At 37.5% G+C, this 72,089-nt stretch overlaps 1 protein-coding gene and 2 long non-coding RNA genes across 3 annotated transcripts; 1 reads left to right on the top strand and 2 right to left on the bottom strand.

Moving 5' to 3' along the window:
- Positions 1 to 1,394: 1,394 nt before the first annotated feature.
- LOC112644849 (alcohol dehydrogenase E chain) lies at positions 1,395 to 17,749 on the bottom strand. Its single transcript, XM_025423579.3, has 9 exons — positions 17,507 to 17,749; positions 13,753 to 13,854; positions 13,140 to 13,278; positions 12,653 to 12,740; positions 12,335 to 12,554; positions 10,126 to 10,386; positions 8,213 to 8,348; positions 7,468 to 7,606; positions 1,395 to 4,082 (listed from the first exon to the last, which is right to left on the bottom strand). The coding sequence occupies exons 1-9, from the start codon at positions 17,522 to 17,524 to the stop codon at positions 4,058 to 4,060; spliced, it is 1,128 nt and encodes a 375-aa protein (XP_025279364.3). The 5' UTR covers positions 17,525 to 17,749; the 3' UTR covers positions 1,395 to 4,057.
- LOC118353117 (uncharacterized) lies at positions 11,545 to 21,601 on the top strand. Its single transcript, XR_004811381.2, has 3 exons — positions 11,545 to 12,506; positions 17,544 to 17,610; positions 19,786 to 21,601. It is a non-coding gene; the product is annotated as an uncharacterized LOC118353117 (long non-coding RNA).
- A 4,952-nt stretch (positions 21,602 to 26,553) lies between these two features.
- LOC118353122 (uncharacterized) lies at positions 26,554 to 38,523 on the bottom strand. The gene is made up of 3 exons (XR_004811394.2): positions 38,318 to 38,523; positions 29,286 to 29,395; positions 26,554 to 27,538 (listed from the first exon to the last, which is right to left on the bottom strand). It is a non-coding gene; the product is annotated as an uncharacterized LOC118353122 (long non-coding RNA).
- Between the last annotated feature and the right edge of the window lie 33,566 nt (positions 38,524 to 72,089).

The following is a 72,089-nucleotide window of genomic DNA, read 5'->3' on the forward strand; positions in this document are numbered from 1 at the left end:
CTGCTTCAACTTCTGTGTGATTTTTTTAAAAAAGATTTTATTTATTTATTCATGAGAGACACACAGAGAGAGGCAGAGACATAGGCAGAGGGAGAAGCAGGTTCCCCGCAGGGAGCCTGATGTGGGATTCCATCCCTAGATCCTAGTATCACAACCTAAGCCTAAGGCAGATGCTCAACTGCTGAGCCACCCAGGCGTCCCCTGTGTGATTTTTCTAATGGTTCTGTCAAAATGACTTTCTTTCCGATCCTAAACCAGCTTATATGATTTGTAAAATGGCAAGGGTTAATTAAGAGATCAATCACATTGCTCCTTTTTATTTACTATTTTGGGAGGAGCTGTGTCACTGTATCAGAGCTGTTAGTTAAACCATCAACATGACATTATTGCTCTGCAAACATTGAAAATTTCCTTCATCTTGACTAAGGTTTTTGCGGCTGGCTAAAAGTGAATGCAAGGAACAGACATTCACAGTTATATATATATTTTAAAGTAGACCAGTAAATATGGACATTTTTGGTTTTAGAGTCAAAATTTTCATTGCTGGAGACCAGCAGGACACCATGACTAGGGTACACCATTATAGGCTTATCAGGATACCAGCCACTCCATTTTTATACTTTGATTTCAACCTGCCTCCTTTCCCACCAGTGCCAGCCCGGTGCTGGCTACAGAATATACCTACCCTCAGCTTCCCCACAGACACCCCATGGAGGACTGTGTCATTCGGAGTATACTGACATGCCCACTTCTCTCCCACTCCTCCCTTGCTATCTGTAACCTGAGAGGAAGGAGAGATTGGAGGTGAATACAGGCCTCTGGGCAACCAGTAGGATTTTATGCTTACTTTTGTGATGTGTGCATTTAGAATCATACCTTCTTTCTCTGATCTTTCATTAGCAGCACAGGCATAAAACATTGGTGCACTGAGTAACATGGGCCCCATAGCATTTCAGGGTGTTTTCTTAGGGCCATTCTGAACATTGCCTTGACCCTAAATATCTTCTTCCGCCTCTTTGACAAAACAATTAAACTATGCCCTATTTGCCATGTCACTCCACAGTTGATAGAGCCCTATTACTAACATCATATTGTCTAATCTTTGTGAAGCTGTATATGCCTAGTAATTTTTTTTAAAGATTTATTGGTCCATTACTTTAACTGAGGTAAAGAAACCTTTTAAAATTTACAATAGTTTGTCAAGTAATATAAATTCTTTTGTTTACTTCAAAATGTAATACTCATCTCATTGTAAACAATGGACAGAATTTTTTTGTACACAAATATATGGAAAAAAGTAGACAAAAAGCCCTCATGCCAGCATCAAAAAATGCAACAAAACCTTTGTTTTTTCTTTTTACAATTTCTGAACTCCATAACAAAGAAAAAAAGGCTGAATTTTTCCCCCAAGTTTTTATTTAAATTTCAGTTAGTTATCATACAGTGTAATATTAGTTTCAGGTGTAGAATGAAAAAGTTTGGTAGCTCCATGAAACAAAGACTTTGATCTGTAAATAAATCACTTTCTGATTTACACATATACCTGAGCACTTTTTTTTATGGCTTTTGATGTGGCTTGCTGGCAGCATGAAGAGAAGAGAACACATGTACATGGAAACTTTATCAGTATCTGTTTTTTTCTTTTAAAATTTTAAAGGTAAAGATTGATTTCTAAAAATAAGAAATACAGTCCATAATTTGAGCATGGCTTAAGTAAAAGTTTTTAATCTCTTTTTCAGTAGTTAAAAAGTTAGTTTGCTAGCAATTTATTTCATGGGAATGAATATATCAGATGTACCTCACACAGACAGTAGGGGGCAGGCACACAGAAGTACAATGGACAGGCTGACTACTGGACAGGACTAAGACCTCAGGGGTGTCCAGGCGAGTGGTGCTGATTGTTAAGAGTTGCTGGTTTGTTCAGCAAAAGCCCAGCTGACACAGGCATCATTGTATCACACTGATTCACATTTTGGTTGCCATCTACTTTCCCCTCCCCATTTCTACATTGGTGAAAAGGCAATCCCCCTTTTCTCCTTTCACTATCATTGTGACTGTAGGGTTGGTCTGAGACTGTGAACCATCTGTCAGATAGGGGTGTTGACAGGTATTGTCTTCTCTGCCTTGGTCTGCAGGTAACCCAGAATCACCTGGTGAGAGTGTGGCACTGCTGGGCAAAGTACATGTGTAATACTGAATCATTGGTTTTAATAGTAAAGGCTCAGTTACGATGGACCAAATTATGTGAGTCAGCATATAGGTTTTAGGTTTTTGGCATTTCAACCTATGGAGAACCTCCTTCTGAAGCATGCTGCTCTGAGGCCCCTGCAGTATCTTTCAAAAGGCTGTTCTGCAGAACTGGCACGAACCTTTAATATGTCATAGCTAGAATTCTTTGTATCTGTATGATCTGTCAGTGCTGACGCCATATATCCTCTACAATCAAAAGTGTGCCCAAGGCACTAAATTAATCTTTTACATTTTAAAACAACAACAAAAAGTTTTTGTGGTCCTGTGTTTAGAGTAATTCTTTAAAACAAAGGATGAAGTGGGCTCAGAGAAGTTGAGTAACTCTTCCTGAAGGTCACCATTAAGTGATAGATCATTAGCCACTTGCTCTAAGTCCAAAGTCCTTTCCACAATATCAACAAATTGTAGACACAGAAACAACACTTTTGGAGAGAGACAAAATCCCTTAAAGAAATAAGCCTTTTATGTACATTTAGAGATGAAGCTTAAAATGCAAATCTTCCCTTGAGAGTGGGAAAGCATGAGCAAATGAGTACCATATGCTCTTATTTATTCAAAAAATTAAATTAATTTCAGGATTATAGATTTAAGACATGGTAGTTAATAGAGAAGTTCTAGATTAAAAATGCACATCTGTATATGCATATATGTTTCCTCAGAAAATATATTGTTTTGGATGTTTGTCCATTTCTTAGTTACCCATTTACATATTGTGTGCACAGTTACTTTAGTACAATCCCTACACTTCAAGTCACCATATTATTTTTTAATTATTTTATGACTCAATTTTCAATTAATTATAATAATTAACTAAATATTTAGTTTTCATTAATTATAATAATTAATTTTCAATTAATTATAATAATTAACTAAATATTTAGCCAATAAAGCACAAAAAATTACAGATTTTTGAATATGGTTCCAGGAATAGTTCAGTTTTCACACTTAATATCTGAATCTCATATTTATCACATGTAGCATGAAACTACTTCTGTTTAAAAGAATATATTCACTGCAAACAGTATGAAAAAAAGCAGTAAGTGTACTTCCCTCTGTCATATAAAGATGTGACATTTCCCTAAAAAATTTCTTGCACTTAAAAATATAGTTAATAATATGGTAATAACTGTGAATGGTGACAGATGGTAGATTTATCGTGATTATCACTTCATAATTCCATAAATGTTGAATCACTATGTCGTACATCTGAAACTAATATAAGATTGTGTGTCAGCTACACTTCAATTTTTTTTAAAAATGAAATTCCCTGTATATAGAAGTTCTAGATCTTCTCTACTTGTAAATCTAAGTGTATCCTTTCTCAGACAATAGCTTCCCCTTGGGCTTTGGTACATTTCATATAAAGAAAAATACAGACAGTGGAAATAGACATAGTAGAGTTCAAGTGCAGTAGCTCATCATGTGTATGTTGGCGGGCAAGTATAATGGGGACCTCCTCCCCTGGGTTTCAGTGACTAAGGGTGGCAAGGGTACAAAAAGTGCAAGAAGTCAAGGAAATACAGACTTTTCCCTCAATGAGAAAGATGCCATAAATCAACATGAGAAGAATGATTAAGAAAGAAAGTTTTCTGGACTCAACTCTGCAGCTAACGGTGCATTTAGCTCTCACTTGAATTTTCAACATTGGCTTAAAAAAAGGATTTCACATCAGTTTTTGTTTCTTTTGGAAAGCACCCATGTATGATTAATTGATTGCATTTCTGAAGAACAGAATTGATGTTTGGTTCACTTTTCCAGGAGGTGCTGGAGCCAAAAGACTACTGCTAGTGAAGGCATTTGTAAGGTCTCAGAAGGTTAGGACGGTACGAATGCTGTAAAAGGAAATAAAAGATTATTAATTGTTTTAATGTTCAGATAACCCACACTCTTCCATGTTGAGAGTCCAAGGAGCATTCAATGTGTCTCAGTGAAAAGCTGTCTGTGGTTCCTAATACTTCATTCCGATCCCTACACATACAAGTAAGGTAGTAGGGTGGGTCCTTTATTGCTGGTTCTTTCTTGGGTTTTCTTCAGTGTTAAGCTCAATAACATCCTGAATATGACTGTCATTTAGGCTTCATTGTATATTAACATCCTAAAAAAAATCACTTTTGAGAGCAGGTATATCTGGCATAATAATACAAAACAACAGTGGGTAATGACATGTAATAAATTCTTGCTATTTGTCACATACTTTGTAGATGCTTTTTGTACATTTTATCATTTAAACCTCACCTAAAACAACCATGCTATGAAGCAGGTCCTAATATTTCCATTTTAGAGATTAAAAATACTGAGAGAGAGATTTATAACTTTTCTAAGTCACATATCTTGTGTGGGATGTTGAGATATAAACCTAAATATAAAGTTGCACAAATGACAAAATGATAGAAACTTGCCTGAAGGCACCATAATGTAATAAAGACCATCTTGAAGGTTTACTAGAGCTTTGATAAAGAAATGTTGAAGGATTCTTCGAAATAGATAATAAAACTGATTTGTATTCAGATATTTCATTCTTGTGGAGATCAGAAATATAATATTTACATTGGAACTACTGTCCTTCCTAAAAACTATCTTCTGATGGATATATACTTTTAGAAAAAGATGGTCTTTGTGCCTTAAAAAATTATATATATATATATATATATTCTTATAGTTAATAGGGGAAATATATATAATTTTGGAAACTGAAAGATAGTGGTGAAGAAGAAAGTAAAAATCACTTGTAATATCATGCCTAGAAATAGTGTTAATATTTTCTTGAATTTTGATCATTTTTTCTAGACATATGTCAGTTTTTTACTGCTTATATTGAAAACTTGTGGTCATATTATATTTATAAATTTGTATTCCTAATCCTGTGGCCTCAAATTACAATTTGAGAATTTCTTAATTTAATGAAGTAACTTCTTTTTAATGGCTTTATTACTTTCTAGTACATGGTTGGAATTTATGTAACCACCCCTTTAATGTTGGACTTTTAGTGTGTTTCCAAGTTTTGATATCATAGACAACAGATGAGGTGCTTAAATAAATGTGTATTTGCATCTCTGATTATTTCTGTAGAATAGCTTCCTAGAAATGGAATTGCTGGGACAAAGGAGCTAAGCTTTTTTAAAGGTTTTTTTTTTTTTTTTTAAGATTTTATTTACTTATTCATGAGAGACATAGAGAGAGAGAGAGGCAGAGACACAGGCAGAGGGAGAAGCAGGCTCACCTCAAGGAGCCCGACGTGGGACTCGATCCCGGGTCTCCAGGATCACGCCCCGGGCCAAAGGCAGGCGCCAAACCACTGAGCCACCCAGGCACCCCTTTTAAAGGTTTCTGACCCAAATTGCTTTCCAGAAAGGGTGTAATCTGGTGCTCTCCTTTCTCAATAAGATTTGTCAGGCTGCCCAGTATAATATGTAATGTGTGAGAGTGGTTAAGAAATTCTGTTTACAGTTGAAAGTCTCATGAGAGGTGTGAGATAGTAGAAAAAGCATGGGCGATGCAACTAGACGGTGGGAGTTAGCTCAAACTGCCTATTACAACTTGTGCCTCGTGTAAATGTGGATGACAAAATTCTCTTTTTTAGGTGCTGATTATACTTAAATGTTACAGGTAGGAAATAGAATTGGCTTATTTTCCTAATCTTCAAAGAAAATGTAAGACTTCAGTGTTTAAAAGAGCATTCCCCTTTACCATACAGGCATACCTCATTCTGTTGCTCCTTGCAGACACTGCGTTTTTTACAGATTGAAAGTCTGTGGCAACCCTGTGCTGAGCAAGTCTGCCGGTACTATTTTTCCAACAGCTTTTGCTCAGTTCCTGTCTCTGTGTCACATTTTGGTAATTCTTACATTTCAAACCTTTTCATTGTTGTTATATTTGTTATGGTGGTCTGTGATCAGTGATCTTTGATGTTATTATATAATTGGTTTGGGGCTACCACGAATGCACTCATACAAGACAATGAACTTAATCCATAAATAATCCATGTATTCTGATTGCCACCAGCCATTCCTCTGTCTCTCTCTGTCTTTCCTGGGCCTCTCTGTTGCTTGAGACACACCAATATTGAAATTAGGTCAATTAATAACACTACAGTGGTCTCTAAAGTGTTCTAGTGAAAGGAAGAATCAATTGATGTCACAAACTTCATTACTGCCTTATTTTAAGAAATTGCCCCAGTCACCCCAAACTTCAGCAACCTCCACCCTGATCAGTCAGCAGCCAGCAACGCTGAGGCAAGACTCTCCACCAGCAAAAAGATTTCTGATGAATGAAAATGCAGATGATGGGTTAACATTTTTTAGCAACACAATATTTTTTCATTAAGGTATGTATATGTTTTTAGATATAACACAATTGTACACTTACTAGATTACAATATAGTATAAAAATAACTCTTATATCCACTAGGAAAGCAAAACTTCCTTTGACTCCCTTTACTGCAATATTTGCTTTATTGCAGTGGTCTGGAACTGAACCTACAATATCTCTAAGGTATGCCTATAATTTTTATTTGTGAAAAGTCTTTGTAAATGGGAAAAATAAATAACAATAGCATTTTTAATTAGAAAATTAGTGATATTTGGGGGTGCCTGGGTGGCTCAGGTTTAAGTGTCCAACTGTTGGTTTGGACTTAGGTCATTATCTCATGGGTGGTAAGATGGAGCCCCACGTGGGGCTCTGCACTCAGTGGGATTCTGCTTGAACAGTCTCTCTGCCCCTCCCCCCACTCATGTGCTTGCACTCTCTCTTTCACAAATAAATCTTTTTAAAAAATTAATGTTATCTGTATAGAAAAAAAAATCTCAAGGTAGCTCCACCTTCTTCCATAATGAGTAAGTTCTTATATAATTTAAATTCACAGCCATTAATAGTCAACCTTTTTAGGTGGCCAGGCAGGGCTGCAGTGACTCCAGGTTCTAATTAAGACTGTGTGGCTCTGATTCTTTTTCCTTGCAATGGTGACTGTTCTCTTGTAAATAAAGCTAAGTGGCTCTGATTATTCAGATTCATTGCAACCAAGATAATTTGGCTTCAGTAGAACAGGAAGTGCAAAGCAAAACTACTGTTTTAGTTTGTCACAACGTGATCTTAATGTTCTACATCCAAAGACTGAACTAATAATGGAGAAAGAAGGCACTCTGGTGTTTTTATTTTGTTTTCATTCTTCCACCATTTTTCTCTATTGGCCAATCCTTACCATAAAAAATTAATATCTACCTCTTTCCAGAGCGAAGCAGGTCAAATCCTTCATTTATTTTTTCAAAAGGTAAAACGTGGGTTATTAATGACTCCAGCGGAAACTTCTTAGCCATAAAATCAGCCACAAGTTTGGGGACAGAATCTTTACTCTTAAAGCCTGAAAAGAAAGTGACATCATTGTAAGATTCAGCCATGGGTAAGGGGGGAATTGGAGAGGAGACTTTCCAAGCAGAATTAAAATGAGTTTATAGAAAGTACTACATCCCACAGACTACTACTACTGAGGTTAATAAGAGATAGTGTTGCAATATCCTTTTGCCTTTGGTTAGACTTTTTAAAAATTCACCTATATAAACCAGGGTCCTTAATTATTAGCTCTCAGAGAAGTTATACTATGGGTGGTTATTCCCAAAGCCAAGGAGAAAACTTAGCAATTGCCTAAATTTAGGTGATGAAAGCACACATAAATGACTGCTATAGATTTCCTGGGTCCTGTGAGGTATTTTAGTGCCTTGTGCAGTCATGGATATAAAAGAAGGGTACTGAAATATTCTAGTTAGTTTTTGGGAAAATCAAAAAGTGTGTTTTGGGAGCTTCTGTGTGCCAGATCCATATTTAGTTGATTTGGAGCCTATAACTACAAAGGGATTTTTTAATTTCCTTTTAACTTGGTTGCTTTTTAAAACCTGACTTTGTCACTTATAAAAGGAGAGAACTCCTGAGGTTAATAATAAGAATTCAGTCATCAAGCCTAACTACCTACCACCAAAAATTGCTCCTTTCCAGCTACGTCCAGTCAATAGCAACATGGGGTTCATAGAGAGACTTTGTGAATTAGGAGGTACTCCTACAATAACGCTTACACCATATGACTCTTGACAGCAGGACAAGGCAGCCACCTAGAATAAGATTAATAGCATTATTAAAGTGAATTTTCTGATAGTCTCGTCAATGATGCACAGTATCACGTAATACTGATTTAGCTAGATCATGAATGTGTGGGAAGAGATTACGTTTTTTGCTTCTTCATTCCGCATTGTGTGTAGGTGATTTTAGGAAATACCTAGAAAATACTTTTTTCAGTAAAAACAGATGAATAAATTGTATATGTTTAATTTTTCCTTATAAAATAATAGAGGTGAACATCATTACAAACATATCTATATAAAGTCTGATTCCTCAAATAAAAGTAGTGTTTTGTCATCACATGGCTCTTAGGCAGTCAATGAGTTTGATTAAGTCATTTTTCCTTTATTTATCAAGTACCTATTTTGAACCCAGTACTTTGAGCCATGTGTTTTGTTGGCAGACAAGATAATAAGGTCATTTATATAATCAAAATTGGTCTCTTGTCCACTTGATGGTCTCCTGGAACTTCAAAAGAAAGGCTTCCCCTTCCAGTCAAGTTTTTAAACATGTTCCATAGTAAGAGAATTATTGAGGACCTGCCCCCCACCCCCGCAATATATAATGATTAATCGTTTGATTTTGGAGTATGATGTATAGAAGACCAGGTAACCTTAGAACATGTGGCTGTTGGATATTTGGTATCTTCAGGTGAAGTAACAATCCAATTTCACAGAAGAAAATCAAGGGAAAACAGGAGAAAAAGGGCATAGCAGAAATGCTACCACTTGGATAAAGTTGAATTCTCTTGGAACCATCTGAAGTTGGCATATTGTCCCAAGTCAAGGCCACAAAGAGCTTTACTTGTAGGGTGGTGCTCCCTATTACCAATACTGCTGAGACTTACTGGAGAACCTCAAAAGGTTGGTTTGTGGGGACTTTTTCAGTAGGATTCTAGAAAATCCTGATTAGGTAGAATATAACTGGAGATGTGTTCCTCATTGCAGTTGATGATACTAATAATTATTTGAAAGTAATGTTATATATGTTCCAAAGATGATGTAAATACTGAAAGATATCAGAACTAGTACTGCATATCAATAACTCTAGTTAATATCTATTGAGTTTACTATCTGACAGGTGGCTCGTGCTAAGTATTTTATATACATTAGCTCATAATTTATAAACAGTCCTATGAGATATGTATCTCTTAAAATTTTTTTGGTGGAAAAGTTTGTTGACTTTCTAAAGTATTCAGCCCAACACATAGATATTGGGTGCTTACTATGTGCCAGGCACTGTGCTGTATGTTGTGGCAAAATGAGGCAGTGTGGTAAATGGTAAAATACAATATTTTTGTTAATAAAATGATGCTGGTCTAAAATTGGCCATTATTCCTTCTGGCCAAAGTATGATATATTAAAAAAAACCCAAATTTATTAAAATATAAAAAATTTTCAAACCACTTTATTAAGAGTGTGGGGGAAAATATCAAACTTGCTAATTTGAAAACAGAATTTGTATTGTCTATATTTATTTGAGCTTGAATTCTCTTACTAAAAATTAACAAAGTAAATTTATAATGGCTTAATTAAAAAAAAGACCCTCTTCTCTAAAGGGGAAATATTACTTGAGGCAGATTTGCTTAGCTGGTAGAATTAAAGATTTCTTATAGTAATAAACTGAATATCCTAGGTAACCAACAAGAGATGGAAAATCACCATTCATAGTTTTAAAAATATTATTTATATACAATATTTATATTCTGCTGCCTAAAAGTACACTCTGGAATGTAGAAGCATATATCTCAGGGCATTTCATATTACATACCATAGTGTCAAGCCGCCCAATGACTTCAAATGAAAAATCCACACTGCCACCACTTATTTCCTTCAGCACCTCCTGGATTGGTTCCTTGTAGTCCTGAGGGCTAATGCACTCAGTGGCACCCACCTCTTTGGCCTTTGCAAACTTGTCTTTGTTGATGTCCACCCCAATAATCCTGGCTGCTCCGGCTGCTTTACAGCCCATGATAACAGACAGGCCGACTCCTCCAAGGCCAAACACGGCACAGGTGGAGCCTGGGGTGACCTGTGTTTTCAGAAAATGCAAAAAGGGGTTAAATAATGATTACTAGAAGTGCCTAAGTTGCATAAAGTGCCATGCCTTGTCCGTTATGAGGAGCTATTCATACTCTTACGTCCAACCTTCTGTCAAATCTCTTTTGGCTTTAGTTGTTTAAACTAAGGGGATGAACTAGATGAGTGGTTCTCAAACTCTGCTGAACATTAGACTCACCTGAGGAGCTTTAAAACATCTCAATGCCCAGGTCACAGCTCATAACCAATTCCATCAGAATCTCTGCAGGTGCGATCTAGTTCCCAGGGGACTCCAATGGGAAGCCCAGGCTGGAAGCCAGTGGATTAGGTGATCTTTAAGCTCTAAATTCTAGTAACTCCCATCTTGCAAAAAAATCTAGTAGCTCAAATCCATTGACAGTCAGTTTTAGTATTTCACACACAGAAATGCAAGTTTTGGGAAATGAAATAATAAGTGGAAAAGATGATTCTGGGATACTGAAAAATAATCCAAACCCTCAACAATTAACTCTTTCATTCATTACTTTCAGTATCATGACTGGTATCACGAGACCAGAAATTAGCTGTGAAATAGAAAAGTTATCCTTAGCTTAGAGGAGAGTCTAAGAACAGGGGAAATTTAACAGATAATTAAGATAATACAGCTTGAGACCTCTGTGATCTTAGTGTGTTGTTACCCTTGCTTTTAAGAATATACTAATAAACAATAGTGCAATGAAAAATTGCGTCTGTATTTAAAAATGGTTGAGATTAATTATTATGAGTATCCTCAGCTTCTGCTCTATGTAGACTGAATTAGACCATCTTCTCAAACAGATGGTGTAATTTCACAAGGAACTTAGTGCTAGAGCCACAGAAAATTTGGAAAACACGTGCTCTCAATTGCTTAAACTGGCTAGGGAGGGTTTAGTAAACTAGACTGCTATAGTCTGCAGTCAGTGTGGGAAAAATATTTCTCCTGTCCCAAGTGATCATTCTATGGGATATAATAACACTTTTGACCTTACTTAGAAAAATTTGAGACCTGTGATTGTGATTTAAAGGTGAAGATAATTATGTATCATGGTTTAAGATTCAGCAGGAGTTTAAGAAATAGGCTAGTTGTAGCTCCCATACGCACCAGCTGTGAGATTTTGGGCAGTAGCTTTATGTCTCTCGGCCTCCATTTCATAAAATGAATGGATATTGCTAGATTTCCAGTATTTTGGGAAGAGAGGCCTTTAAAGAACTTCTCTTTAAAAATCTGCCTCGTGTGTATGTGTGTGTGTGTGTGTGTGTGTGTGTGTGTGTTCATGGCAGGAGATGAGATGTATCAGTGAAATCCCCTAATGATTGGAATAGATGCAAAATGCATTATTGAAGTGTAATTACTTCTCTTAATGGGATCCACAGAGTGGGTGGGTTGGTGACTTTTGGTTTGGAAGTGTATCAGATAAGGCTTTGAATCTACTTTTGATCCTAGTTTTGGGAGTAGAGGATCCATGACTAGGTGCTCCTCAGAGGTGGTCCCTTCATTTCAGTTACTTTTGTTGCCTCAAAAGCTAGCTGAACCTACGATACCTGATGCATGTTGGTGCTAACAGTACAATTACTAAATGAACTCCTAGCTCTAAAATTTAGTAGTCACATAAAGAACAAATATAGAAAATAATTGTTGAAAATTATATCTTTACTTTTTCTTAACTAAGCATTAGTCACTTTTTCATCCATGATAAACAGATAAATTTTCTAGGATATGCTCTTAAATCCCTTCTGAGGCCGTTTTCCACTCATAACTGATACTCTAAATTTTGTAGAGCTTTTCAGTGTTATTGTGGTAATGGGGGAAAGCTACCAATAAATCTATGAAGAATGATCTCTGATTATTGTGAGAAATTGCTCTCCTTTCAGCTCCTGACAGTCCGAAGGTAACCAGTTTTGTCATTCATCGCCATTCCTACCTTGGCAACGTTGACTGCAGACCCATAACCAGTAGAAAAACCACAGCCAATGAGACAGACTTTCTCCAGTGGTGAGGCTGCATCGATCTTGGCCACTGAAAACTCATCCACCACCGTATACTGGGAGAAGGTGCTGATGCCAAGGAAATGGTAGATGGGCTTCCCTCTGCAGGTGAACCTGATAGTATCATCTTGCAAGGTCCCCCGAGGTTTGCTCAGACTGACCAGTATAACACAGAGAGACACACAGGGCATGAGACAGGAACATAGATCATGTGCAAAACCATTGGCTGTATGAGGAGAGTATCAGAAACTTACTCATTTTTCACACAGAGGTTGCCTTGCGGGTGTTTACAAACATTGCATTTTCCACACTGGGGAGTAAAGAGTGGAATGACTTTGTCACCTGGAGGGTATAAAACAAATTCTTAAATCAGCACAGAACAGTTTCCATACCCCGATTTGGAGGCTCAGGACATAAACTTAATTTTTCTTATTTTGTCTCCTTGGACCTGATGAAGATAGTACTCAGGAAATTGGAAATAGAAATTATTTGTTTATGAACTTTGGCAGGCTCTGCATTTCTCAATCCTTACATGTCTCCAGGATCTAACCTGGTGCCTGGCGTCTGGTAGATAATCAGTAGGCACTTGCTAAAGGAGAGAATTTATGACTGCATGAATGCATACATGTCTGAGTCCAGCAGGGAGGGAAGAAAGGAGGAAGACCTTCTGCAAGGTCTTTCCAGGCTAGAAGATCTTGGGGTTCTGAACTGAGGCAGATTCCCTAAGTATCAATTCTGTACCTGGTTTTACTGTAGTCACTCCTTCTCCAATGCTTTCCACAATGCCGGCGGCCTCATGGCCTAAGATTATGGGGAGAGGCACAACAAGCGCTCCAGTAACCACGTGATCATCAGAGCGACAGATTCCTGAGGCCACCATCTACACAGTAAAGCGAGGATGATTAGATTTAGAAAAAGATTAGGAACCTTTCCTGTTCCTCATCAAACAATTTGGAATAGTCTGTGAAATAACTGTTTCTGAAATACTTAAGTCTTATTGTGTCCTTTTTTTTATAGAAGTAGACATTCAGATCAGAACTAAGAAAATTATCACACGTTCTATCATCTAATGCTAGTTGATTTTCAGATCTTGATGAATATCCCTTTGAATTTTTTCCCTGTACAAACACTTAAGTTCTTTTTTATTTTATTAGGATTATACCATATATACTCTGGTTCCTTTTTAAAAATGTAATGATTTGTATTTATATCTCTCCTTGACAATGAATATAATCCCACTATTTGGATCACCATATAAAAAGTTCCTCTTAAATGGATTTTTGCTTATTTTCATTTCTACTATTTTCTGAATTTTTTAAACCTAAAACTAAATAGAAATGGAAAAATGTTTCACCTTAATACGAACTTCATGGGCCTTAGGGGGTGCGACCTCCACCTCTTCAATGGAAAAGGGTTTCTTTAACTCCCATAGCACAGCTGCTTTGCATTTGATTACCTGGAAATTGAAGAGAAAGATGATACCAGTTTTAAAGTCAGGGATGGTGACTTTTATTTTTTTATGTGCAACATCTAGCCCCATGTCTGGAACCTAACAGGGTTCTATAGAAATGAAGAACCTCTGACTTACAAAGAGAATAAAAATACCTTTTTAAAAAAACAGGCAAAGCAATAACGTAAGAGAAACAGAATTAACTATAATGAGACATTGAGATAAAATGGAATATATTCTTTGAGGCCACCTTTATGATTTTTTACTCCAAGCGTTGTTTCTTCCTGATATATATATTTAAAGGTTTTATTTATTTATTCATGTGAGACACAGAGACATAGGCAGAGGGAGAAGCTCCCCGCGGAGAGCCCAATGTGGTACTCTGCGGGACTCAATCCCAGACCCCTGAGATCATACCCTCAGCCAAAGGTAGATGCTCAACCACTGAGCACCCACGTGACCCTTCCTGATATTTCTTTTCTTTCTTTCTTTCTTTTTTTAAGATTTTACTATTCATGAGAGAGGGTTGGGGGGCACAGAGGGAGAAGCAGGCTCCATGCAGGGAGCCCGACGTGGGACTCGATCCCAGGTCTCCAGGATCACACCCTGGGCTGAAGGTGGCGCTAAACCGCTGAGCCACTGGGGCCGCCCCATATTTCTTAATGTTCTCCTTAAATGGGTTGTTAACCCACAACTGTTGGCTGGTGCATGAAGTTCGAAATCGATGTGATTTCGCTGATTGCCGACAGATGTAGTGCTCTTCGCCAAATCTGTTGCCCTTTTGCTCAAGTCTCTGCTGAAGCCCAAACTATCTGACTTTATGATTACCTTTGCACATTTGCTTAGGCTGCCTTCTCTTTCTCTAGTTGCCTGTTCTCTTCCTTTGACTTTGTCTTGCCTACTGCTTACGTGTGCTACTTGTTTGCATCACTCATTTGACAGCTGTGGTAGTGCTGTTTTGTCATCTAATTTATGTGCAGAAATTCCTTCTAGATTAGATTTGCAACACAAACTGCAGAGGTTACAGCCGTATACACCTGCTCACACAAACCCACAGATCCATGTATATATTGAAAAATGCGAGAAAGATGTGCTTGAATTTCTGGCTAGCTTACCCCCGGAGGTTCTTAAAAATAAAAGTTGAAAACGTTTTTAGTGCTCACGAATGCAATAATAAAACTTGTCTTCCTTGTTGCAAAGCTTGTACAGTTAAGGGAGGTTTTTCCTAGAAAGAGTTAACATAATTGCAAATATGATAAAAATTTTCCAATAGAGATTTAGCCTTTTGACAGTTTATTTTCATTATTTATGTCAAATCCTCCTACTTTGCAAGGTTTTTGCTATGGTCAATCCCACAAAAATGTGAAAATTCTTGGAAATAATACACTAATGGTAGATAGGTCCTAATTATAGGGTTCTATTCTTCGGCAAATTACATGCTTGATCTTTAAACCTCAGAATGATGCTACCAGGTCAGTATTATTGAATTACTGGTTTTATTTTACAGAAGAAGACTGAGGCTTGATTGTAATTGACTGAGTAATTTTCTCAAAGTCACAAAGCTGACTGTCCAGAGAATAAGATCAATCCAATTTAAGAAAAAAATTGTCCAACTTAATTTTTTTTACTACCTTATGGTAATGAAAGATTAACAAAGATTAAATAATAATAACATCAACAATAATGGCAGTGACTAAGATTTATTGAATTATTTCTGTATATCCAGGCACTATTCTAAGTGCTTAACAGCATTAATTTATTAAATTCTCACCACCACCTTATAAAATAGATATCATTATTGCCACTTAGCTTCTGAGGGAATATAATGCAGGAGGGCAAACATAAATGGTGTTATCACAAAGCAAAAAGTGATTGATGTTGCATCGAAGGGGGTGGACTGTTTTCTTAAATATATTTGGCTTACACTTTCAGACCTTCTTCTTTTAAGCTGAGTTTTGGCATTTTTAATTTTCCTTTTTCCTAACTGTTCTTCATTTCCTAACTGTTCTTCATTACATTGAAATGTAATGCCATTGTAAAGGCTAACTAGTAATGAGTGAAAATAAAGAGAATTGGAATGAGAAAACTGGTAGTTGGCAACCCGTGCAATTTCCAAGCAATCCTGCTGATTAGTAGTGTTGTGTCACAGTGTGTGCAGAAACCTCAGAATCGTTAAGTTATAGCAAGATAGTATATTGTGTGATCCACTCCTAACCTAATACATGTACTAGAAACAGTTGCACAGGCTTTTATAATTGAGCAGTTAAACAACATGAATTGCTTATATTGAAGGACCACATGCATTTCTTTGCCCCTGAGAGCATATTAAACAAATAAACATGAATCCATGGAAGACTTAGAGTCAGTTATCGACGTTTCCATTGCTAATAAGGGATTCTGACTGTATCACTGTTATTATTATTTTTTTTAAAATGGAAAAGATATTATTCCATAGGATTTCTATGGATTATGGCACAATAAGACCCTTTAAATTCAGAATTTGCATGTTGATGTTGGTTTGCTTAACCTTGGATGATTCTAATGCTTTGAAATCAATATGCCTTTTGTAAGAGATTTCATAGTAGGCTTCAAAGGATAAAGCCCTCTGAATCAAATTCCTCTTATAGAACTTTTGTCAGACATAACTTTCCCATGTTCCAAAAAGATAACACATTTAAATTATGATTTCTTAATATAAAGATAACTTCTTGGGATCCCTGGGTGGTGCAGCGGTTTGGTGCCTGCCTTTGGCCCAGGGCGCGATCCTGGAGACCCGGGATCGAATCCCACGTCGGGCTCCCGGTGCATGGAGCCTGCTTCTCCCTCTGCCTATGTCTCTGCCTCTCTCTCTCTCTCTGTGTGACTATCATATATATATATATAAATTAAAAAAATATTAAAAAAAGATAACTTCTTGATTAAAAACATAGAATTTTATGTTTGCAAATTATTCATGATTGATCATAACTACTGCACATTAATATAGGAAGTAAAGACTATTAGATACAGGTGCTATTCATTCTTGATAAAGATATTTAGGAATAGCCTTTTTTTAAGAAATAGAAATTAAATTTAAAGATCACCCAATTCAACAGGAAAAAACTCCTTTGTTTTTTACAGAAGCTTTGCATAAACCAATTATTAACAAGACAATTTGAAAATTATTTTTTCCTTTTAAATGAACATGCTGAGAGTGCACAAACAGGTGTTTTGTATTATTTCATGAAGGCACTTCTAGTTTCTTGCATGACCTCTCAAGTTACATCATATATTATAGTAAACATTAAATTGCCATTGCTTAACCTCTAATGTTAAATCTAGACAGGAAACTCAGCTGGATGAAGAGCTAAATTTTTTAAGAAAAAGTATTGTGGAACTCATCAAGTATAAATGTATTATAATTTATACTTCAAAATAATCTATCAGAAATATATCCCAGTGCTGTCACAGTCTATAAAATATTCTTAACAGAGGAATAGCCTATTTTTCATTGTAGTTTAGTATAATTGCATATTGAAGCACATAATCTGTGTTGTATTTCAGTAGATATTGTTTCTAACTTAGATGTGAATTTTAAATTATCCATTAATCCTATACCTCTTTTTGTATTATTTAAGAATGTATTTCCAAAGTAAAAAAAAAAAAAGAATTTGCTTACTTTTCCTGCTGTACTCATGGTTCCGTTTTCTTTTCAGGCCAGGAGACTGGTGACTTCTATAGACTGTTTTCTGCTTGAGTACATAAAGCTGATATCTTACACAGGTACTTTGCTTGAGCAACAACCTGTTCCTCTCAGAGCATCTGGGGTCTTTAAGCCACACCCATCAGCTTATTCTTAAACCAAATCAAATCAGAAAGAAAAGAGCAGTGAGCCAGCTTTCAAACCTTGACTTTGTTTGCATATGTCAGTTTCAATTAATATCTTGATTCCGTGAGGTTAAATATTACCCTACAAACAAATTTTAATCTCTTTTTCTTGGATTCTGTATTTCTTCTCTCTCAATCTCACACAGGGTGTTCAGAGCTCTGTTTTCCCATTGTGTGCACTGATCTCCAACTTCTAATCCACAGATTACAGTGAGAACAGAGAAGCAAGGAAATAGCACAAATAATGTAGGACAGAGAGTGTTCTCAAGCCAGAGAACATGTTTGATTTAGCACTCTTTTCACAGCAGGGAAGTCACAGCAAAGGTGCTTATGTCTCTGGCATTTCTGCTCTGTATAATAGAAGTCAGCATTGACCTCGTACCTCCCCATCCCAGGCACTCAGCTGGGCGTGGTGGGTGGCCATGGCATGGATTCAGGTAGACCCTATCCTAACCACCCGTGTGCACTTGGATTTAGTTTTTAACTGTCTTTGGCCTTAGTTTTCTTATCTGTAAAATGAGGATGATGACTAACCTCTGCAAGCAGTTGTCTGAGGAAAACTGAGATAATCGTGTTCAGGGATTAACAGGGAGCCTGAAATAAGAGAACCTTCCTTGAATATTAGCTACTTGCTAAGGTTTCAGTGCTGAGAACCTTACAACTTTCTTTTTGTTCTCCAAGCACCCTCAGGGTTGACTGTTCTTAATATTCCGCATGTCCTCAACATACCTTTTGTGATCTTTCAGCTTTCCAACAATTGTGCAACCAGTTTTCTGAATTAAATCCACTTTGTTTGAAATTCAGTTTTATATTTCCCTAACTAGACACCAATACAATTCCTGGCACCAAGAGTGGTCCTGGAAGCATACTCGCAAGTAAACAAAAATATATACACAGACTGAGTTGATGGTTTTTTAGTGGTTACAACTTGCTGACATAGAAAGCACTGGAACGATTATGTTTAAGGGGATTGAGAAGAAAGCAAAAGATCCAGAATCATCAACAGAGGAGAAGTCAATAGATGACTAATGGGGCCCAGTTGCTCTTTTCTATTATAGTTGAATGGAGGCCTGATCTGCAATGTTTTGTGCACTATCCATGTGCCTTCAAGTAGTTTTCCAGAGCACTTGCAAGATGTTCAAAATTCAGTACCTTTTAAATCCTATATGAACAGTCACTGAAAATGTTATGCTCAGCCACATATTCCTATTTGCACGAGGCTATGAAATTTGTTTTAGAATTTTCATCTATTTTGCATTCTATGAGTCCTAGGATATGACCAACTCTTTCGTCTTCATCATTTTTCTGGTTTTTGATTTTTCATTTTCATTTTTACCAAAATTATATGTGTCTATACATACATAAAATGTTTTCTACAGAGCCTCAGGAGAAGCAGCAGTATTGACTTTCCTACATCTTCCTACATTTACTCCTCCCTAGAAGCCACTGCTTTTGACTTTTGAAACTTACTATTTCGTTCTTTTCTTTCTACATTTCTAAGTATGTCTATATTCGTAACTTGGTTTTTCTTTTTAAGATTTTATTTATTTTTGAGAGAGAGAGAGAGAGAGGCAGAGACACAGGCAGAGGGAGGAGCAGGCTCCATGCAGGGAGGCTGATGTGGGACTCATCCCAGGACTCCAAGATCACGCCCTGGGAGGAAGGCGGCGCTAAACCGCTGAGCCACCCGGGCTGCCCCTTAACTTGGTTTTTCTTTAGACATTTCTATTAATTTCTCATTTTGTACAATGAAAATTTGGGGCAGTCATTGCCACAAAAATTCTCTTCTGCTTCCTAAAAGAGTAACAGAAAAATTTATATTATTAGGACTATATAAATGCTACTTAGAGGTGAGCCACGTAGTTTGCATTTTTTTTCCCTTTACTTAAATAATTCTGTTTTTCCCGAGGATTAAATATTGTTTTTTTTCTTTTTCTTTCTTTTTTTTTTTTTTAAACTAGCTTGGTTTTGTCTTTCTACCTACAACTAATTCAATGCCCAAAGTAGTGGTCTAATTCTCTGCTTAAGGCAAATAGATGCATTAAGTCTCCCACCAATTTTGTCTTTTAGAGAAATCTCTCCTGGAGTCTTCAGCTTGCTCCAGAACGGCCTAGGTGTGCTCTGTATCTGGGGCAATCTGCTGTATTGGACTCCTGTGGCTGCTGTAACAAATTATCACAAACTGGGTGGCTTCAAACTATGGAGGTTTATTTTCCCCCAGTTCTGGAGGCTAAAAATCCAAAGTCAGTATCACTGGGCTGCAGTCAAGGATCAGAAGAAGTTCTAAGAGAAGAGTCCAGTCCTTGCTTTTTCCAGTTTCTGGTGGCTGCCACATTCCCTGGCTTGTGGCCCCAAACTCCAATGTTTTCCTTTCCTGCTCCTTTCTTCCTCTTCCCCCACACTGTCTTGGGGAACTTGTAGCCTGTCCTGTCTCCCCAGTGGTCTGAAATTTTACACTGATCTGTTTTGAGTGGGTGTATTTTTATCCATTTTACTGGCAGTGACTTTAAAAAAAATGAAGATTAACTTTTCAGTTCTAGCAAATTTACTTAAACTGTTTTATTAATACTCTTCCTTCCTTACCCATCCCATTCTGCCTTCTCTGTTCTTTCACTTATTCTGGAACTCTTACTACTCAGATACTGAATGTTTTGATATTCCACTCTCATTTTCTTGCTCAGCCTCCTTTTCCTCTTTTCCATCTCTGTGTTTGTGCTCTGTCCAGTTTCCAAATCTCCTCTGAACATGAAGGCACAGGTGGCATAGTCAGGGTTTGCAGAGCATTGCACAGCCCCACTAGGGATTGGGAGTACTAAGTGCTCAACCTGCCCATTGAGAACTGGCACTTCATCTTTTGTTCCAGGGGTGGGGCAAGAGATGCACTGGAATCGAAGCCTGCAGTGGTGAGCAATAGTGCCCCAGCTCAGAGTGCCCTGCTGGCTCCCAGTGATAAAAAATTTGATTTCTAAGAATAAGAGCTTCTACTTTTGCTAGTTTTCCCCAAATTGTCACCTGTGAAGTTACACATCTTATATTCATGGAAATGGGAACCCTGATTTTTTGCCTACCATGCTTATTAGTCTCCTGAGAAATTGTGAATGATATTTATATGATAATTGATAAGTTCATGGTCCAGTTCAGACCTGTGCCACAGTTATAGCAGATAATAACACATCTCAGTTTGCCAGAGACAATGACTATTGTCCCAGAGTGATTATTAATAGCTTACCACTTGCTTTAAAAAGTGTGCTAGAAAAAAAAAAGTGTGCTAGATCCGATGGTTAGTTATGGGATCACCCTATTTATATTTGCTTGTGAGCCATAGTAGTGGCTGATGGATACCTTGGATAAGACCTGGATTTAGTCAGCTTCAAAAGGCTTCCTTGGAATAAAGCAAACTTCAGAGTTTCAAGAGTTAGAACTTGTTAATTGTTTAACCAGTAGTTCTGATGGTTGTGACCTGTGTCAGTAATATTGTAATAATTCGTTGTAAAGAGTGGCACAGAATATCACTTAGCTAATTTACCATTTTGTGAATAATATAAACTGGTCTAAGATTAGGAAGAGCAGAGGCTAATGTGAGTTTTTAAATTTGAGAGGCTTGTGAGAAAATTACTCTCAGAAGCTGAATTAGAATGAATCAAAGTCTATATTCAATAACTACATAATATTTAAATGTTTAATTTTGTTAGAAAATGATTATTACAAAAACTTGAGTAGTACCTGAAAGATTTGAAGGTGGTGATTATGTTGATGTCGCCAAATTTTGTTTGTATAAAACTTGTAATAACCTGGAAATGGGCCATTGCATAAGAACAAATAGAATTACTGGAATGGGAAAGTGAAAAGTGCAATGGTTATGCTATATCTTTAATAAAATTGGTATTTGAAGAGATCAATGCTCATAAAGATGGACTTGGGTGGTTTTTTTTCTTTTCTCTTTCTCTTTTTTTCTGACTTAAAATCCAGAAGATATTCTGTGTGCTGCTAGCATCAACAACAAAGACATGACTTTTTTATTAAACTGCATGCTAAATGGAAATTTTAGAAAATCTTTGTTTGTACAACTGTGCAAAAGATTGCCCAGGTAAGCTTTTTAAGGCATTTACCTTGTCAGCAAATATAAGAAATTTTCTTTTCAACGAAGGCAAATGAGAGAAAAAGCAAGATCATTCTTGTGGGAGTGTGGTGTTTCTGATTTACTACTCACCTGGAAATCCAGGAATTGTGGTAATCTTGGCAGAATCTAGTGTCAAGGTAGATCACTGTAGTCTCAAAACAGAATTAACATTCGTGTACTTTAATGTTAAAAGTAAGTATCTTCCTGGAATGCCTTGTCTGGAATCTAAGTTGCAGGGAGAGGTAGGGGAAGAATGTTAAAAAACAGCTTCAGGAATACGTATTTCTCCTAAGTCTAAATTCACATCTTGGGAAAATAGAACCTAAAGGGAAGGCTGGTGTGCAGTATATTCTTTTCTCTATGAAAGAGTTCAAAGGCACCCCCACCCCCACCCTACACGCTCAAATAAAAATAGCAGAAAGGGTTTAGAGTTCATGAGCTATTTATGTGACACATAGTTCCTTCTTCTCTTATAGGGACATTTCAAAGATTACAGCACTCAAGCAGTGGGTGATTTCCAAGTCTGAGGGTTCTGGGAACTTTTGAGCAAGTTTTACTTATTTATTTTAAAATTAACTTTATTGATGTCAGCTTTACATACAGAAAAATGCATCCATTCTAAGTATAGACTCAATGAGTCTTGACCTATTTATTGATAGGCCTCTAAATCTACCACAAACAAGATAGGGGACATTTCTATCATCCCCAAAAGTTCCTCCAATGCCCCTTTACAGTCAATCTACCTACATATGCTCAGCCCCAGCCAACCACTGTTGTGCTTTCTGTTGATACAGATTGCCTATCCTATAATTCCATATAAATAAAATCATGCCAGTATACCCTCTTTTGTGTTTAGCTTGTGGTTATCAGTAGCTCATTCCTTTTATTGTTAGACAGTGATCCATGACATGGATTTACCATAATTTGTGTATCCATTTACCAGAGGATGGACATTTCAGTTGTTGCAGTTTGGACCACTATGAAAACAGCCATTGTAAACACTTGTGGACAAGTTCTTTTGTGCACCTATGTTTTCATTTCTTCTGGATAAATATTGAGGAGTACATTTGTTCATCATGTGGCAGGTGGATGTTGAGCTTTATGAAAAATGGCCATGCCATTTGCCAAAGTAGTTGTACCATTTTATACTCCCACAGCCAAAGTATGTAAATTACAGTTGTTCTACATCCTCACCAACACTTGATACTGACAGTCTTTTAAATTTTAGCCAATGTATTGGATATAGTGTTAATTTCAGTGTGGTTTAAATTTGTACTTACTTCAGGGCCACCTGGGTGGCTCAGTTGGTTAAGTGTCCAACTCTTGGTTTTGGTTCAGGTCATGATCTCAGGGTCATGGGATCAAGTCTTGAGCCAGGCTCTCTGCTCAGTGGGGAGTCTGCTCAAGATTCTCTCTCTCTCACCCTCCCTCTCTCTCTTTCTCTCCCTGCATGTATGCACTCTCTCTGTCTAATTCTGTACTATTTTAATTACTATAGCTCTATAGTAATCCTTGTGTCATTCAACTTCATTCTTTTTAAAAAATATTTGTTCATTTATTCATGAGAGACAGACAGAGAGAGGCAGAGACATAGGGAGAGGGAGAAGCAGGCTCCCTGTGAGGAGTCTGATGTGGGACATGATCCCAGGATCCCAGGATCATGACCTGAGCCAAAGGCAGACACTCAACCACTGAGCCACCCAGGTGCCCCTCATTCAACTTCATTCTTATTTTTCAAAACTGTTTTGGTGATTGTTCTTTTGAAATTTCATACAAGTTTTGGAACCAGCTTGTCTACAAAACAAAAACAAAAAACCCAAAGAACAAAACTAACCTGCAAATATTGGAATTGTGTTAAATCTATAAATCAATTTTGGATGAATTGATATCTTAACAATATTGAGTCATCTAACCTGTAAACATGGTATATCTGTTCACTTAATATCATTCATAATGTATGAATATTGACATATATGTCATAATATATAACAATAATGTTTATGACTTCAATGTTTGATACTTGTTCATATTTTGTTCATTTTATTCCTAAGCATTTCATATACTGAATGATACTGTTAATGATAATTATTTTATTTTCTGATTTTTCATTGCTACTATAATTAATTTTTGTCTATTGAACTAAATAACTTTGCTAAATTCACTTCTAATCCTAGGAGATTTTTTAAGGACTTCTTAGCATGTTTTATATGTATAGTCATGCCATTAGTTAATAAAGGCAATTTTAATGCTTCCTCTCTGATATTAGGACTTTTATTTATTTTTCTGGCCTTAACCACTAGTTTGGACCTCTAGTAAATGATGAATTGGTAAAGGTGGAATTTCTTGCTTTGGTCCCAAATATAAGCATGTGGGATTAATAGGAAGTGTGCTGCTAGATTTAGGTTTTTCATAGTTTGCAAAGAGATTTTTGGTCATGCATAAATATTAGATTTTGTCAAAATTTTTCTTGTATCTATTGAGATGATCATATGACTTTTCTCTTTTATTCTGTTATGAATTACTCTTACTCAGTGATGAATTATATTAATATTTGAATGTTAGGCCAACTTTGCATTCCTGAAATAAATCCCACTTGATCATAATGTAGTATCATTTTTGTATACTGTTGAGTTTGATCTGCTAATATTTGGCTAAGATTTTTTTGTGCATATATTCGTGAAATCTATAGTTTTCTTGTAAAATATTTGTCTGGCTTAGTTATAAAGGTAATACTAACAGTAAACTTAGTTGGGATGTGTCCTTTTTCCTCTATTTTCTAAAGTTATTTGAGTAAATTTGTTTTTCTTTCTGCCTTAAGTGATTTATAGAATTTATCAGTAGTGTCACTTAGAAATTGGGTTACTTTGTGGGAATATTTTTAATTAAGAATGTAATTTCTAAAAATAGTCATAGGGCTCTTCATATTTTCCCTTTTTCCTTGGTTAATTGGTAACTTTTGTCTGTGTCTGTCAAGGAATTTGTCCATTTCATCAAAATTATCTAATTTAGTGAAATAAAATTATTTATAGTATTCCATTCATATTCCTTTAATGTCTATAGTATATGTACTACCATCTTCTGTTTTATTTCTAAATTTTGTACTTGTGCCTTTTTGAAATTAATTGATCTATTTAGAGGTTTATCAATCATATTGTTCCTTTCTGAGTTGCTTTTGATTTCATTGGTTTCTTTCCATTTTGTTCATTTATTATTTTATGGTTCCTCAGTTTTATCTCTCTATTTTTTCTACTTACTTTGGGTTTGTTTCTCAGTTTTTTAGTTTAATAAGAACCCCTGAACTGGCAATTTTAAGCCTTCATTATTTTCTATCATCATTATTTAAAACTATACGGTTTCCATGTAAGTTTTCATTTAGCTGCATCTCACAACTTTTGATATGCTGTATTGTGATTATCATTCAGTTCAAAATATCTTATTATTTCCCTTGGAAATAATTTCCCTACTTTTTTGACTCATAATGTTCTACATTGGGAGTTTTATAGATATATTGTTACTGGTTTCTAACTTAATTTCAGGTAGTCAGAGAACATAGCCTGTATGATTTTGGTCATTTCAAAGTTTTTGAGAATTAGTATATGGTCCAGGATAATGTCCATCCTGATGAATGTTACAAGTCATTTAAAAAAATGCATACTATTTTATTGTTGAATGTCAACTAATGTCAATTAGCTCAAATTGGTTGGTAGTATTGTGTTGTTCAGAATGGATTTTCTTTCTACTTTTTTCTATCAAGTATGTATATGCTAGTGCTGACTTCTTTAGCTTTAATGATTAGATTTGCCTGTTTCTTCTTTCAGTTGTAGTAGTATTGTTCATGTACTTTGAAGTGTGATTGAGTCCATACATGTTTCGGATTGCTATGCATTTTTGATGAATTACCTCCATCATTGTGCAGTGTTCTTCATTATTACTTATAATAGGTATTTTTCTGAAATGCACTTTGCCTGAAATAAGTAGAACTATACCAACTTTCTGCTGGTTAATGTTTAGATGATCTGCTTTTTCCCTCTATCTTTCTATTTTCAACCTACATATGTCTTTATAATGTAAGGGGACTCACGGGAGCAGCATATAGTTGGGTGTTGCATTTAAATTTAATTTGATAATTTTCTTCTTTAAATCTGGGTGTTAAGATTATTTTAAAATAAATGATCAGCTTTTAATTTTTATCAAACCTTCAAGGAAGGGATAATTCTATATTGTTTGAGCTGCACCACCACACCAGATCATTAGAGAAGGAAAGATCCCAGGTTATTCTATGAAGCCAGGACTTCATGACTTCCTGGCTTGGGGAAAACGGGCTCCCCAGCACTTGTGATGCTTTCCATTCCATTCTGCCAGTCTTCATGAGGATGCCCTGTCTGCTTGGGCACCCTGTCTGCTTGCCTACTGCATCTGTAGCTAAGGTCCTCCACCTGGTGGAATCCATAGTCTGGTTTATCTCGGTTGACTAGAGTTTTCTCAGCTCACCTTAGGTTACAGTGGCATAACAAACTCTTTTTTTTTTTTTTTTTACAATCTAAGAAAAGCCTTCTTTATTTCCCCAGCTTTTTTCTTTTTCCTTCTTTTTTTATATAAATTTATTTTTTATTGGTGTTCAATTTGCCAACATATAGAATAACACCCAGTGCTCATCCCAACAAGGGCCCCCCTCAGTGCCCGTCACCCATTCACCCCCACCCCCCTCCCATCTCCCCTTCTACCACCCCTAGTTCATTTCCCAGAGTTAGGAGTCTTCATGTTCTATCTCCCTGTCTGATATTTCCCACTCATTTTTTCTCCTTTCCCCTTTATTCCCTTTCACTATTTTTTATATTCCCCAAATGAATGAGACCATATAATGTTTGTCCTTCTCCGATTGACTTATTTCACTCAGCATAATACCCTCCAGTTCCATTCACATTGAAGCAAATGGTGGGTATTTGTCGTTTCTAATGGCTGAGTAATATTCCATTGTATACATAGACCACATCTTCTTTAACCATTCATCTTTCGATGGACATCGAGGCTCCTTCCACAGTTTGGCTATTGTGGACATTGCTGCTAGAAACATTGGGGTGCAGGTGTCCTGGTGTTTCATTACATCTGTGTCTTTGGGGTAAATCCCCAGCAGTGCAATTGCTGGGTCATAGGGCAGATCTATTTTTAACTCTTTGAGGAAACTCCACACAGTTTTCTGGAGTGGCTGCACCAGTTCACATTCCCACAAACAGTGCAGGAGGGTTCCCCTTTCTCCACATCCTCTCCAACATTTGTGGTTTCCTGCCTTGTTAATTTTCCCCATTCTCACTGGTGTGAGGTGGTATCTCATTGTGGTTTTGATTTGTATTTCCCTGATGGCAAGTGATGCAGAGCATTTCCTCATGTGCTTGTTGGCCATGTCTATGTCTTTGTCTGTGAGATTTCTGTTCATGTCTTTTGCCCATTTCATGATTGGATTGTTTGTTTCTTTGCTGTTGAGTTTAATAAGACTATCCACTGGAAAAAAGACAGTCTCTTCAAATAATGGTGCTGGGAAAATTGGACAACCACATGCAGAAGAATGAAACTAGACCACCGTCTTGCACCATACACAAAGATAAACTCAAAATGGATGAAAGATCTTAATGTGAGACAAGATTCCATCAAAATCCTAGAGGAGAACACAGGCAACACCCTTTTTGAACTTGGCCACAGTAACTTCTTCCAAGATTCATCCATGAAGCAAGAGAAACAAAAGCAAAAATGAATTATTGGGACTTCATCAAGATAAGAAGCTTTTGTACAGCAAAAGAAACAGTCAACAAAACTCAAAGACAACCTACAGAATGGGAGAAGATATTTGTAAATGGTGTATCAGATAAAGGGCTAGTATCCAAGATCCATAACAAACTCTTTGTCCTGCATGTGCCCTCCTGTTATGGTGGTCCATCCCAACCCAAGACCAGGGATCTCTTTACACCTCACCAGTCCAGGCCCTAAAGTGCAGGCCTTCACCTGCCTGTTTAGTCACCTGATTGCTCAATCCTTCCTCCTCACTCTTGCTCTACCCTATGCAAGGAATAAAGGAACATTTTGTTTTTGTTTCTGCCCTGTAGCAACAGAAAGCTGCCTTGAAAAGCAAACTTGAAGGCTAATCTCTGCCTAACCACTTTTTGTTGCCAAATTAAACTCTGATGTGGCTTTGTCAACACTCAAGCAGTGTGATCAGTGGTTGGGCTCTTTGCAGAGACCCAAACCAATAACTCCCTTTCTCTCATGGCATTTCTTTCTTTTCTAACACCCAGTCCTGGCTGAAGCTGAGAGAAGTTGGGACACCCAGATCTGACTATTTTCCATGTCTTCTCTCTTTCCCTTTTCCTTCCTATAGCCTTCTAATAACAGGGATTGACTTCCCTCCCTTCTTCTGCATCATATTCTCCTCTTATCTCCATGCAACAAGGCCTAACTATCATGAGCAGAAGGAATATAGGTGTTGCCATTGTGTAAAAAATCTGAGTACTCTCCAGGTTTGAACAAATGAAAGAAAGAAATTTAGAAAATTCTCTTTCCTAAAAACTGAGTGGGAGAGCAGGTGGGCTGTGACTGGGTGATGGGCACTGAGGGGGACACTTAATGGGCTGAGCACTGGGTGTTATACTATATGTTGGCAAATCGAACTTCAATAAAAAATATATATGTTAAAAAACTGGGAATAAATCAGAGAGGGAGATAAACTATGAGAGACTCTTAACTTTGAGAAACAAACTGAGGGTTGCTGGAGGGGAATGGGGTGGTGGGGTAACTGAGTGATGGACATTAAGGAGGGCACACGATGTGATGAGCACTGGGTGTTATAACAACCAATAAATTATTGAGCACTACATCTGAAACTTATGATGTACTATATGTTGGCTAATTGAGTTTAAATTTAAAAAAGAAAATTATCTTCCCTACAAAGCTTGGCTTTTAAGTTTATTGTCTTACTTCAAAGTCCTATTTTAATTGTCAGGAATTGAATAGCAATAATCCTTATCCATATTTCTTTAGCCACAAGTCAAATGGATATTTCTGGTCAATTGAGAAGAAGCTCTTAAAAGGAGATGGTATTATAGAGAAGCAAACAGCTGTAATTCCTTTCTACAGCTGTTTGGAACTGGGTGGAAAATTCCAGTATCTTCTCAATTTCCCTTTTCTGGCCAAGGCTACAGAGCATGGTTGTTGAGTAGAAACATCTATTTATCCTTTTTCTAGGAAGATATTTTCTTTCACTGTAGAAGGCATCTTGCTATCTGAACATTATCTTGTCCTCACTCAATACTTTGCAATGCTTTGCAGTGATTTGCAATTACTTTGGGGTTACCATATAAAAAATAAATCAAAATCTCCTGGTCTTTAAGAGACAAGCCCTCCCAGACATGCATATACACTAATAAAAACACAACCATCTGTAGCTTCCCTTTCTGTTTACCATGGTTGCACAGCTGAAGAAATAAAAGAACAAAGTATTTCTTATTCCATGTGGCCAAGTTCCAGGTAGAATGACACTGCACATTTTAATTTTGTTTCAAAGCTTCTGCCCTGAAAAGAAAAAAGAAAGAAAGAAATGTATAATCTTGCTCTCATGGGATTAAAATCTGTTTGGAACACCACACAGTGACTGGGGAGGAGGAGCAGTACCTCTTTCAACAAAGTGCCTGAGCCCTTGAGTCAGAGTTGGCTGGTTTCTTCCTATTTATGTTATCACATGATTGGAATAATTAGTTAACTAACATTTTTTTTTTTTTTTTTTTTTTTTTTTGTTAACTAACATTTTTAACTAAATTTAAAAGCAGGGTGTGCGGGTGCCTGGGTGGCTCAGTTGGGTAAGCCTCTGCCTTTGGTTTAGGTCATGATCCCAGGGTCCTGGAATTAAGCTTTACATTGGGCTTCCTGCTCTGAGGGGAGCCTGCTTCTCCCTCTCCCTCTGCCTGCCACTCCCCCTGCTTATGCTCTCACTCTGTCAAATAAAAAAAGTCTTTAAAAAGTAAAAAAATAAAAATAAGTAAAAATAAAAGCAAGCCGTGTTCTGCTACCTCCAATAAAATAACATCTTCAAGAGTCCGAAAGACAGAAGTCCAGTAAAAGTTAATCTTAAGTTTGTAAAACTCTTCTAAAAACTATAGAGGGGCATCTGGGTGGTGCAGTTGAGTGTCTGACTCTTGGTTTTGGCTCAGGTCATGATCTCAGGTCCTGGGATTGAGCCCTGTGTCAGTTTCCTTCCTCAGTGTGGACTCTGCTTGATTCTCTATCTCTCCCTTTGGTCCTCCCCCCATGCTCTCTCTCTAAAATAAATAAATAAAATCTTAAAAAAAAATAAAAACAATAGATAATTGAAAGGAGCATGCGTATAATTTATCACATAGAACTTGAAAATAATGTTAAAAAGTAGAAACAAGCAAAAGTATATGTTTTCTCTTTCTACTGTAAACTTAAACTTTTGACACCTGCTTCTACATGTTTATTCTAATATCTCAGGATTGTGTAATTACTCTGAATTTAATGTTAACATTACATGATATTCCAATAAGACCATTGTAAATTCTGAGTTTTCTGCTTTTGAAAAGTGGAGAGCTTCTGCTCCATAAGGCCTTTCTGACACTAAAACTCTAGGAAAAATAAAAACACTCCTAATGCACTTTGAGATTTTGTTCAAAACATTCTGTGGTTGGATGGGATAGTAAAATCTAAGTTATTTTATCCATGATAAAACCAAGGGTCCTCTGAGATTATTCAATTTATTCAGGTCACACAAAATTGATGAAAAATGGGAATTTCATGTATTTTCTTGTATACTTCACTAATATAGGGGTCTGACCAGAGGTGTATTAGTACTCCAAGGTTATGGCATCCTTGGCTTCAGCCTGATAGGAGAGTGGCCTGCCTGCTATACTATCACTCAATAAAACAAAAAATGACTACAAAAAATGGTGTCCACAGTAGAAATTCAGATGGCTACAGTCAGAATAGATTTCCCATTTGTATTGAGAAGCATATTCTTTGAAGCATACCACATACTTCATTCAGCCTTTGAGCCAGATAGAAACTCAATTACAAGGAAAATAGAAAAGTATTTTATTTTATCTCTTTTCTATGTGTCCCCCACGCCCCAACCACCCCCCCCTTTTTAAGAATGAAAGAGTCCTAAAGCGACCATTGGGAAATTTGACCATTCCTGAACTATGAGGTATTATCTTTGCCCATCAGAATTATTCTACTCTTCCTTACCAGATCCTGCAATATCACACCTCCCTTCTCATTCCAGGCTTTTCTATGAATCTATTGTATTATATGAAAGGTGCCTGGAGAAAGGACATGGCATCCTGAAATGCTTAGTAACCTAAGGAAAAATATTGTAAATGTGGATGGAGTTAGAGCGTAGGAACAGTTTATGAGGAAGTCTAGTCTTATGTGTTATTTTGTTCAAGTAAGAAGTGTACACTGCATAGCAGTTGCATTGCTAGTGAACGTAAAATGACCTAGGAACTGTGTGCATAAATTAGGTCTTTAGCTTTAGCTACAAAATGAGCTCTCAAGAGCATAAAATGGAAACCAAAGACTTCTCATCCTGTCTTTTGAAAAATGCAGTGTCTAGATAGATGTCATTTAAGAAAAAGTAAACAAGAAAAATCTACAGTAAGGCTTATAACAGGATACTATAGCTTAAGAAAAGGGGACCACACCCTTAAATATAAAGGAAAATAAATCTATATAAGAAATATATCATAATTTTAGAAAGCAATTGCTTCATTGGTCTTCAAGTGTATGAATGGGGTGGCCTCCATAAAGTAGGTGCTTTGACCATTAGGCTAGAGCAAAGGCTAGATCCATGTACTACCTAAGTGAATGGGAAACTTATACAATACCTATAGGTATATATTAGTTTAAAAATCCTCTCACAGTGGAAGTAGTAGTAAATAGAATGAACACTTCTGACATCAAATCAATAATCTGGAGGAGAACTTGAGAGTCATCAAGAAACTCTAGAGTGAGTTTAAAAAAAAAAGACACTTTTTTAAAAAAAAAAGACACTTCTTAAAGTGATAAAGGTTAAAAATAAAAGATGACAATAGCTTTACTTATTTATTTAATTTTATTGAATATCTATTATGTTTTAGGCATATACTGGGCAAATTCAAATGAAAAAGAAATCAAGATGGTTTCATAAACATCATATAGAGTAGCATGCAAGGCAAAGTAGCATGAGACCTGACAAAGAGGTATCAATTCTGTATTGATCAAAGGAAAGTGCATTGTGAAGAAGTATCTTAGTATTCAATAATGTGATATTTTACAAGTTAGAATTATGGGAAAAATGAGAGACACAAACACTTAATGAGAACTTGGAAGTGCAGATCTAATGTAAGGAAGAAGAATGCATACAGGTGGGCTACTCAATATGTGAGGATGCCTAGCCTCTAAGTTACAAAACCTTAATGAACAATGACTTAAACATTTGCTGCTCAAAGTGAGGTCCGCAGACCAGCAGCATGGGATTCATCTGGAGCTGGCTAGAGATGCAGAATCTCAGGCCCAGCCCACACCTACTGAATCAGAATCTGCATTCTAACAAAAGGCCCAGGTGATTCAAATGTACATTATTCTCATGCACACTCACATACTTGATATATAAAGAAGATTTTGAATAATAAAATAATAAGGTAAAATTATATATGATATAAACTCTACATATAGAGACTATCCTCTTTTTTGAACATTTATGGAAGACTTAAGAAATGCATCACTGAGCTATAACAAAACTCCTATTAACTCTGAAGAGCAGAATTGTACAAGTCATATAGTTGAAAAATTAGATTAAAATTTAATTGCACAGATTCAAACAAAAATCAACAAACAAAAACTACCAGCTATTGTTTCAAAGAAGACATTAAAAATAAAATGGACTTTTTAGAAGGCTATATACCAAAGTTTGTAAGATGCTCTCAACTGTATTCATAGGCAAAAGCTTTAATTCTTTAATAAGAAAGATTATAACCTAGATATTTAAGTTAAGGAAGTAGAGAAAATACTTCCCACAACTTTGTGGGAAGTACAGGCCAAGACATATATGTCTGGTGGCAAAAGTGATTCAATTGATCTTTTTCTTATATAGATTATAAATCATATTCTTCACCCACCTGTAGCTTTGTCATTGTTCTCTACACTGGTGGAGAAGCCAGTTATTACTCCGCTAGTACTGTGCTGTGCCCAACCCTGTCCTTGAAAGTGGAAGTTTTTAACTGCCTTACAAACTGACACCCAGAGCAAGTATAGCTCACTTGTTAGTGAGAAGACCACAGAAGAGTTTTACTTGCCACTTACAGCTGAGTGCCTGTTGGGAGAAGCTGATCACCTTCCCAGGAAGGATAGAGGAGGAGAGTGTTCTGTTTCCTTTTATTACTTCTTCAGGGCAAATCATATATATACATAGTGGCATTTAATCACAACATTTTTCTGCTCTGATTTAGGATACAAAGGACAAGCTTCTTGCTAATTTTTACAGACAAATAAGAGATAAATATATTTGATTTTCTAAACAAAGAGAATGTTGAAATGATAGCTGCACATTACATAGAAAGCATATTACATAGAAAGTTTATATTATGTTTATTTTATGTTTATATTAGTTTATATTATGTTTATATTATGTACACAAATGTGTACCCCTTTTACTCTAGATATTCAATGTATGTCAGAATAGAGTCCAGCCCTTGCCATATTTTGCTTGAGAAAAATAGAAAACAAAAGCTATTAATCACATCTGTCCCCACAAAGGGAAAAAAATAACCATTATATACTTGTGCCAGGAAGCCTTGGCCTCCATTTAGGGGATTTTCATAAGCAATGCCAAAACAGGACTTAGGACTTTGTCAATAAGAGTGATTTGACAAAATACAGGATCCATTCCTGATCAAAACTCTTCAGCAGAGAAAGTCAAGTGCTTTCTCTGCATCTATTGAGAGGATCATATGGTTCTTGTTTTTTCTCTTGTTGATATGATCTATCATGTTGATTGTTTTATGAGTGTTGAACCAGCCTTGCATCCCCGGGATAAATCCCACTTGGTCATGGTGAATAATCTTCTTAATGTACTATTGGATCCTATTGGCTAGTATCTTGAGGAGAATTTTTGCATCTGTGTTCATCAGGGATATTGGTCTATAATTCTCCTTTTTGGTGGGATCTTTGTCTGGCTTTGGAATTAAAGTGATGCTGGCTTCATAGAATGAGTTTGGAAGTATTCGATACCTTTCTATCCTTCCGAAAAGCTTTAGTAGATTATGTATTATTTCTTCTTTAAACGTTTGATAGGATTCCCCTGGGAAGCCATTTGGCCCTGGACTTTTGTGTCTTGGGAGGTTTTTGATGATTGCCTCAATTTCCTCCCTGGTTATTGGCCTGTTCACGTTTTCTGTTTCTTCCTGTTCCAGTTTGGATAACTTGTGGTTTTCCAGAAATGCATCCATTTCTTCTAGATTATGTAATTTGTTGGCATATAGCTGCTCATAATATGTTTTTAAAATCATTTGTATTTCCTTGGTATTGGTTGTGATCTCTCCTCTTCATGATTTCATCAATTTGCGTCTTTTTCTTTTTAATAGGGCTGGTTGGGCTTATCTATCTTATTAATTCTTTCAAAGAACCAACTCCTGTTTTTTTTGATCTGTTCTAAAGTTCTTCTGGTTTCTATTGCATTGACTTCTGCTTGAATTTTTATTATCTCCCTTCTTCTGCCTGGTATAGGTTTTATTTGCTGTTCTTCCTCCAGTTCCTTTAGGTGCAAGATTAGCTTGTGTATTTGAGTTTTTCCCAATTTTTTGAAGGAAGCTGGTAATGCGATGTATTTCCCTCTTAGGACTGCTTTTGCTCTATCCCAAAGATTTTTAATGGCTGTTTCTTCATTTTCATCAGTTTCCATGAATCTTTTTAATTCTTTTCTAGTTGACCTGGTTCTGGTTGACCCATTCATCTTTTAGTAGGATACTCTTTAACTTCTATGTGTTTGAGTTTCTTCCAAATATCTTCTTGTAATTGAGTTCTAGTTTCAAAGCATTGTAGTCTGAATATATGCAGGGGACAATCCCAATCTTTTGATATCAGCTGCGACCTGATTTGTGACCTGGTATGTGGCCTATTCTGGATCAAATTCCATGTGCACTTGAGAAGAAAGTATATTCAGTTGTGTTCAGAAAATTCTGTATATATCTGTGAAATACATCTGGTCCAGTGTATCATTTAAGGCCCTCATTTCTTTGGTTATGTTCTGCTTAGAAAATCTGTCATTTGCTGAAAGTGCCATGTTGAAGTCTCCTACTATTAGTGTATTATCTAAGTATGTCTTTACTTCAGTTATTAATTGATATACTTGGCAGCTCCCACATTTGGGGCATAAATATTCATGATTTTTAGGTCCTCTTGTTGGCTAGATCCTTTAAGTATGATATAGTGTCCCTCTTCATCTCTTACTATAATCTTTGGGATAAACTTATATTTAAAGATGAGGATTGCTGCTCCTGCTTTCTTTAAAAAAAAAAAAAAAGATTTAATTTATTTATTCATGAGAGAGAGAGACAGACAAACAGACAGACAGACACAGGCAGAGGGAGAAGCAGGTTCCGTTCCATGCAGGGAGCCTGATGTGGGACTCAGTTCCAGATCTCCAGGACCACACCCTGGGCTGAAGGCAGTGCTAAACCACTGATGCACCCAGGCTGCCCTCCCTTGCTTTCTTTTGAGGACCATTTGAATGGTAAATGGTTCTCCAATTTTTCATTTTCAGGCTGAAGGTGTCCTTAGGTCTAAAATGAGTCTCTTGTAGACAGCATACAGATGGGTCTTGCTTCTTTATCCAGTCTGAAACCCTGTCTTTTGATGGGATCATTTAGCCCATTCAGGTTCAGAGTTACTATTGAAAGATATGGATTTAGTGTCATTGTAATACCTATTCAGTCCCTGTTTTTGTGGATTATTTCTTTGGGCTTCCTCTTTCTTTCACAGGGTCCCCCTTAATATTTCTTGCCGAGCTGGTTTGGTGGTCACATATTCTTTCAGTTTCTGCCTATCTTGGAAATTCTTTATCTCTCCTATTCTGAATGAGAGCCTTGCTGGATAAAGTATTCTTGACTGCATGTTCTTCTCATTTAGGACCTTGACTATATCCTGCCAGCCCTTTCTGGCCTGCCAGGTCTCTGTGGAGAGGTCTGCTGTTAATCTGATATTTCTCTCCACATAAGTTAAGAATCTCTTTTCTCTTGCTGCTTTAAGGATTTTCTCTTTATCCTTGGAATTTGCAAGCTTCACTATTAAATGTCGAGGTGTTGAACAGTTTTTTTTATTTTTTGGGGGGACCTCTCTATCTCCTGGATCCGAATGCCTGTTTCCCTTCCCAAATTAGGGATGTTCTCAGCTATGATTTGTTCAAATATACTTTGTGGCCCTCTCTCCCTCTTGGCATCTTCTGGAACCCCAATTATATGTAAATTCTCCCTTCTCAGGTTATTGCTTATTTCCCTAAGCCTTTCCTCGTGGTCTCTTAATTGTTTTTTCTTTTTTCCTCAGCTTCCTTCCTTATCATCAACTTGTCTTCTATGTCACTCATTCTCTCTTCCACCTCATTAACCCTATCAGTTAGAGCATCTAGTTTGGATTGCATCTCACTTATTTTTAATTTCGGCCTGATTAGATCTAAATCTTGCAGTCATGAAGTCTCTAGAATCCTTTATGTTTTTTTCCAGAGCCACCAGTAGCTTTATAATTGTGCTTCTGAATTGGCTTTCTGACACTGAATTATAATCCAAATTGTGTAACTCTGTGGGAGAGAGTACTGTTTCTGAGTCTTTCTTTTGCAGTGAGTTCTTCCTTCTAATCATTTTGTTCAGTGCAGAGTGGCTGTATGAGCGGGCTGAGTCAACAATATCAATCATGACCTAAGTAAATTCCACCCTAGATGATTTTGTATGCATCGTCTTCTTTCAAGTCTCATATCATCCTGATGGTGGTGGGGGGCGGGGTGAGGAGGGAGGGAAGAGTCCAGCAGCAATACTATAACAGTGGGCTGCGAAGAGCAGTAGTGATGGCAGCAGTCTCACCAGATCCCCTGCCACTCTTCCACATATAACTTGTGACTCTCCAAAACTTAGCTACTGATCCGAGGCCTTACTGATAACAAACAGCTGTCTAATGCATATGTATTGTATACCATATTCTTATAATAAAATAATTTACAGGAAAGAAAATGGTAAGAAAATCATAAAGAAAATTAAATACAGGGATCCCTGGGTGGCGCAGCGGTTTGGCGCCTGCCTTTGGCCCAGGGCGCGATCCTGGAGACCCGGGATCGAATCCCACATCAGGCTCCCGGTGCATGGAGCCTGCTTCTCCCTCTGCCTGTGTCTCTGCCTCTCTCTCTCTCTCTCTCTCTCTCTCTCTGTGACTATCATAAATAAATAAAAAATTAAAAAAAAAAAAGAAAATTAAATACAGTACTGTCTTGTATTTGTTCAAAAAAAACCCCACATATAAATGGGCCCGCACAATTCAAACCTGTGTTGTTCAAAGGTCAACTGTATTTTAAACACTATTTTAAAGAGATAGCATTTATTTTTTTCAAAAGAGGGAGGCCATTGAAAGTTCTCAGTATTAAAGTGAAAGGATCAAAATTGTGGCTTATAAAAATCCCCTAGCCTTGTACAAAAGTATTGTGAGGTGTGTATATGGTGTAGAAGTTCCTACAGTAGAAATACTGCTTTTCTTAAGAAGCTATAAATATTCATAATTAGAGAAGCAGAATTAAAATGGAAAAGAAGAGTCCATGCTCAAACCCCTAATTACCACCAATGCTTTTATTATTGAGGTACAGGTTGGAGCATGTTCTGGTTAGGTGGAAGAAATGGGTGGCCATGAAAGGGAATAGACCTTGTTGAGAATTTACCATGTGCCAGTCACATTTAACAAATACCATCTCATTGACTGCTTATAACATCACTTTAAAATAGCTATGATTTTTAAAATAAAAGTCTGAAAAAAGATGCATTAAGAAAAACAAAAAAAAACTAAAGTAGTTACGATTTTCTCTATACTACATATAAATTGGGGTTCAGATAGATTAAATAACTCTTGTGAAGTCACATAGCTGGAAAAGTAGCAATGCTGAGTCAAACCTAAACCTGCCTGTCTGAAAGGTTATTATTATAATTCTAAAAATAATGAAGTTCTCTTCCAAAGGGGAATTTTGTTTTTAGCAGCAGTTGTAGGAGATGACCAAAAACAACACCAAGATGCAAGCATAATTAATTTGATGTTTATAGTAGTTTCCTGTGGATGTTAGTTTATAGGCAATGCCAATTTCCTCTTCAGTGATCAGGTACAGTGTTAGTTTTTTCACCATAGATAGTATTTATCAAACGGACTTTTGTAATATCCTATTTCTTGTGATAGAGGCTGCAGAACCAGCCAAACACTTACCTAAGCAAATACTTCACCACTTAGCTTGGGCTGCCATAACAAAATTACACAGATGGAGTGGTTTACACAACAGACATTTATCTCTCATAGTTCTGGAGGCTGAGAAGTCCAAGGTCAAGGTGCTAATTTGGTTCCTTGTGAGAGCCGCCTTCCTGGCCCATAGATGACTACTTTTTCCTTGTGCCCTCACATGTTAGAGTGAGTTCTCCATGTCTTCTCTTATAAGAGCACTTAAGAGAAAATCACACCTAATAAAACCCACAATATTATCAAATTTGTGAGAATTGCCTTATCACAAAGAATTCCAATGAAACTAAACATCCAAAGTAAATGTGTGCACTACACATGATTTCCAGTGGAATCAGTGCCAGTGACAATGTTTTCTGTTAATGTTAAGGAACTGTTGCAGATATCAGTAATATTTGCAGCAGATAATTTCCTCAGAAATGTTTATCCTTAATAGACATTGCAAACAAAGCATAAAGTTTCCTTTATTATTGACATTAAATTTATTGGGAAATAGTACACGCTTATTATAGAAATATAAAATGCTGATAATAAAAAGAATAAAATTCAATGCCAGAGATAACCGTGAATAACATCTGGGTCTATTTGCTTCCAGAATCTTTGTACACGTAATTTTATATGACTTATACTCTGGGACTTTTTAAATTCATGTCACAATAGTTGTGAAAATATTTTCCTTTTTTTTTTTGAAAATATTTTCATGTTGGCAAATGTCCATCTATGATTTTTTGAGTTGCTAAAGAGTATTTTATTGTATAGATATGCCATAATTTTTGAGCTATATGTTAGAATCTCTGATTCCTACATTCAAACCCAAATTAGTCTTTTCAGTTTTTGAAATCTTTCTTTCTTTGATTGGTTTAGTTTTAATTTTCTTAAGTACTGAGGTTTAATTTTTTTTGTACTAATTGACCATTTGTTTTTCTTCCATAGATTATTAATTTATTTCCTTGGCCTATTTTTCTTTGAGGGATTTGTCTTTTCCTTACTGATATGCAAGAAAACATCCTAGAAAATATATTAACCATTTTTGTTTAATTTGAAAATTTTTCCAACTTGTCATCAGCAGTTAAAATTTTTCTAGGGCCCTTTTTTTAGCTTTAGCATGTGTTTTCTAATATTAATTGGGGTATATACGTATAAATCTTAATCTCTCTGGTACTTATTTAGATATATGGAATGAGTAGGAATATGATCAAGTAGGAGTATTATCTAGATATAAATTATAGAGTTATCTGTCCTTTTAGCATTTATTAAAATTTTGATTATTATATACTAAATTGTTAGGCATTTTTAAGTCTATTTATGGATTTCCTAAATTAGTTCTACTGGATTGTCTTTCCATAACTGTGATATGTAGATTTATTTTTAATTTCATTTTGTCTGTCACTGGTATACAGAAATATATTTACTTTGCATCAGTGATCTTTCTAAATTCCCCTATTTTAATAATTTGAAGATTCTTTTAGATTTTCTACACATATGCTATCTAGGAATAATGAAAGCTTTATTTCTTCCTTTCTGATTCTTAACCACTGTATTTCTTTTTTCACATCCTTGCAATGAGTAGGGGTTCCACTAAAAGTTGAATAGAAATTGTGTTTATATAAGTATTCTTGCCTCATTGTCAGTCTCAATAATTCATTATTAAGTATAATGCTTACTGTAGGGTAGGTATTCTTTATCAGAATAAGAAAATTTTCTTTAATTCATATTTTGCTAGGAGTTTTTATCATAATTGGAATTTGAATTTTATCATATGCTTTTCTGCATCTATCAAGATCATCATATAACTTTCTCTTTTCTTGTTAATGTGCTGGGGTACATTGACTTTCAATGCTAAACCAATTTCTCATCCTTGAATAAATCTACTTAGCCTTATTATCCTTTTTATATTATGCTGAATTTATTTTGTTTGGAATATTTCCATCCATTTTTTGTAAGAGTCAGCTGCAATTTTCCTGTTTTCTGTGATGCTCTAATAGATTTTGGTATTATTATTGTTATGCTAGCTTTATGATTTGGAAAATGTTCCTTTTTTTTATTCTTTGGAGGAGACATGATTAATCATCAGGATTAAAAATAAAAACCACAAAGAGATATCACTCATATCAATTAGGATGGTTACTATTAAAACAGAATAACAAGTGTTGGCAGTGATGTGAAGAAGCTGAAAATCTTGTGCACTATTAGTGGAATTATTAAATGGCACAAATGCTATGAAAAACTGACAATTCCTAAAGAACTTAAATATAGAATACCATATGATCCAGCAATCTCACTTCTGGGCATATATCCAAAGAATTGCAAGCAAGGTCTCAAATATTTGGATGCTTATGTTCATGGCAGCACTATTCGCAATAGCCAAGAGATGGATGTAACCTAAGTGTCCATTGACAGATGAATGGGTAAACAGATGTAGTACATATACAGTGGAATGCTATGCAGCCTTAAAAAGGAAGGAAATCCTGTCACATACTACAACATGGATGAACTTTAAAGATGTTATGCTACGTGACATCAGCCAGTCACAAAAGGACAATAACTGTAAGATTACACTTACATGAGGTTTCTAAAGTAGCCAAATACATTGAAATAGAAACTATAATGTTACTTACCATGGGGGAAAAAAGGAGTTGTTTAATGGGCATAGAGTTTTAGATTTGCAAAATGAAAAAGTTCTGGAGATCTGTTGTACAGCAATGTAAATATAGTTTATACTACAGAGCTATACATTTAAAAATGATTAAGATGGTAAATTTTATGTTTTTTACCAATAAAAAAAGATACAAATTGAACTTTTAGATGTCTGGCATGAAAAATACACTAGACGGGACTAAAAGCAGATTAGATGTTGCAGAAGAAAAGATTAGTCAATTTGAAGAAAGAGAGAGAGAGAGAAACTATCCAGAATTAAGTACAGGGGAAAAAATGAAGAAAGCATTAGTGAGAAGTGAGTTAACTTCAAGAGGCCTAATGTATGTGTAATTGTAGTCCCAGGAAAAAAAAAGTGGGGGAGATTATCATATTTGAAGACAAAATGGTTGGCAATTCTCCATATTTGCTGAGAACTATAAACCCACAGGTCTAAAAAGTTCAATAAACACCAAGAACAAGAAACATGGAGAAAATTATGCCAAGGCATATCATAATCACATTGCTCAAATGATAAAAAGAAGATCTTTAAAATAGCCAGAAAATAAAGATTGGTCATGTTCAGAAGAACAAAAAAAGCAAAGCAGATTTCCTGTTGGAAACAACACAAGAAAGAAGAAAGTACAACAATATCTTCAGAGCACTGAATGAAAAAAACAAAAACAAACAAAAACAAACCCTTCAATCCAGTTTTCTGTACCACTGAAAATCTTTCCAAATTGAAGGGTAAGTAAAGACTATTTTCAGGGATCCCTGGGTGGCGCAGCGGTTTGGCGCCTGCCTTTGGCCCAGGGCGCGATCCTGGAGACCCGGGATCGAATCCCACATCGGGCTCCCGGTGCATGGAGCCTGCTTCTCCCTCTGCCTGTGTCTCTGCCTCTCTCTCTCTCTCTCTCTCTCTGTCTCTGTGACTATCATAAATAAATAAAAATTTAAAAAAAAGACTATTTTCAGCACATAAAAACTCAGAGAATTCACCATAAGACTCATGATATAAGAAATATTAAAGAAAATCCTTTAAGCAGAAGGAAAATCTAAAGTGACAGAAATAAGATCACTTGTTACATTGGTTGGGAGAGGGCAGGGAGGGAGGACTATGGAATTATTAAGAGGCACAAGGGTGTTGTAGGGGTTATGGATATGTTTATTATCTTTGTTGTGACTATGCATAAAAACTTATCAAATTACATATTCTATATCTGTGTAGTTTACTGTATGTCAGTTATATTCAAAAAAGTTTTTTAAAAGCCTATATATGCATTATGAGGTTGATCAGTGAAATATTTATTATTGCTCTAACAGTCATTGAGTTGGCTTTATCTTCCTGTATTCAGCTGTGATCAGGGTCCCATAATGGAGAAAAAAAGTCAAAACCAAAACCAACACACACACACACACACACACACACACACACACACACACCTTTATCTGGCAGCAGGAATGTCTTTGATTAAAGACATGGAATCATAAAGTATCTTTTAAAACTCCTATAAAATTAAATGTAAAAAAGTCAATCCCTTCTAGTTCCTTCACAAAAGAAATAAAATTATTTATTTTTTGATGTAACTTAAAATTTCCCTGGGAGAGAAAGTATTTTGATTCATATAGAGATGTAAGTAACTGTTACAAAACCTCTTGAACAGGTCTTAAGGGAGACAGAGAGTGAGAGTGAGAATGAAAAACCATGTCTTAGTTTTTCTGGGGTGCTGTTGGTTTGTCTCAGCATAATTAGTAAGATAGCCAATCACTCTTAAAATTATACTTGTTTGGATAATAAATTTTGTGCACCCAGCAAGGCTGGCTAAGATTCAGGAGAGAGAGAAAAGAGGCAGAAGGAGCATAAAGGGAACACACATGCCCAAGTCTTCTGCTTCTCAGAATTGCCTAAGTCCTCTGTTCCCATATCAACCCATCTATGAAGAGGGCATGAATTTGTGGTGGAAATGTTACTAACTCTCACTATGTATCCAGAAATCCAGACTTCAGTGAAGGAAAGAGAAGTTAACTCATATAAAGCAGATAAAATGCTAAAGGTGAAGTTTGCACTGAAATCAAGTTCTGTTGATCACTGTTGAGGTCCAGGTGCTTTCCATCCTAGTCATTGTTTGATTATTTATCATTCTTTGAATTCCATGAATTAATACAGTCTTGCTTTGTCAGGGACATCTGTTTTATTTAATTTGGAACACTATATTATTCCTTCTTTTTAAATTTAATCGCCTTCATTTGGGAATTACTCTTCCCTGACCACATTTTCCCAATGGAGCTGCCTCTACAGCACCCTGGCCATAGGGTGAGCACAAGACCCAGACCTGGTCAATTACACCCTCACATCCTTCTGGCCAAAGATATTGGCTCTGGGAGTGGCACATGATCCCAGACACCCTTGTTTGAGCTCGTCTTTGGGATTTTAAGGCAAAGATTCTTAGAGAAGTTTTCTTTCTTTTGGGACTGCCATCCTGGAATGGCATGAGTCCTGAGCTGTCTGTATCCCAACCACCCATTGCATGGAGAAAGCATGCCTGTAATGGAAGAAATGACAACCATAGATAAAGCATTAGTAAATAGACACTGGGAGTGAGTTTCTCTTACAACTGGAAAGACCTTGCCATCTTGAGAGACCATCATCAAAATGCTACAAGATAATTACTATTATGCTTCTCTTTCACACATGAGGGACCTGAAGCTATAAGTTTAAGTAACTGTTCCAAAGGACAGTCAGTGGCAGAACGGGAATGGGGAATCCAAAACCCACAGTTGTCCCATCATAGTACCTTCCCACAAGTTCATTTTGGGTGAACAGATAGAATATATGATGCATATTGGGTACTGTTCTAAGAAAAACATCTGTCCCCATGTGACTCAAATTCTTGTGAGGACTTACAGAGAAGAGAGACGATATATCAGTCACATAAGTTAGTGATACATGCTGAGAAGAAAATAAAACTGGAAAGTGACCAAGAATGTCCTGGGAGAGATGTGCATAAACTTCAAATAGGATGGTTAGGGAAGGTCTCCCTTAGAATATTCCATTTTAGCATAGACTTGACAGAGTTGAAGGAGGCACAGGGAAGATCATTCCAGACAAAGGGGTGCAGAGGTGGGAGTCTGCCTGGAAGGCTTGAGGAGTAGTAAGGAAGCCATGAGGATGGGGCACAGTGAGCAGGACTGGGAGTGAAAGGGAGGCTGCCAGAGAAGCAATGTGGTGGAGAGCAAAATCATGGGAGTATCGAGGTCATTTTGAGGGGATTTCAGCTTTTATTCCAATTGAGATGGAAAGCCACAGGAAGGTTTTAAGCAGAGGCATTTCCTGATCTGACAGCTATTTTAATAGCATTCTTTTGTCCTTTGGTTGAGAATAGACTGTGTGTTTGTTTGGAGAGGGAGGAGGGCAGGAAGCAAAGGATGCAAGAATGGTGCGAGGGATGAATTAGACAGCTTAAAACATACCAATGAGCTGGAGACTACGGCAACTCTGATGCCAGTTTTGTGACAGAAACTCAGAGAAAGGAGAGACAAATGTTTACTAGACACCTTGGAGAGGAGACTGGAGGGGCTGTTGAGGGAGCAGTGGACTCTGACCCTGCAAAGAGCACAGGGAGGAGGTGTGAAGAGCTAGGAGAGGTGAAGGGGAGCATAGGCTGTGATCATTTCTACCATATATGGAGTGTCCACTCAGTGGCAGGCACTCTGCTGGGCTGACATAATCTCTAATAGCCCCACAACTTTATTATTGCCAATTTATAAATGAGGGAATTCAGACTCAGTAAAGGTAAGTAGTTATTGAAAAAAGTAGAAAATGCAAGGACCTTTGCATTTTCCTTATAGGTAGAAAAGCATGACAATGCTTGATAGTAAAATTTTTAATTTTAATAAATCTCATAAATTCAAATTCTTAATATTCTTTTTATTTCTAAATATATTTTTCATTCGAGGCAGCAGGAGGCCTCACAGGAAATAGTCTTGGGCTATATCCCAAACACATAAATAGCCAAGACAGTCGCGTGACCCACGCTTATGGCCTGTGCAGTGACTGGACATTAAGCAGTCTTCCTCTCTGTCCCCAGTGTTACACAGGGGCTTCAAAGTCATAAGCACCCAAAAGATCAAAGGCCAATAGAAATGGTCCTTCACCTTGATGGAGAATTATGTGCATATCACCTGCATATCCTTATTTCCTCAGAAGGGCATTGCTTCCCCGACTCCCAACCTCACCAGCCCTGTGAAACTCTTCTTTACTTAGCCAAACTCATGTTCTCAGAGGAGAACAAGGCCAGCAATTTTGCTATACACAGTCATCCCCCCTCCCCTCAAAAAAAGTCCAGTTTAGTTTTCTGTCACAGTCATTTTTGCCATGTGGTAAGCAGCTGAAACCAAAAAGATCAAAGACACCATATCCACATGCAATGAACATGTGTCATTCTTTCACTGTGACCAAAGTAAAGGGACCCTCCTCCTCTGGATCTCTGATTGTACTTTGAGCCTCACTTTGGTGTATGGTACATGCTAGATAGCTGGTTTGTGCAAGCACACCCTAAATGCTTCTGTTAATCACAATCTTGAAAAACATAGAGATCCTGTCCTCCCTCTATGTTCCCATCAAGCAGAATGTGCAGCAAAGCATATTATTCAGTGTACAGGGTCAAGGGCTCTGGGAGTGGCACTGTCTAGCTTGCAATGAAGAATGTCCAAGTGTCAGGCCTTGATCTTCTTGGAAATGCTGGCAGTGCAGGGAGGGGAAGGGCCACTGACAGTTGCTTGGTTACGTTGTTATGATATAAAAACTAGTTGCACATAGATCCCAGCAGTGGATTCTTTATCCATTTGGCTACTCTGAGACTCGCTGTATCTAAGTTTCCCTAATCTATCTCTGTCACTATACCCAGGTCTTTTCTTTGGCCTCACTGGACCATCACCCACCGTAGGCTTTGGAGTCTGCTGGTATAAGCTGAACATTTGAAAATACTTGTTAAAACTAAACAAACTTTGTTCTGATGATATCTACCATATTTCTGAACTTTGGATAAATAGAAGCTAAGCTAATCATACACAGGATTAACCATTGAAATTTATGGTTAATGACGAAAATACTTATGTTCTTGGTTCTCCCTAAAAGTGAATTGTGGATACAAAGTTCAAGAGAGAGACCTATCAATACTAGATCTGAAACACAGTGCAAACTTAATATGTTACCTAACATGAGCTTATAATACCTATAAAACTCTGAAAACTGAATATGGTTTTGTATCTTTCTAGAATCTGAAAAGTGTAATATAAAAGTTATCTTGAAGCTTAACTCATAGTGCCATAAAAAATACATAAAATTACAACCTTGTTCCCAAAGAGTAATTTTTTTTTATTCCCATCTTATAGAGAAAGAAACTGTGTGAAATAAGATGGATCCAGCTACAGGAGTGATGAGGGTAATTTGAGAAACTGTGGAACCAGATGCCCTGTTTAGAGATCCACATGTATTTCATAGATTGGTGGGTCATCATGGTGGAGAAAATGGATACTTTGTTTCTTCATGACACAAATCTTTTCCTTTAAGCAGCGAATTACTCTATAGCTAAATAAGTTCATATATAAATATATAGTACATTCATATAAAGGGTGAAGTGGTCATCACAAAGCCAGTTATAAGTTTCATGTTGGCTTTAATTCTACAGGACACCAGTTTATCAAATTTCATTTCTTGATCTTAGAGGGTCTTGAAACTTTGAGAAGGAAGTAACAGGAGTAAAGACCTATTTCAGATATTAAAAAACATGTGTCTTTTTCTTGGTAAAATTACAGAGCTTAAAAGGTCAAATCGCTTTTCTTTTGGTTGGGCTATATAAATTCAGTGTGGTAATCTTAGGTGTTTTATGCTAATTAGAAGCTGGGTGACAATGTGTGGATTTGATTAATAATAGTTGCTTTAAAATTATGTTTGACAGACAAATTGTCTTAAAACTTGAAGTCTATGAGGGGGTAATAATAATGAAAGGCAGATGGGTGGTGAATCTTTAATGAAACCAGTGATGGAAAACAGGCCTTGGGTCAGGTCAACCAATTTTTGGTTGTTGAATAGTTTCACCAGCAATTCCGTCACTTTTGGATTAGCCTAGTTTATTGGTAAATACTTAAAGAGAATAATTTATTTACTAAATATTTATTGGGACCCGGATGAAAAGTACAGTGCTAAGTATCAGGGAGAAAATGAGGAATGGGGCCTATGTCCTTGATTGTGCTATTCTGCTGGCCCCTGCAGATCTGTGCTGTGACTTGGTCTATGCCCCCAGGAGACTGATCCCTACAGCAGGAACACTAGGCCCACTTGGCCTCTGCATTCTGGCTAGGTTGAGTTAAGGAGGTTACCAGCACAAGATCGGAGGGCAGGAGAAAAGAGAGGTTGGATGTTCGTTCCCTATCTTCCTCATTGCCCATCCTGGTTTGGAAGTGACTGTTTCCTTTGCCTGTGGCTGCTGCTCTGCCTGTAGTTCCAGCTCTTGCTACATTCTGGTCACTCTTACTTGTTCTTGCCCTTCAGGCTTAGAAGCAATTGCAGTTTCGTACTGTAATGAGACATTAGATGCTTCATCACTCCTTGTTGGAGTGGCTAATTCTAGCTGCACCTCTGAAAAAAATGTTATTAAACTTTCTTCAGTGAAACTCTAATTAGACTGTGTATACTATTTCCTGCTAGGATCCTGACTGATAGAGCTCCTGCCCTTGAGTTGTTCACCAGACAAGTCAATAAACAGTGACTATTCAGCATGAGCGCAATTGTGATGAAAATTCTAGTTTCTGGCTTACTAGTTAGAAGCTCACCAATGTAAGGAACAAAGAGAAGAATGTAAAATGGCAAGTACAGCAACCATCAAAGTAAACACCTAGAGATGACTGAACTAAACCATTCTTTCAACCTACATTTATTTGTTTGTAACTTATTATTGGGTAAGGAATTATGTGGGGGAATTGGATTTAAAATGGACTAATGGGATAAATTCAGTGAGATTAAATGAGATTAATTTATTACTAATAAATGTAAATACAGTAGAAAAAGAAAGACTTGAAGGCATAGTGGGCATATAAGCATACTGGCTCAAAGTTCTCAGCCTCTGATGTCATTTGTAAGCTCGAATGTGATTTACATACAATTACATATTAACAGACCATTTTCTGTACATTTGCTTTTATTCCTAAAGCAGTTTCTAGACTGTGCAGGACATATGTGTGCTTTGTGTAAGGATGTGCTTTGTGTAAGTTGCACAGCTGGTCCAACATTTTAGGGTTGGGTGTCTCCATCAAGGACAAAGTTTTTGGCTATGACTTCATTGTCTCCAACTCTACTATAAAAGAGAAACAACAAGGCAGCTGGAAGAGTGTCCCAAAGTACCTGCAAAAAGGAGCAGTTATGTCTTATCTGTCTTTCTAATCTGATAGTAGACTCAGTTTTAACTTTTGGCCTCACTAGATACTGCCGCCCTCAATTCCTTTCTAAGACCTGCAGAGGAGACCAGTCCTCATTGGAATGAGAACCTTCCAAACCTTCCATTGCATTTGTTACTTAAGAAACACTACTGGGCATCTAATCTTGTTAGCCTCTCTGCTGGCGGCTGGAGAGAGACGAATAGTCATGAAGGAACAGGCCCATAAACAGAATGCTACCATGTACCATCGCGTGCTCAATGACAGAATCATACCCAGGTTAATGAGTGAGTGGACAAGCACTGAGGTCAGAGGAGACATTCTGGAGGAGTGAAGACTAACCTGAATCCTGATGACTAAGCAGGAATTTGCTAAGCCAAGGGGGCAGGATGGGAGAATATTCTAGGAGGAGGAGTAGCAAGAGAGAAAACCGGGAAGAAGAAACCCAAGCATGATGTGTGCAGGAGAGAACTCAGGCATTTTAGTGCTGCCTGAACCTGTCAGGTAGTACAGGGGGTGGTGGGAGGTCAGCCGGCCCATCACACAGAATCTTTAATTCATTCTCATATGGAACAAAGTTTAGTTTATGAAGGATTTTAAGTAAAGAAATGATGTAATCAGATTTGCCTTTAAGATGCCTCACCTGGGGACTGTGGGGAAAAGCATGGAAAGTACAAGAAATAAGGTAAATGGAATTTCCTAAAGTTCTCCTTGTAATTACCTTGGAGAAAGGTAATAGAATAGCAATATTGCTCATTAAGTATTGACAATTTCCAAAGATTAGGGACAATTAAGAAGGTCATACAGGCTATGTTTTTGGTGATTACTAGTAAAATTAAATTTAAAAACTCAGTAAATCTAACTAGAAGAATGTCATGATTCCCAAAGCATTACTGAGTTTGTTTCCAATGAAAGAAAGCAGTTAAGTCTATGGTACCTAGACCCTGAATTCTCTGTTGTGTTTCAGGGGAAATAAGCCAGGGAAAGAGAAAGCTCTTCCCTAAGGGAAAAGGAACAATGAGTCCCTGCTGTGATGGAAAGGAGAAGACATCAGTGTGGTCTGAGCTGTAGCCACAGGGTGCACCTGCACTTGGCATTCTATCCATCCTTTTCAGGTGGAGGCCTCGTTCTCTCTCCCACCTGAATAGGAACAAAGTGGGGCCCAAGCAGAGCTGGTCCACAATGGACTGGGCATGCCCTCTCTACTTTACACATCCTGTCTACACTGGGACTGTGAGGGATCCTGCTCTGGGGCCTGACGGGAGTTAATGTGGTATGAGGAGGTTGGTGATGCTTTCTCCTTTACACTCAGAAAGCCTGTTTGTATATTAAAGAATGGAAAGGGAGAATGCTCAGTTTGGGTACTGCCATGGGTGGGCTTGGAGGCCTTGGATGGGCTACTCCAGAGCCATTCTGCAACAGACAGGGACATGTATTTGATGGTTATTACAGGCATTTGGGCAAGAGATGAGGAAACAAAGCAGGACAAGAGCTAGCAGGGAATGAGAGGGAATTGATTCATATATAGGAGGTAAAGCCAAGGAGCCTTGATGAGTCATTAGATGTGAAGACTGGTGCAGAGGAGGAATCCAGCATGATGCCCAGCTTTCCAGTTTGAGTGGATGGTGGGACCACAAACTAAAATGGAAAATCCAGGAGATAGATCCCTTTGGGGGGAATAAAGGGTTTTATTTGATGAGATGAGTTTGAGTTACCCCAATGATTATCCCCCAGTAGTTGGAGAGATCATCCAGATCTCAAGGTCAAAATGCCAAGCTATTCTTAGGGGAAAGTACTGGGCATGGACTATCAGGTATAATCCCATTGTGTAAGTTTTGAAAAGAAGAAGAATATTCTTGAAAAGGTAGAGAGAGACCTCATATTAGCAAGTCTCCTAAGTGAGGTGGGGAGACTTCAGGGAATGATTAGGTGTTTCTCCTTTCAGGGACTCTTACTATTCCTGCAAACATTGCCTAATGCACCAACACCAAAGGAACATGCCTGACCTCCTCTAGGAAAGTCTGGAAATAAACATCCAGGGTAGGGAAGTAGCTCACTCTCTTCATTTTACTCTTACTGTGATTAGAGGAAAGACTTTGGAGAACAACACATTCTCCATGGCTTAATCACTCATGAAGCAACTGGGGGAAAGGATGAAACAATATTATTCAAAAAAGAGAAACCTCAGAATATGAGGAAACTGGCTTTTAAAAAATGACCGATGCTATAGTAATTTAAGTTTCAAAGTGATAACATCCAAATTCAGTGTGATTTATCATACCAAGCATTCTATAAACAAATAGGAATGAAATAGGGTCTCTAATAGTGCTAGGGTTGAGGTCCTAGAACCCAGTCCTCTCTCTTTTGGAGGTATTACACCTTTAACAAGCTGACTCACTCGAGTTTCTTTGGAATTCAGCCAAGTGCTTTCCAGGACCTTTGGTGGCTTCTTGGCAAGATCCCATACTATGATTCTCATTTGTCAGAACTAAAGCACTAGCATGGGCCCCCTATTTTGCAAAAGTTAAGTAGTAGTGCTTTACCACCTTTAATTCATATGTAGACGCTCCTCAGTATTCCTTTCCAAGATACAGAGAAATCAGGAGCCCTCATTCTAGTTAAGGCCTATGAAAGTTAGAACAAGATGGAACTTCAAATGTTGAGAGTTGGAACTCAGGCCTCTGAATCAACTGACCACTCATACTTTTGACTAAAGCTCTAATCCACAATCACATTATGATATTTGCACGTGATGTTTTTTTCTTAATCCAAGTTTGTTTCACAATATGCTTTCCTGAATGAATAGTGCTACATTTGAGGTATGCCAAATAGTTATGTAAGTATATGGTTCTTTGCCAAAATTTGCCTCAAAATCTATCAAATGCCAGCGAAGTTAAAACAATGGTTCCCCCCGTCCCCAAATGTACAACTGCAGGTTCAAGGAAACATTATTTTTAATTAAAATGTTGACTTGATTTTTAAGTGAGAGTCTTGTTCATTCACAATAGAGAAAAATAAATCCAAATTTGAAATTAAATATATGACTGCTGGAACAAGCAGTGGCCAAGAATATACTTTGCTACTTCATTCAATTCTTTGGCTCACATGATGATGTATTTAGTGTGTTGGATTCTTGGTACTGCCAGAAATATATAATCCTCTCAGTTGGATTGTTGAATCAGTCAAGAGTGCATAGTGTCCATTGGGCACAGGATGCTCTACTAGGTAATATTTAAAGAAAGGGATTGGAGTATAGTCCCTGTTTTCTGAAACTACATGTGTAATGGTTTAAACTCTCAAGGAGGGCATCAGTTATTTCTCTATAGGTCATAGGGTGACTGGCAATGTCAGTAGGTAGTGGAAAGAACTAGTGGAACCTGAGGCTGATTGCCTGGAATAACAGGGGTTTTTACTTTTTCTGTCATACTTTTTCTGTCGTGGAATCTGACTCTGAAGAAGTGAGGAACAAAAAGATGGATAAATGTATATGCATGAGAAAGATAAAGACTAGTTTTTGAGACCTCAGCTAATTATTACAGAGGATTATAAAATATTTTAGATATAAAAGTAATGAGAATAAAAAATGCTGGAGGAAGGAATTTTGCAGATTGGAGTTGAAGCCATAGGGGAAAGCTATATATAGTCTTTTCCTTCCTCTAAGTTAAAATCATTTTATATCAATCTTGGTGAAAACTAAATCATGTTCTTTTCTGGACAAGTGTATAAGGGAGCAGACTATTGAGATAAATAGATTTAAAAAAATGTCCTTAAGGAATTAGCATTTTTTCATGTTCATGAACCCAAACAATATTATTAACATTTTGAGGCAAATACTAGCTGTGCTGGCCTTTTTCTCTCAGTAGGAGGCTGTCAATCTTTCCAAATTACAGGCCTTTGGCCATGTGGTTCCTTCAATGGGAGAATTTTGCCTGTCTCTCTGGAGTGCCGGTTCCAGCTCAAACTTCATATGCGAACTTAAAGTGATCCTGTCAGTTGGCTGTCCAAAATTTCTTATAGAAAGCTGAAAATTCCTTCTGCACCCCCCCTTTTTTTCTCTAACAAAGTAACTTGGTTATTCCCCTATTTAGCACTTAGCACAAATTTATGTAATATATGTTTATTACTTTTCTTACTAAATGATCTTTTACTATACTATATGATCTATAAGGGCAGACACTGTGTCTGTTTTATTTGCCACTGTGAGCTAGGTATTTACCTAACTCAGTACTTGGTACATGGTTGAAGTGGGGGGAAAAATTGCCATATGAATGAATACCTCTCACACATTATTTAAGTGATTAAAATTTTAGTGATTAAAATTTATTTAAACAAGAAGCTTAAATAAGAAGGATATTTCTTCTAATATTCCGCTAGGTATTTCTTGCTCCTTTGCCCTTGATATAACATCCACTTTCACACTGCTTCATGGCTTCACTGACTAAATCGAAAAATATACAAAAAGTATCAGTTTGCTGATCTCACCTTACAGCCAGTGTTTTCTAATGTTTCAAAAAACCATTCACAGGCAGGTTTCCCTGGTAAGATGATAGAAAGTCTTTCTCTTTAGTATTTGGCTATGACAAGTTCAGAAATGGAAAATTATTTCAAAAAGTTTCATAATAAATATTAAATATATGAAATCATGGCATATGCAACATTTGTAAAAAAATAATTGATAGGAAGTTCTAGTCCAATCAAGTGGAGTTTATTTCAAAAACTGACCTAATTCCTTCTTGGATTTATTTCCTTTGTTATAACTATACTTGAAAATAACTTCAGTTGTCTTTACTTAATGTTTTTAAGTTTGAGATAGGAGACAATTCATTTCACGTATTTTTCTGATTAAAAATTCTTCTTGCTCCACGTGGAGGGGCTGCACGGCCCTGGGAGTGCGATTCCAGTGGCGCAGACCCTGGATCCCAGGGTGCTGGGGGACACAGCCCAGGATCCGGTGCTCCCCCTAGGACAGGTGGAGGCCAGGAGAACACAGGACAGCGAGGATGCTCGTGCCACCGGGCACCCCCCAGCTGTGCAGATCAATGCCCCCACCCCACCCCAGCATCCAGGCCCATGTAGACTGGGAGCTGTGGTAGTTACTGCAGGAGCTGACTCTAGGGCTGGAGAGCTGGCCACTGCCATGTTCCACCTGGTGTCACCCTGTGCCTGGGACAGAGCAGGGCCATCAGGGAACCGGGGCCTCACAGGATAAACAGCTCCCACAGAGCCGTGCACCTGGCAGGGGTCTGGGGAGCTCCCCCAGGTGCACACACCTGAGAATCAGCACAGCAGGCCCCTCCTCCAGAAGACCAGCTGGAAGGACAGGGAAGGGCAAGTTCTTGACCCAGCAGCGCTGGAAATTTCCAAGGGAGGTCAAGGGATTTACGGTATATAGAATCAGAGAATAACCCTCCTTGTTTTTTGGTTTTGTTTGTTTCCCTAACCCACCACCCCCTTTTTTTTTCTCTTTTTCTCCTTTTTCCAGTACAAGGTGTTTTTAGCCACTCTGCAATGAGCAAAATGACTAGAAGGAAGAACTCACCACAAAAGAATCAGAAACAGTACTCTCTCCCACAGAGTTACAGAATTTAGATTACAATTCAATGTCAGAAAGCCAATTCAGAAGCACAATTATAAACCTATGGTGGATCTGGAAAAAAGCATAAAGGATTCAAGAGGCTTCATGACTGCAGAATTTAGATCTAATCAGGCTGAAATTAAAAATCAATTAAATGAGATGCAATCCAAACAGGAGGTCCTAACGATGAGGGTTAATGAGGTAGAAGAACAAGTGAGTGACATAGAAGACAAGTTGATGGCAAGGAAGGAAGCTGAGGAAAAAAGAGAAAAACAATGAAAAGATCCTGAGGAAAGGTTAAGGGAAATAAATGACAGCCTCAGAAGGAAAAATCTACGTTTAATTGAGGTTCCAGAGGGCGTCGAAGGGGACAGAAGTCCAGAAAGTGTATTTGAATAAATCATAACTGGGAACTTCCCTAACTTGGGGAGGAAAACAGGCATTCAGATCGAGGACATAGAGAGATCCCCCTAAAATAAATAAAAACCATTCAACACCCCGACATTTAATAATGAAACTTGCAAATTCCAAAGATAAAGAGAAGATCCTTAAAGCAGCAAGAGACAAGAGATCCCTACCGTTTATGGGGAGAAGTATTAGATTAACAGCAGACCTCTCCACAGGGACCTGGCAGGCCAGAAAGGGCTGGCAGGATATATTCAGGGTCCTAAATAAGAAGAACCTGCAGCCAAGAATACTCTATCCAGCAAGGCTCTCATTCAGAATAGAAGGAGAGATAAATAGCTTCCAAGATAGGCAGAAACTGAAAGAATATGTGACCGCCAAACCAGCTCTGCAAGAAATATTAAGGGGGACTCTGTAAAAGAAAGAGGAAGTCCAAGGAAACAATCCACAAAAACAGGGACTGAATAGGTATTATGATGACACTAAATTCATAACTTTCTTTTTTTTTTCATATTTTATTTTATTTTTTTATTTTTTTTTAATTTATTTTTTATTGGTGTTCAATTTACTAACATACAGAATAACACCCAGTGCCCGTCACCCATTCACTCCCACCCCCCGCCCTCCTCCCCTTCTACCACCCCTAGTTCGTTTCCCAGAGTTAGCAGTCTTTACATTCTGTCTCCCTTTCTGATATTTCCCACACATTTCTTCTCCCTTCCCTTATATTCCCTTTCACTATTATTTATATTCCCCAAATGAATGAGAACATATAATGTTTGTCCTTCTCCGACTGACTTACTTCACTCAGCATAATACCCTCCAGTTCCATCCACGTTGAAGCAAATGGTGGGTATTTGTCATTTCTAATAGCTGAGTAATATTCCATTGTATACATAAACCACATCTTCTTTATCCATTCATCTTTCGTTGGACACCGAGGCTCCTTCCACAGTTTGGCTATCGTGGCCATTGCTGCTAGAAACATCGGGGTGCAGGTGTCCCGGCGTTTCATTGCATTTGTATCTTTGGGGTAAATCCCCAACAGTGCAATTGCTGGGTCGTAGGGCAGGTATATTTTTAACTGTTTGAGGAACCTCCAGACAGTTTTCCAGAGTGGCTGCACCAGTTCACATTCCCACCAACAGTGTAAGAGGGTTCCCTTTTCTCCGCATCCTCTCCAACATTTGTTGTTTCCTGCCTTGTTAATTTTCCCCATTCTCACTGGTGTGAGGTGGTATCTCATTGTGGTTTTGATTTGTATTTCCCTGATGGCAAGTGATGCAGAACATTTTCTCATATGCATGTTGGCCATGTCTATGTCTTCCTCTGTGAGATTTCTGTTCATGTCTTTTGCCCATTTCATGATTGGATTGTTTGTTTCTTTGGTGTTGAGTTTAAGAAGTTCTTTATAGATCTTGGAAACTAGCCCTTTATCTGATCTGTCATTTGCAAATATCTTCTCCCATTCTGTAGGTTGTCTTTGAGTTTTGTTGACTGTATCCTTTGCTGTGCAAAAGCTTCTTATCTTGATGAAGTCCCAATAGTTCATTTTTGCTTTTGTTTCTTTTGCCTTCGTGGATGTATCTTGCAAGAAGTTACTATGGCCGAGTTCAAAAAGGGTGTTGCCTGTGTTCTTCTCTAGGATTTTGATGGAATCTTGTCTCACATTTAGATCTTTCATCCATTTTGAGTTTATCTTTGTGTATGGTGAAAGAGAGTGGTCTAGTTTCATTCTTCTGCATGTGGATGCCCAATTTTCCCAGCACCATTTATTGAAGAGACTGTCTTTCTTCCAATGGATAGTCTTTCCTCCTTTATCGAATATTAGTTGCCCATAAAGTTCAGGGTCCACTTCTGGATTCTCTATTCTGTTCCACTGATCTATGTGTCTGTTTTTGTGCCAGTACCACACCGTCTTGATGATCACAGCTTTGTAGTACAACCTGAAATCTGGCATTGTGATGCCCCCAGATATGGTTTTCTTTTTTAAAATTCCCCTGGCTATTCGGGGTCTTTTCTGATTCCACACAAATCTTAAAATAATTTGTTCTAACTCTCTGAAGAAAGTCCATGGTATTTTGATAGGGATTGCATTAAACGTGTATATTGCCCTGGGTAACATTGACATTTTCACAATATTAATTCTGCCAATCCATGAGCATGGAATATTTTTCCATCTCTTTGTGTCTTCCTCAATTTCTTTCAGAAGTGTTCTATAGTTTTGAGGGTATAGATCCTTTACATCTTTGGTTAGGTTTATTCCTAGGTATCTTATGCTTTTGGGTGCAATTGTAAATGGGATTGACTCCTTAATTTCTCTTTCTTCAGTCTCATTGTTAGTGTATAGAAATGCCACTGACTTCTGGGCATTGATTTTGTATCCTGCCACGCTACCGAATTGCTGTATGAGTTCTAGCAATCTTGGGGTGGAGACTTTTGGGTTTTCTATGTAGAGTATCATGTCATCGGCGAAGAGGGAGAGTTTGACTTCTTCTTTGCCAATTTGAATGCCTTTAATGTCTTTTTGTTGTCTGATTGCTGAGGCTAGGACTTCCAGTACTAAATTCATAACTTTCAATAGTAACTCTGAACATGAATGAGTTTAATGATCCCATCAAAAGGCACAGGGTTTCAGACTGGATAAAAAAAGCAAGACCCATCTATTTGCTGTCTACAAGAGACTCATTTTAGACCTAAGGATACCTCCAGCCTGAAAATGAAAGGTTGGAGAACCATTTACCATTCAAATGGTCCTCAAAAGAAAGCAGGGGTAGCCATCCTCATATCAGATAAATTAAAGATTATCCCAAAGACTGTAGTAAGAGATGAATAAGGACTCTATATCATACTTAAAGTATCTATCCAACAACAGGACCTAACAATCATGAATATTTGTGCCCCTAATGTGGGAGCTGCCAAGTATATCAATCAATTGATAACCAAAGTTAAGACATACTTAGATAATAATACACTTATACTTGGAGACTTGAACATGGTGGTTTCTACAATCAATAGATCTTCTAAGCACAACATATCCAAAAAAACAAGAGCTTTAAATGATACACTGGACCAGATGGATTTCACAGATATTTACAGAACTTTACATCCAAACGCAACTGAATACACATTCTTCTCAAGTGCACATGGAACCTTCTCCAGAATACACCACATACTGGATCACAAATTAGGTCTTAACTGATACCAAAAGATTGGGATCGTCCCTTGCATATTTTCAGACCATAATGCTGTGAAACTAGAACTAAACCACAAGAGGAAGTTTGGAAGGATTTCAAACATGTGGAGGTTAAAAGACCATCCTGCTAAAAGATGAAAAGGTCAACCAGGAAATTAAGGAAGAATTAAAAAGATTCATGGAAACTAATGAGAATGAAGATACAACCATTCAAAAAATCTTTGGGATACAGCAAAAGCAGTCCTGGGTGAAATACATTGCAATACAAGCATCCCTCAAAAAACTGGAAAGAACTCAAATACAAAAGCTCACCTTGCACCTAAAGGAGCTGGAGAAAAAACAGCAAATAAAACCTACACCCAGTGGAAGAAGAGAGTTAATAAAGATTAAAGCAGAACTCAATGAAATAGAGACCACAAGAACTGTGGAACAGATCAACAAGACCAGGAGTTGGTTCTTTGAAAGAATTAACAAGATTGATAAACCATCAGCCAGCCTTTTTAAAAACAAAAAAGAAAAGACTCAAATTAATAAAATCACGAATGAAAAAAGAGAGATCACCACCAATACCAAGGAATTACAAACGATTTTAAAAACTTATTATGAGCAGCTATACACCAATAAATTAGGCAATCTAGAAGAAATGTATGCATTTCTGGAAAACCACAAACTACCAAAACTGAAACAGGAAGAAATAGAAAACCTGAACAGGTCAATATCCAGGGAGGAAATTGAAGTAATCAGTAATAACCTCCCAAGACACAAAAGTCCAGGGCCAGATGCCTTCCCAGGGGAATTCTATCAAACGTTTATGGAAGAAACCATACCTATTGTACTAAAGCTGTTCTGATAGATAGAAAGAGATGGAATACTTCCAAACTCGTTCTATGAGGCCAGCATCACCTTAATTCCAAAACCAGACAAAGACCCCACCAAAAAGGAGAATTGTAGACCAACCTTCCTGATGAATAGAGATGCAAAAATTCTCAACAAGATACTAGCCAGTAGGATCAAACAGTACATTATGAAGATTATCCACCATGACCAAGTGGGATTTATCCTGGGGATGCAAGGCTGGTTCAACACTCATAAAACAATCAATGTGATAGATCATATCAACAAGAGAAAAAACAAGAACCATATGATCCTCTCAATAGATGCAGAGAAAGCATTTGACAAAATACAGCATCCATTCCTGATCAAAACTCTTCAGAGTGTAGGGATAGAGGGAACATTCCTCAGCATCTTAAAACCATCTACGAAAAACCCACAGAAAATATCATTCTCAATTTGGAAAAACTGGGAACCTTTCCCCTAAGATCAGGAACACGACAGGGATGTTCACTCTCACCACTGCTATTCAACATAATACTAGAAGTCCTAGCCTCTGCAATCAGGCAACAAAAAGAAATAAAAGGCATTCAAATTGGCAAAGAAGAAGTCAAACTCTCCCTCTTCACAGATGACAAGATACTATACATAGAAAACCCAAAGCCTCCACCCCAAGATTGCTAGAACTCATACAGCAATTTGGTAGCGTGGCAGGATACAAAATCAATGCCCAGAAGTCAGTGGAATTTCTGTACACTAACAATGAGACTGAAGAAAGAGAAATTAAGGAGTCAATCCCATTTACAATTGCACTGAAAACCATAAAATACCTAGGAATAAACCTAACCAAAGAGATAGAGGATCTATACCCTAAAAAATACAGAACACTTCTGAAGAAATTGAGGAAGACACAAAGAGATGGAAAAATATTCCATGCTCATGGATTGGAAGAATTAATATTGTGAAAATGTCAATGTTACCCAGGGCAATTTACACATCTAATGCAATCCCTATCAATATACCATGGACTTTCTTCAGAGAGTTGGAACAAATCATCTTAAGATTTGTGTGGAATCAGAAAAGACCTCGAATAGCCAGGGGAATATTGAAAAAGAAAACCAAAGCTGGGGACATCACAATGCCAGATTACAGGTTGTACTACAAAGCTGTGATCATCAAGACAGTGTGGTACTGGCACAGAAACAGACACATAGATCAATGGAACAGAACAGAGAATCCAGAAGTGGACCCTCAACTTTATGGTCAACTAATATTCCACAAAGCAGAAAAGACTATCCACTGGAAAAAGGACAGTTTTTTTTAACAAATGGTACTGGGAAAATTGGACAGCCACGTGCAGAAGAATGAAACTGGACCATTCTCTTACACCATACACAAAGATAAACTCAAAATGGATGAAAGATCTAAATGTGAGACAAGATTCCATCAAAATCCTAGAGAAGAACACAGGCAACACCCTTTTTGAACTTGGCCACAGTAACTTCTTGCAAGATACATCTATGAAGGCAAGGGAAGCAAAAGCAAAAGTGAATTTTTGGGACTTAATCAAGATAAAAGTCTTCTGCACAACAAAAGAAACCGTCAACAAAGCTAAAAGACACCCTACAGAATGGGAGAAGATATTTACAAATGACAGATCAGATAAAGGGCTAGTATCTAAGATCTATAAAGAACTTATTAAACCCAACAGCAAAGAAACAAACAATCCAATCACGAAATGTGCAAAAGACATGAACAGAAATCTCACAGAGGAAGACATAGACATGGCCAACATGCACATGAGAAAATGCTCCGCACCACTTGCCATCAGGGAAATACAAATCAAACCCACAATGAGATACCACCTCACACCAGTGAGAATGGGGAAAATTAACAAGGCAGGAAACCACAAATGTTGGAGAGGATGCGGAATAAGGGGAACCCTCTTGCACTGTTGGTGGGAATGTGAACTGGTGCAGCCACTTGGAAAACTGTGTGGAGGCTCCTCAAAGAGTTAAAAATAGACCTGCCTTACGACCCAGCAATTGCACTGCTGGGGATTTACCCCAAAGATACAGATGCAGTGAAATGACACCTGCACCCCAATGTTTATAGCAGCAACGTCCACGATAGCCAAACTGTGGAAGGAGCCTCGGTGTCCATCGAAAGATGAATGGATAAAGAAGATGTGATCTATGTATAAAATGGAATATTCCTCAACCATTAGAAATGACAAATACCCAGCATTTGCTTCGACGTGGATGGAACTGGAGGGTATTATGCTGAGTGAAGTAAGTCAATCGGAGGACAAACATTATATGTTCTCATTCATTTGGGGAATATAAGAATTAGTGAAGGGGAATAAAGGGAAAGGAGAGAAAATGAGTGAAAATATCAGTGAAGATTACAAAACATGAGAGACCCTAACTCTGGGAAACAAACAAGGGGTAGTGGAAAGGGAGGTGGGCAGGGCGTTGGGTTGACTGGGTGATGGACACTGAGGGGGGCACTTGGTAGGATGAGCACTGGGTGTTATGCTATAGTTTGGCAAATTGAACTCCAATAAAAAAAAAATTAAAAATAAAGTAAAAATGGAAAAAAAATTAAAATAAACACATTTTTTAAAAGCAAAAAAAAAAAAAAAAGAACCATCAGCAGTACTCCACAACCAGCAATGCTATCTAATGCATCAAATACACATATTAGTTTATTCAGTTAAAAAAATGAACGTTGTATGACCTAGTAAACTTTGTATCAATTCCAAAAAAAAAAAAAAATGAGCACAGGAACAAATTAAATGGCATTAGAGTAAACTTGACTGAACCCTGCTCCTTCATAATGTCAAAGTTGGCATTCAGGTTGAGAATGCATTGCATTCTGTTCATGGAGGCCGAAAGGGAGGGTGACTTTGTCAGCTTGAGGGAGAGCATCATGCTATAAGTTCTTGGTCATTAATGTTAAAATATGAAATAAAAAATATGGAATAAACATGTGAATTGTACCTAAGCCACATGCAAGAAGTTCTTATACTATTCTAAAGTTTGTAAGCACCATAGGATTCGCCCTGCTAAAGGTTGAGATTTTGCCAAATTAAACTTCACTCCGGTATAATCTATTCTCCTTGGGTCCTTTTATCCTCTTTGATTGTGGTAAGGCTCTTTTTAATAATGTCTGATTGTACTATTTCCTTTGATGGGATAATCAAATCCTATTTTCTTCAAATTTGTGATTTGAGATCTGCATACCCAGTTTACCCTGCTTTAGTTCTCTCCAGTTGCTTCATGGCCCACAGTCACTGGAAACTTAGACACCATTGGTCCTTTTAGCATGTGGTCATCTCTGTGACAGAGTCCTTTGACTAAATTCTGTGTTCCAAGATAAGAACATTGTACAAACTGGCAAACTGGGAATTTTGAAGTTGGAAGGATATTTAATTTGCTCCTGAAAATATAATAATTGTTTACTAAATATGATTGCCTAATATAATACTGTTGACTCTTAGAAGATTCTGAGCCTAATATAGAACTATTAAACATGATCCCTCTCCTCAAGGGGTTCACGTTATTGCTGCCTCTGGCCCTACTTTGAATTTCAGTGCCTTTCTGTAGTAAATTGGTGTTCTTGTGAGGGAACCAAGATGCAGATATTACCATGTGGCCACCATAAAGTAGATTTTTACAGTAAGGCCCTCTTAGGACTCTCTTAATGTAAGGTAGAGGGAAGGTGTGTAAGAAGGTAAGTGAGGAGCAAAATTGTACTGTTACTACAATGCTCAGGTTACTATAATGTTCAGGAGAACATTAAAGAAAGATCAACAGGAACACCTACTCAACAATCTGATGCTGAAACCAATGGTTAGGCTCTGCCCAAAGGAATGAGGGGTGCGGAACACTCCGGGAGGTTGTCATTTTTCCAGGCACAAATGAATTCCTCACTGCTTGTGAAAAATAATCTCAATACAATCTGATTTTCAGAAAATTTAAAATGAAGTCATTAGTCATGATTACTAACCATTTCTTTTTATCAGATGCTGTGTCAATAAAAGTTCAACAAATAAAAGGTTTAATAAAGCAGATTAGTAGTGTTGTTTTTTAAAGGATAAGTCATTAGGAGCACCTGGGTGGTGCAGTCAGTTGAGCAGCTGACTCTTGGTTTCAGTTCAGGTCATGATCTCAGGGTCCTGGGATTGAGACCGACATAGGACACCATGCTAGTGCAGTCTTCTTGGGACTCTTTCTCCCTCTTGCTGTGCCCCTATCCCCTGATCTCTCTCTCTCTAAAATAGAGAAATAATCTTTTTAAAAAACTTTTAAAAAAGGATAAGTCAGTAATTTCATATCCAGTATGACAAGATATTTAACATTAAAGAAGAACTAGTAAGAAAATTAATGCCTGGATGGCTCAGTAGTTGAGTGTCTGTCTTCAGCGCAGGTTGTATCCTGGGGTCCTGGGATCAAGTCCTGCACGGGCTCTCCAAGGGGAGCCTGATTCTCCCTCTGCCTACATCTCTGCCTCTTTCTCCCTCTGTCTCTCATGAATAAATAAATAAAATCTAGGGGATCCCTGGGTGGCGCAGCGGTTTGGCGCCTGCCTTTGGCCCAGGGCGCGATCCTGGAGACCCGGGATCGAGTCCCACGTCGGGCTCCCAGTGCATGGAGCCTGCTTCTCCCTCTGCCTGTGTCTCTGCCTCTCTCTCTCTCTCTGTGACTATCATAAATAAATAAATAAATACCTTAAAAAATAAATAAATAAATAAATAAAATCTTAAAAAAAAATAAAATTAATATCTGAAATTTGAGAAACATCTTCTCATTTCAGAATCTAACCTTTTAACAATGGTATACTCAATGTAGGTGTGATAACATTTTAAGCATGCATACTTCAAAGCTCCTTAATATGAACTTCTTCAGACATTAATGGGACGACTTCTATTTCCTTAATGAAAAAGTGTTTCTTCTGTTCCCCTAACACAGCTGCTTTGCATTTAATAACAGGAAATTGGTGAGAGTTACCATTGTCCTAATTATGTCTTTACAAATACAGATTCCCCAAATAATATGAATATTGACAGAAGATTTCATATAATATTCTAATTTGCCTAGGATGATTTTCATCGAGAATTAGAATTGCAACCTTTAGAGATCATCTGTGTATGCTCATGTTTGATATATGGAAAAACAAGCCTACAGAGACTAAATGATTGACCGTGGTCACATAACACATGAGAAGCAGGGCTGGACTAGATCTAGCCCTCAGCTGTTTTTGCTTGTGGTCACATAATATTTCACTAAACTAGGTTCTTATACTATAATTTCCAGTTAACAAAGCTGGCATCTGTATATCACTTATCTACAGGGATAAATTTATAAAGCAGAAAATGCTGTGGACTTGTCTGCAAGAATGAAGCCATTACTTACATGCTATATAACCATGTAGTGATGGTGAAGAAATTAGAAAATTAGCATGGTTAGAGCTGAAGGGCACTATGAACCTATGATGCATATAGGATTCCTGAATGACTCAATCTGTGACTTTGTGTCTATATTTCTTTTTTTGCTCCTAACCTAATTTTTGCATCTTGTGGATCCTGACAGGCTAGTTAATTAAAGTTTCTCATTTTATAAGATGTGAAAATTAAGGTGTGGAGATACTCCATGACTAGCCTCCATCTGTCCAACTGATTTTGCTGTAGTTTTCAATTAAGTTGTTTTTCTGAGATTATTGAAATCTGAGGGGTGGAGGAGGGAAGGTGTAAGGTGGGGGAGAAAAAGAGAGACAAAGAGAGAAAGAAAAGGAAACTCTTCCTGATTTCCCCCAAAATCTGTTTAAGAATCCTGTAAAATATTTTAATTAATTTGTTCAGATGGAAAATGAATTATTCCCTGTCTTACTTGTCAACTAATGTAACACTCCTAGAGAGCTATTTTAGATGGTTACATGGCTCTTTTGCAAAGAGTTAAATGCTGGAAATAGATGGGTGGCTGAAAGCCATTAGTGACTCAAATTAATATTCACCCTCTGCCTCTCTAAGAAAAATTTTATGGGTCATACTGTAATGTGGCTCAGTGTGGAAGTTAGAAATCTCATACCACAATCCCACACAAATTCCTGCTGGATTAATAGTTGACCTTTATTTTTAAAATCAAACTATTTTATCTATCATCTATCTATCTATCTATCTATCATCTATCTATCCATCTATCTATCTATCTATCTATCTATCTATAAATATCAAATATTTGGAGAATAGAGGAAATTTTATGCTTAGGAATGATAAAAAAAAAAGGGGGGGGCACTTGGGTGGCTCAGTCAGTTAAACATTTGATTCTTGATCTCAGCTGAGGTCTCAATCTTATGGTCCTGAGTTCCAACCCCTTATTGGGCACTCTGCTGGGTATGGAGCCACTTAAAAAAAAAAGAAAAGAATGATTAAAAAGTCTTAAGGGAAACTTCTAAGAATGAAAAATTTGTGTTGAGAATAGTAAATAAATCTTCCAAATTTCAATAATTTAAGCAAGTAGTCTGAGAAAAAAATGATTAAAGCAAAACTGACAAAAGTTAACATTTTTGATATACATAATGCTTAATCAAATTTATAAGAAAAACATCAAGAGTTCTACTCCTATTACTCCTGCCCTCCCACATATCATACACCTGGAGACACATGTATAAGATGTAAGGAGGAAAATACCAGTTAATAAATATGTAGGGAAGTGTCTTTTCCCCTAAATATAAGTAATGAGATCTAATTCTCTTTTAAGTCAACAATAACTTTTTTGAATATAGCTGTTAGAGTATTACATTAGTTATGCATATACAACTTAGTGATTTGACAAGTTTATACATTATGCTATGTTCATCACCAGTGTCCCACCATCTGTCCCATTATGTTGCTTACAGTATCACTGACTATATTCCTTATTCTGTATCTTTTATTCCTATGACCTATTCATTCTATAACTGGAGATACTCATTCCATATCTCCTACTCTCCTTCACCATTTTACGGAATCCTCCACTCCCCCCGCTACAGCAACCATTAGTTTGTTCTCTATACTTATAGATCTGATTCTGTTTTTTTGTGTGTTCATTTTTTTTAAGATGCCACTTATGAGTGGAATGTGGTATTTGTCTTTCTCAGTCTGATTTATTTTACTTGGCATAATACCCCCTGAGTCTATCCTTCTTGTCTCAACTGGCATATTATCCTTTGTTATGGCTATGTAATATTTGTGTGTTTGTGTACCACATCTTTCTTACCTAGTCATCTATTGATAGACAGTTGGGTTACTCCATATCTTAGCTATTGTAAATAATGCTGTAAACACAGGGGTGCATATATCTTTTTGAATTACTGTCTTCATTTTCTTTGAGTAAATACCCAATAGTGAAATTATTGGATCATATAGAATGTCTTTTATTTTTATTTTTTGAGAAACTTCATACTGTTTTCTAGAGTGGCTGCACAAATTCAGATTTCCACCAACAGTGTTCCTTTTTCTCTGCTTTCTTGTCAACACTTGTTATTTTTTATCATTTTGATTTTAGCCATTCTAACTGGTGTGAGGTGATATCTCATTGTGTTTTTAATATTTTATTTATTTATTCATGAGAGAAACACAGAGAGAAAGAGGCAGAGACATAGGCAGAAGGAGAAGCAGGCTACCCGTAAGGAGTCCAACGTGGCACTCAATCCCAGATCCTGGGATAACGCCCTGAGCCAAAGGCAGATGCTCAACTGCTGAGCCACCCAGGTGTCCTTCATTGTGGTTTTGATTTGAATTTCCCTGAGACTAGTGATGTTGGGGATCTTTTCATATGTCTGTTGACTATCTATCTGTATGTCTTCTTTGGGAAAATGTCTATTCTGTACATTTTTAAATCAGATTGTTTGCTTTATTGGTTTTGAGTTCTATAAGTTCTTTATATATTTTCAAAAATCCTTTATTGAATGTATTATTTGCAAATATCTTCTATTCCATAGGTTGTCTTTTTGTTTTACTGATGGTTTCCTTTGCTGTGCAGAAGCTTTTAATGTTGATGAAGTCCCAGTAGTTTATTTTTGCTTTTGTTTCCCTTGCCCCAGGAGACATATCTAGAAAAATGTTACTATGGCTAATATCAGAGAAATTATGGCCTGTGCTATCTTCTAGGATTTTCATGGTTTCACGCTTCATATTTAGGTCTTTCATATATCTTGTGTTTATTGTTGTGTATGGTGTTAGAAAGTGATCCAGTTTCATTCTTTTGCACATTACTGTCCAGTTGTCCTAACATCATTTGTTGAAGAGACTGTCTTTTTCCCATTGCATATTCTTGCTTCCTTTGTCATAGCTGAATTGGCCATATAATCATGGTTTTATTTGTGGAGTCTTTATTCTATTCCACTGACCTGTGTGTGTATTTTTTGTGCCAGGGGCATACTGTTTTGATTACTACAGCTTTGTCATATATCTTGAAATCTGATATTGTGATGCTTCCAGCTTTGTTCTCAAAATTGCTTTGGCTACTTGAGGACTTCCATGGTTCTTTTTTTTAAGATTTTATTTATTTATTTATTTATTTATTTATTTATTTATTTATGAGAGAGAGAGAGAGAGAGAGAGGCAGAGACACAGGCAGAAGGAGAAGCAGGCTCCATGCAGGGAGCCTGATGTGGGACTCGATCCCAGGACTCCAGGATCACGCCCTGGGCCAAAGGAAGGTGCTAAACCGCTGAGCCACCCAGGCATCCCCCGGCTTCCGCGGTTCTATCCAAATTTTAGGATTATATTTTCTAGTTCTGTGAAAAATGCTGTTGGTATTTTCATAAGGATTGCTTTGAGCCTGTATATTGCTTCCAGTAATATGGACAATGACTTTTTATTCTATGAGAAAACACAGTATTGTCAAAGGGGTGCTGAAATGGGCAATGTTATTTATACAAACACCTCTGGAAAATAACTTGCAGTATATACATCAGGATACTTAAGAATGTTTTATTTTTTGTAAATAGTCACATTTTACTTCTTTTGGCAACTTTACAAAGATATCTTTGCCATATAAAATTTATACATGTTTAAGAAATATATGCAGCCCGGGTGGCTCAGCAGTTTAGCGCCTACCTTCAGCCTGGGTCATGATCCTGGAGACCTTGGATCGAGTCCCACCTCAGGCTCCCTGCATGGAGCCTGCTTCTTCCTCTGCCTATGTTTCTGCCTCTCTTTCTCTCTGTGTCTCATGAATAAATAAATAAAATCTTAAAAAAAAAAGAAATATAACTTGAGGGATACCTGAGTGGCTCAGCGGTCGAGTGCCTGCCTTCAGCCTAGGGTATGATCCTGGAGTCCCAGGATTAAGTCCCACATCAGGCTCCCCGCATGGAGCCTGCTTCTCTCTGCCTATGTCTCTGCCTCTCTCTCTCTCTCTCTCTGTCTCTCATGAATAAATAAATAAAAATATTAAAAAAAAAAGAAATATAACTTGAGGGGTGCCTGGGTGGTTCAGTTGGTTAAGCATCTGCCTTCTTCAGGTCATGATCCCAGGGTCCTGGGAATGAGTCCCGCATGGGGCTCTCTGCTCAGCAGGGGTCTGCTGTCCCCCCACCCCAGCTCATGCACACTCTCTCCTCTCTCAAAAAATAAAAAATAAAAATTTTTAATAAAAATAAACAGAGGAGTTGGGACACAGACATGTCCCCATGTGAAAACAGGGAAAAGATACCATTTACAAGCCAAAGAGAGGGGCTTCAGAAGAAACCAACCTTGCCAACACCTTGATCACAGACTTCTACCTTGGAAAAATCCCATTTCTGTTGTTTAAACATCCATTCTGTGTGCTTTGATATGGCAGCCGTAGCAAGCTGCAGAATCATCATTCACTTTATTTTAAAGATTTTATTTATTTATTTGACAGAGAGAGAGAGTGCATGCAAGCTGGGATAAGGAGCAGAGTAAAAGGGAGAAGCAGACCCCCCACTGAGCAGGGAGCCCAACATGGGACTCAATCCCAGGACCCTGCAATCATGACCTGAGCCAAAGGCAGACATTTAACTGCTTAACCAACTGAGCCACCCAAGCACCCCTCACTTTTTTAATTTTAAAAAATGTTTATTTTAAAAAAGAGAAAAAAAAAATCCTCAATGTAAAGAGAATGCTTCCTTTCATGAGCTCTCCTGAAACACTAGAGCAACTTGGGATATATATACATATATATATATAGTTAATTTGTGTAATTTGTGTATATATATATTTGTGTATATATATATGATACCTTTATATCAAAATTTTGTGGCTCTTATGATGTATCTTAAATTATATACTGTATAATGGAGGTGGTGGTGGTGGTGTTGGAGGTGTTCTAACAGTGTGCATAAAGGTGCAAGTGCAGAGCAGAAGGGAAACTGAAATCCAGCCTACATACTGGCATTCAAATGTCAAAGGGCTTTCATTTACTTGGGCAAATACTTAGCTTTTCTGAAGTAGATACTTGACCACTTCAGGCCTCTATTTCTTAATTTAAGATGTAATGATGCTATGATCTTCTGGATCTTCTGACTCTATCAATAGAAGGGTGCCCAAAATAGATTTTATTTTTTAAAGTCTTTAGTGGCTGCACTGGCACACATTCCTCCAAGTAAATTCATCCCAAAAAAGTGAGATTTTACCCTAGAAGAGTGAATCAGGGAGGCAGACTTTCTAAGTCTTCGGACAAAGCTGTTAACACAATGAAATATGTTTCAGATAACAGATATAAACAACACTTTCCTTGGAAAAACTGGTATGAGCTTTCCCACAAATATCTCTCTTCCTGTGATATGTAATATATAATGTCATTAGCCAAATTAAATCTACCAGATAAAAGCACACTACTGGTTGATCAGGCTTGAGTTGAGTACCATTGTTCTAGCAGGAAAAATGCTGAAGAAAACTGACCTATCTTGCAGGCATTATCAGGCAAAGTTAAGCAGGTAGAGACAAACAGCCCTTCTGAGTCTTTAAACCAAAGAAAACAAACTTTATCTCAGCAATGAAAAGTTGTTTACTTATGAACAAAGGCAAAACGGCACTAACATGGGAGGTGCCAGTATAGACATAAAAATGCTCAATTGTAAGCTCTCTTAAGGCCTTGGCAAAATCTTATAGCACATTAATCTATAAAACAAAATTTTCCGAAGCAAAAAGGAAATAGTGCATTGAGTGAGGTTTGGTATCTGTATAAATCTTTATGGTCCTAATCCCTTTTCTAGGAGAATTGATTGGATGTCCAAAGCCAAACTGCAGAAGATGACCTATTAAAAAAAAAAAAAGTTCAGTGAAAAAAGTTTATCGTCTTGTTGGATAATACAGCACATTTGTCCTAAATTTAGGTTTGGAGAAGTTGCCAGCTAGATCTCTCTTATAAACCTCTTTACAGTGTTTCTGTGAAATTTTGGGGCCAAATTTCTCAGGGTACTGAATCTCCTAACTGCTGTGAACCTGGTTCTACTTCAGAAGTTTATAGAAGCCTTTAAAGAAAGGTGCTAATCCCAAAATACTCAGGCAACTCTAGTTTGCTCAGAATAAGATGTGGGGGACCTGGAAGCAACTTGGGGAAGTGTTCTGTGGGAAGGAATAAGGGCTTTGGAGTCCTATACACCTGGTTCAGGGTCTGGAGCCTTGCTTAAATGTGTATGAACTCAACTGCCACATTTGTAAAATGGGAATAGTAATAACTACAATGCTGTGGATTAGTGATGAGGATCATAAAGCACTTCCTACATGGTTCATACTCAGTAGCAAAAATCATCATAATCACCTTGCTTCTTGTTAGTAACCAAGGGCCTGGATCTTTAAAATATTTAAAATACTGGGACCCTTCGGACTAAATGACCAGGAGTCCAGGTTCAGTAAAAATTGTTTTGCAGGGTCAATTGTGGAGTTTCAAAAACCTCCAGAATTTCCTGAGTTTGAGGCTAAGAATCTTCTGAACCCAGAGGTACTACCAGAAATTCAAGTGGAGCCAGAGGCAAAATATAATCCACACATGGGTTGACCAACCATTCTGGTTTGCCTAGGATTGAGGTTGTTCCCAGAACATGGGATTTTAAGTGCTAAAGCCCGTGGGGTCCCAGGCCAATGGAGACATACTGGCCATCCTATGCTCACTTTAAATCACTACAGGTCCATGAGAGTGTGTGGTGTGCAGGATCGTGGTAGCTTCAGTTGTCAGCTCTCTTCTCACAAGCCCTGATCCTTCCCCATTCAGACCTCAAACAGGACTCTGATCACCTGAGTCTCAAAATGACAGCAGGGAAGTGAAAATAGTCCCCAGGGTCAGGAGAACTGGCTTCAAGTATCAGCTCTAGTGGTGACTGGCAAGTGCTTGTGGCAAGATGCTAAACGCTGTGACCTTTGAAGTGAGAGGAGATTATACTGACTTCAGAGCTTTGAAGTAACATGCAGACATGCTTATTAAACTGTTGAATAGACAATAAAAGAAAATTACTATAAGTGATAAGGTTAATTAAGAGAGGGGGAAAAAGGACCCTTGTGTACAGAGAAGTGGACCTCAGCCTGTTGCTGAATCATCCTTCTTGGCAGAAAGACTTGTGCTATTGTAATGCTGAGTGGCACACAGCTGCTAGTCACCGGGAAGCACAATGAACACTGCTGACTTCTGCCTGGCTCTAGCAAACGCCAGACCTTCAGAATGGGATTTGTTTCTGGCTTTTGTTCCTAAAGTTTTCTCTCCCCAGCACCGCAAACTCAGGTGGTCAGATGGCCAGATGAAAGCTGCAACTCATCCTTTCATCTTTCCACTGTGCCAAGCCATGTGGGGCTGGAGCCGTGCTGGAGAGCCAGGCTGGATGGGGTTTCTGCAGCTCTAAACTGCTAGGGGAAGATTCTGCTAATCCTTTTCTCAGGCACAGTGTGGCAGCTTTCAGAACTGCTGCGTGAGATTGTGCTTGGCAGCGTCAGGAAATTTTCTTCTGCACGTACACCCTGCCCAAGAAAAGAATCCAAAGCAAATTTTTCATAAGAAGGCAAGAGCTTCACATTTGCTAAAGCCTGAGTTCTCCATTGTGCTCAACTCACCCGCTGAGTGTGCTGCTGATGAAAATTTTCATTTGAGGGGATCCCTGGGTGGCTCAGTGGTACAGAGCCTGCCTTCAGCCCAGGATGTGATCCTGGAGTACCAGATCGAGTCCCGAATCGAGTCCCACATCGAGCCTGCTTTTCCTTCTGCCTCTCTCTCTCTCTTTCTCTCTCTCTCTGTCTCTCTCTCTCTCATGAATAAATCAATCTTAAAAAAATTATGAGAACTTCCATTTGAGAAGGTCAGGAATCAAGTAAAAAGATAATCCAATTTGTTTTGTATACCACCCACACTTTCTCCCCCTTTTAAAAAAACACAGAAATAGGTTTTGCTAGGTATCGGGCTGAGAACAAGTTGAAAATAACTCCCAAGCCTGGCAGTTCTTTATAGATATGAGCCTAGAGCTTGGTTCTTAGAAGAGCAGGCCACAAATCATCATAGCAACTGGAAAGGGGGCATGCCTAGAACCGGAAGGCAGGAGGTGTGGCCTTGGGAAAAGGCAGCCATGACTCTGGCAGGCACTGTACTTCATTAAGTCAAGCTGGTGATTTGTTCTCTCTTTTCATCTATTTCCAGAATTCCCCTGAGGGCCTGTCTCAGGAAAACATGGAGTAG

This window comes from Canis lupus, chromosome 32, assembly GCF_003254725.2.
Source record: "Canis lupus dingo isolate Sandy chromosome 32, ASM325472v2, whole genome shotgun sequence".
NCBI lineage: Eukaryota > Metazoa > Chordata > Mammalia > Carnivora > Canidae > Canis > Canis lupus.

Coding starts and splice junctions, on each gene's coding strand:
- LOC112644849 (XM_025423579.3), bottom strand. Junction 13,279..13,752: donor CCCATGAAGTTCGTATTAAG/GTGAAACATTTT, acceptor TTTACTGTGTAG/ATGGTGGCCTCAGGAATCTG. Junction 7,607..8,212: donor GAAAGGAGCAATTTTTGGTG/GTAGGTAGTTAG, acceptor CTTTCTTTTCAG/GCTTTAAGAGTAAAGATTCT.